The sequence below is a fragment of the Poecilia reticulata genome, chromosome 15 (assembly GCF_904066995.2).
Source record: "Poecilia reticulata chromosome 15, P_reticulata-male-v2, whole genome shotgun sequence".
In the NCBI taxonomy this organism is placed as follows: Eukaryota; Metazoa; Chordata; class Actinopteri; order Cyprinodontiformes; family Poeciliidae; genus Poecilia; species Poecilia reticulata.
Window position 1 is genome coordinate 4,642,893 of NC_088844.1, and position 62,101 is coordinate 4,704,993.

Genomic DNA, 62,101 nt, shown 5'->3' on the forward strand with positions numbered 1-62,101 from the left:
TACTTCAGGGAGAGAGAAAAGAAAGAGGAAGTATAGAAAAAACCAAAATAAAGGTTTGTTTTAATGTGTCTTGGTAATGTAATGTAAAAGATTTGTAAAGCTGCAAATAAAAAATGAGCTTGAACGGTTGAGTTCAACAGCCAAACATTTTGGCTTTGTGTTTGTATGAAACTGAGTTTAAACTTTAAACGAGTTGATTCTCATGGTTGGCTCTGTATATTTCTGAGGTATTTTTGGCTTCAAAATGCCGTGTTTGATAACGTTTGATAATAATTAAAACTTGTCAATGTTTGACATTGTCTAGCAAAATATTTTTATGTCAGGCTACATAGCTCCTACATTGATGATCTACTCTATGCTGTAGTTGGAGATATGTTGTTTGGTACTGAGCATAATCATTTTGTGGCTAAAACAAACATTATTTTTACATCAACTTCTAAGCTATGTGTAACCTCTGTTAAAATCATTTGAAGGCACAGAATCAGTCCAGTACCGATCCACATTCTCAGTGGAGAAAGACTCAATTACATTTTTAGCTATTGGAGTAACCCTTAAGAGAAGTTTATTTAATCAAAGAATGTCGTGAATATGTGTGTAGGGTTGCATAATTGCAGTTTTCTGGCCGATCCCTGGTTACCGATCTTTAAAAAGCCTGACCTGCCGATTTTGATTTAGGCTGATATGATTTTTTTTGTCTGAAATGTTGCTAAATTTAGCAAGAAAGTCACTGAGTTGGCAAACAGTGGGGTGAATATTGTTATCTGCAAACGTGCAGACCTGATCTAGTGGGTCGGTCTGTCAGACAAACCTTTCACTGCAGAGCAGAAGAGGACAGAGGCTGATCTATAAACCTTTGCTGAGGAAGATTATGGGATAAGATGGGCTTCACATGTAAGTATTGGCCAATCACAATCCCCCAAAATTAAGGAAATCGGCGCCCAGAAATCAACTGGTCGATAAATCAGTTGGTTAATTAATGTATCCTATATTATACATGTATACAGTGGCGCAAAAAGTGGGTATGCAGGGTATGCAACGCATAGTGGCGCAGCACCAGAGGGGGCGCCAAAACCCTGTCTGGAGGGGGCGGCGCGCCGATGATGTTTTCCCATACACTTCAGCGCGACTTACGCTCCTTCACCTCGTGCACATAACGAGGTAAATGTAGCGAGTTTTACCCTTCACGTATCGTCGCCTCGGGGGGAAACGAGTGAGCGTCGCTCCTTTACCCTGACGTTCCTTCCCTTGAGGGGCGCCGATCTACGTTTTCGCATCCACCTGAATAATGTTTAGTTGCGCTACTGCATGTATATAATGTAAACAGCACTGTCAGAGATGCAATAAGTTTATAGCAAGTGTGTGAATGATCTAATGATTGTGCTGCTGATTGCAGCCAGTCCACAATGTTAGCAGAACTAGAAGGCCCCAAAACCACCTTTCACTTAGGGTCCCATGGAGGCTGTTTCTGTTAGGATTCGGATCAGTGTGAGTGGTCTTTTCTATAGAGGATCTCGGAGGAGAGCTCTGACAGGCTGACGCACCGGCAGCCGATTCCAGATGATTGACTGGCAGATCTTTAAGAAGCGGAGGAACAGTCACTCATCGCTCGATGGTCCCAATTGTTGGTCAGAGTCAACCCTGAAGCCATGCTTTGGATGTTTTTGAGAGGACTCTAGCAATTTTGTGTCTGCTTTCAGGAAACGGCGAGCTGTCAGGAACAAGCCAAGAACCGCGGCTGGACATTAAGATCCCTCCTGCCAAGACCAAACATCTCCTGGATCCTAGCCCTCCCCTCCAAGCAACGGCCACTCGAAAGACAAACCCAAGCAGAACCCCCTACCTTCCTGTGGAACATAATCCGTAGGAACAATCTACAAAATAAAAAAACCTTTTCAATGAACAGTGCTCTGCGGTCTTGTGAGAACTTGCATGTGGGTCAAGAAACTTAAATCCAACATGACAGAACCATCGAGCCATGTTGACCCAGCAAGTACTCTCACAAGACCCACGTTAAGCTCAGCCGAACTCTTAGCTCGTCACGATGCCATGCTCTGTACTTTATTGGATCAACAGAATTTCCAGGGACAGATAATGGATCAACTGAGAACGTCAGTCTCAGAACTATCAAATAGACTGGATCAAAATCCCCAAGCCTCCTAATACAGCCGGCGATGCAGCAGCAGCCGCCGCCGCCGCTGACCCTCCACCCGGGACGGGATCTTCCACGCAGTCAACCCCGGCGGGGACGCACCGGGGCCGAGAGATTTCGCTTCCGACGCCTGATCACTATTCTGGGGAGATTGGGAAGTGCGGGGGCTTCATTTTGCAATGTTCCATCGTGTTTTGCAGAGCTCCAGAATCATTTCCGGATGACTCGGCCAAGATGGCGTATATGACCGGGTTATTAAAGGGGAAAGCCCTGCGTTGGGCAAAAGCTAAATTTAGCCTGGCATCTCTCTCTCAGACACTGTTCGTTACCTTTCTAAGTGAGCTAAAGCAAACATTCGGCTATGCAGAGTCTTGTTCAGAAATCACGCACCAGCTTTGGAACTTGAAGCAGGGATCCCATTCCGCAGCTGAATTCGCTATAGATTTTCGCACCCTTGCAGCTACGTCTGGGTGGAATGACGAAGCTCTAAAAGGGGCTTTCATTCAGGTTCTAAATGAGACCCTTAAGGATGAACTGGCCTACAGGGACGAATCACCCAATTTGGAGGCTTTAATATCCCTGGCTATCAAGATTGACAATAGACTGCGAGGCAGGTCTTGAGAGAGGAAGGGATCAAAACCTGTATTTTTTTCAGACAGTTTCACTCCCGGGGTTGCCATGGAAACTCCACCGGACACGCCCCCTCCCGAGGAACCCATGCAGATTGGCCGCACCAGGATTTCCCCCACAGAACGGCAACGAAGGCTAGAAGCTCGAGCCTGCTTTTACTGCGGACTCTCCGGCCATTTTGTCGCCGCATGTCCTGCTCGGTTAAAAGGGAAAGCCCACCAGTGAATCTAGAGGAGTACATCCTTGCCTACAACCCTCCTAGGCCTGCTGTCTTCCCACCTCGACCACAAAGAGCACAAGGAGCAGATGAGAGCAGCGGTCACAGCAGGAAGTGGATAAGCGGATGGAACTTTTCATCTTGGACCAAGCAGAGCCTCACATAGTTCTACCCCTGGTGACCCATTGAGCACCACGTCACTCAGACAACTCGTTCAATCCATTTCCAGGACTGAAGAGGAAGAAAAGGTGGAAATACAGGAGGAAGAACAGAATGGGGAGGCTCACAAAACTGAAGGTGCCACACCCACTCAAGTATGTGCACAGTCCTCACTCAACACCCTCACCTGTGTCCGCTCTCCACGGCCCTCAACTTCAGCAGAAAGGCAGGTTCACCATATGGAGGGATACACTGAAAGAGACACACCTACAAATGTGAACTTCACACCAGAGGGAGAAGCTGAGCTGAGAAATTACAATCCTGGAGTCATAAGAGAGGGAGCAAACTCTGCATTCATCCCAATGCGTTCAACCTCTCCAAAGCAGACAAGCTCCTCTCATCCCAGCATCTCAACTGGTCAATTGACTCCAATCTCAACTCCACAACAGCCCATATGGCCAACTCCCCTTCAAACCCATGTAACAGGGCTATATTGTAGCAAAGATGAAATCAGCTCCAGACACCAACAGCGGCAGTTAACATCCACAGCCCTACATTACCTGCCAACAGCTTCATATCCTAGGCCACAAGCAATGTTGAACTATCCTCCACCTCAGTTTCCTGCAATTCATGGACAACCTCAAAATACACCCATACCATCATCTGCAATGCCACCTCAGTTATTGCCCTTTGCCCCAATGTTGACTGAAATTTCCCCGACCTTTCAGGCACAGTTCCCAGCAAATCAGAGCACAGCTTCGCACAACTTTAGTCTGCAACCACGCCCTATATATGGCGTACCCACACCCAAAATCCCTGATTTCATAACTGATAATGAAAGGGAGTTTGCTTAACTTAAAACTAGCCTTGGATAACCTGCTGGAACCCTATCCAGATTTGAGCGAAAAATACAAATACCATGTGCTACTCGAACACCTCAAGCCAGACATGGCCCAATCATCTGAGCCATGTCTGGCTCAGATGATTGGCCAGACATGCAGACATGATCCATTCCCATAGTCAGCAACCATGCATGCACTACAGCTTCAGTATGGTCAGCCCCACCAGTTAGCGCAAGCCGAAATAGTAGCTATCGTAACTGCACCTGCTGTGAAGTCAGGAGATGCACAAGCATTTCAGAGCTTTGCTCTCAGAGTCCATCTCCTTGTCAGTATGCTTCTCTCCCTAGAGGGACCTCAGGGGATGGAACTCAACTGTTGCTCCCATGTTGATCACTTACTCAGTAAACTGTCCAGATATTATAGAGATGGGTTCACTGAATATCTCCAGCTGCATGGAAAGCTCAACACCAAGAGCCTTAACCCCTACAACCTACAAGACCTAATTGGTGGGCTCCAAGGTAAAGCACAGCAGCAGCGTCTGTCAAACATACTAGTACAATGCTATCAACTGGAGAAACCTGCTAACAATGGCAAAGAGAAAATCCCTTATAAGGGCAAAGGACAAAGTGCAGCTGTGTATCATGGAGTGGATCCCATTCAGCTAAACACCTGTACCAAACCCACATCATTTAGTGTTAAGAAACCCTTTAAAGTGCATTGCCTCTTCTGTGACAGCACAGAACATTACATCAGTCGCTGTCCCATCATTAAAGTGCAATCAACAGGTGGACAGGTGGATAACAGAAGACAAACGCTGCTGGAAATGTGCATGTGCACGTGCTCACACACCTGAGTCTTGCAACCTCAAGAAACCTTGCAGCGACTGTGGTGACATCCATCTCCAGGTGCTCCATGACATCGCTCAGCATAGCTCCTCCCATCGACAGCCTAAACCCTCAGAGCCGAGTTTAGTTGACACCCAGCACATACTCTAGCAAAGTGCTCCTGAAGGTGGTTCCAGTTCTGCTTCATAACAATTCTAATTCAGTAGAAACCTTTGCTGCATTAGATGATGGAGCACAACGGACTATGATCTTACCAACAGCTGTCCAGCAGCTCAGGCTAAATGGTGCATTGGAAACCCTCGCCCTACGCACAGTGCGGACGGATGTCACACACCTCCAAGGGTCAAAGGTCAAATTTGAGATCTCCCCCAAAGACAACCCACAGAAGTGGTTTAAAGTACAGGGAGCCTTTACAGCAATGGGTCTGGACCTGGTGGAACAAACCTACCCCATACAGACACTTCAAAAACAATATTCCCACTTGCGGGGAATACCCCTGAAGTCATTCAACAAAGTACAGCCATTAGTGTTACTTGGCTCAGATCATGTGCACCTCATCACTCCTATTGAACCAATCCGCAAAGAATCTAAAGGAGGTCCCATAGACATTCACACTACTTTTGAATGGGCCCTACAAGGAGAAGAAAAGGGTGTCAGACCAAGCATCAGTGCATCAATGCCTGTTCACCTCATTCGTCAGCCCAGAAGACCTTTTATATCAAAACGTTGAAAGGTTATGGCAACTTGATGTCCTACCTTTCTGAAATGAAAAAATAGTCGTCTGCTCACGAGAGTACCAAGAGGCCATGAATCTTCTGGAAACAAAAACACAGAGACTCAAAATTGAAGGAATACGTTATGCGACACCCCTCCTGAGGAAACCTGGTGCACCTACACTCAACAGTTCTATACACTCAGTGACATTCGTGCAATGTTTAATCAAATCCGTCTTCTGCCAGACGACAGATCACTCCTTCGGTTCATCTGGAGAGATTTGCACTGCGAAGATCCACCAGAGGTGTACGAATGGCAAGTACTACCATTTGGCACAAGTAGCCCATGTTGTGCCATCTTCGCCCTACAACAACATGCTCGTAACCACCAAGATAACCAACCTGAAGTACTGCAGTTGGTGCAACAGAGCTTCTACATTGATAACTGCCTCGAGTTTTCCCATCATCTCTACAGCTAGAGAAAGAGTCGATCAACTGTGCACTGTATTAGCAGACGGAGAATTCGACCTCAGACAGTGGGCCAGCAATCAACCAGCAGGTTTGTAGCTGCTGGTTGATTGCTGTAGTCTTCAGCTACAGAACAGTGGCTAAGCCAGAGCCGTACAGACCCATTTGAACCCACTGTAGGTCTGAGATGGAACTGTGCTGCTGACACCTTTGGCTATCAGTATTGAATCATTAAACATTGTACATTGACAATGAGGACAGCCTACCAAGTGTTAGCCAGCCAATATGATCCTCTGGGGTTTGTGGTGCCTTTCACAACCTGCGTCAAAGTGATAATTCATCAGCTGTGGTTCAAGCAAAGGGGTTGGGATGACCCCGACCTACCTCTTACCCTCCGAGAAGAATGGGAAACCTGGGACAGCAAGCTAAAATATCTCAACAGTGTATCCATCCCTCGCTGTTATTTACCACTGTCTGATAAAGGTACGGATGCAAAGTGTGACCTTCACATCTTTTGTGATGCCTCCGAGCGAGCATATGGAGCAGTAGCTTATCTGACATTTGATGCAGGAGACACCATCCACACCTCCTTTATGATGGCCAGGTCCAGGGTTTCTCCGAAACGGCAACAGTCCATACCCCACCTAGAACTCTGCGCAGCATTAGCTGGAGCGCAACTGTCCAAGCTCTTACAAACTGAGATGATGCTCCCCATCCGACAAACAGTACTTTGGTCTGACTCCACCACAGTATTGGAGTGGATTCAATCAGAGTCAAAGGTGTTTGTCAGAACAAGAACTAACTGACTGTCAGGCTTGGCGGTACGTTGACAGCCCAAACAATCCTGCAGAAGATATAACAAGGGGTAAACCATTCCTTGAATTAGCAGGAACTGGTAGCTGGAGCAAAGGACCTTCATTTCTTAGACAAAGTGCTGAAAATTGGCCAAACAAACCAGAGCAAACAGTAATAATGGGCTCATCTGAATTGAAGAGTATCACGATCTGCTGTTTCACAGCCATAGAGCCCAACAGCATCATCCCTGATGCTACCCAGTACAACTCATGGAAGGAACTAGTGGGAGCCATACAACAAGTTCATGGAGCGGCAACAGAACCAGTCGATAACCACATTATTAGCCACCGAGATGCAGAAGTCTTATTGCTGTGAGGATGCCAAGCACATAGCTTCCCAAGAGAAGTAAATGCTCTTAAAGCACAGAAACCTTTACCAAGTAACAGTAATCTGCTCAGCCTTGCTACATAGTGGTATGCAGCAATAGGTCTCAGCCATGTGGGCGGAAGGCTACGCAAGACATTTTAGAGATCCGCCCAATTGTGCTCGACCCAAGGCACCCAGCAGTAAAACTTCTCATCTATGTCTTTACATGGATGAACACTTAAAACACCCAGGCACGGAACAAGTCTATGCTGAATTAAGGAGACAGTACTGGATCTTGTGGGGATGACAAGCAATCCGACACCACCAACTCAACTGCCCCACCTGTCAGCGCTGGAGAGCTCAACCAAAGGTGCCACAGATGGCAGATCTGCCTCCACAACATCTCAGGCTTCTCTGTCCACCCTTCTATTGGACTGGCATGGACTGCTTTGGACCTTACCTGGTGAAGATGGGTAGACAGACAGAGAAGCGCTGGGGTGTTATTTTCAAATGTCTCACAACCCAAGCGGTGCACTTAGAGCTCTTGAACTCTATGAATGTGGATGCATTCCTCCTTGCTCTTCGTCGATTTGTTTCCAGACGAGGTCGACCAAAGGAGGTGTTATCAGACTGTGGCACTAACTTCCGAGGTGCCGAAAGAGAACTGAGGGAGGCAGCCATGGAACCACAACTGAAAGTTCAACTAACAGAATACCAGATTGACTTCAAATTCAACCCACCAAGTTCTTTCCACTTAGTAGGAGCATGGGAACGGGAAATACGCTCGATTAAATCTGGCCTCCAAGTTGCAGTCTGCAATCAATCAGTTTCAGAAGATGTTTTCTACACGATTCTGGTGGAAGTAGAGGGAATCTTAAATTCAAAGCTACTAGGGTATGTGCCAGCTGATTTAGCCGATTTGGACCCCATCACTCCAAACATTCTCCTTATGGGGCGGCACAATGCCGCTCTGCCTCAAGTGACCTATGCTCAAGCAAGTATAGGGCGACGTAGATGGCGACAGTGTCAGACACTAGTTGATCAGTTTTGGCTCCAATTCACAAAGAACTACTTACCGAACCTTAAGACTCGTCTGAAGTGGCAAACACCATCGAAGAACATCACTGTGGGCTCTGTTGTGCAAATCATTGATCCCTCACTTCCAAGAGCTCAATGGCCCATCGGAAGAATTGTTAAGACTGTTACTAGTCCAGATGGCTGTGTCAAAACAGTAGAAGTTAAAGACAAAGTCTACATGAGACCAGTTGCTCAACTCATCGAGCTTCCTGCACTTCAGGATGACATGAAAGAAACTTGAAGAATCTCTAGGTTGACACATTTACAAGTAAATGTGGGGGCAGCAGGTATTAATTCTTCAAGTACTTCAATGACTCATGTCTATGCTTTTATTTTGAAGTGGTTCCTTTTATTGGAAGGTTTGTTCCGTTTATTTCTTCTTCTTGAAGCTCAGTTGATCTGTTTGCCGTTTACTGTTGAGACTGGTGCCGCAGTCATTGACGATAAATTGCTTCAATTTATTTGCACCGTCCTGTCAGTAATTCTTCAGTAAACCATTTAAACACCCTGATGACCAGCATGCTTTCTGACTGAAACCCTATAGTGATCAGTTAAGAAAATCCAGCAACAGAGGTCAAAATCCTCAACACAGCTAAATACCGGTAGCAACTGACGACAGACTGAAAACAAGAGCTAAGCAGACCAGGACTTAACAGTTCAACTGGAGAGCCGACACACAACAACAACGGACATATGACAACAATCCGACAAGAGACAGAGACAACAGGTGCACTTAAATACACACGGGGTAATCAAGGGAACGAGACACATCTGGGAAGCAATCAACGGGGAAGACGCAGAGACAGAGACTCACAGGAAGGAAACTGAACACAGAAAACCCTAAAAATAACACAGAATCACGGATCATGACAGTATGTATGGTGCTGTTGTGTTGTGAAATTGAGGACAGGCTCGGAATAAAAATGAGTCAACACGCTGGTCTGCTACAATAAATGTGTCTGTTTATTCCACCACAGATTACAGCAAAGCAATGCAGCAAAGCAAAGCAAAGCAAAGCAAAACAATCATTCATACACTGATACGTGATGCTATACATTTCCTTTAATATATCGCTCTTACCATGACACAGGACTGGAGAGCCATCAGTCAGGGCAAAGAGCAGCATTCACGTGGCCGGGCATCTGTACGCAACCCACGGCAGACTCTGCCAAGACGAGGGACTACTCCTGTCTTATACTCTTTCACTGCGTGAGAGTGAAGAATGGCCATTTCCCCTCTCTCAGGCAGATTCTCTAATAATAGTGCGGCCACTTCCCATTTCATATCTGACCAAGAACTCCAGCCATTGTTCGCGTGAGCCGGTCAAACTGACCTATTCTTATCTTAAGGTACAAGATGAATCTTAAGATACAACATGAACTCGGATCGTGAAAAGACAATGAAACACAGTATGACCATTCAATTCGTCCATGTATCAAACCCTGCGTATGTGCAGCTGTCCACGCCTGGCACGAACTCAGAGCGTGATTAGTGGTCACGCCACGTTATACAAGCACAAACTATGAAAACACATTATATAAGTAAAACAGGTTACAGATTATGATGCATACATACCAGATTATGTTGTATTACATTACCAAAGAACATACTGTTGAGGAAAAATGACTATTTTTAGTGTTTAACACAGTTTAAACGTTTTTACAACAAATTTCTTAATTTTGAACTGGTTTCTGTTAGTGATTTGAAACAAAATTGCTGGGTAAGTATTGAAAGAGATCTGCAGGAGAGTATCTGCTCAGAACCCCTGGGGTCTTATCATTAAAGACAGGAGGTCATAAATTAACATATACAGGAAGGTGGAGGACAGTATCACTTGAATTACTGTGAGAAAGGGAACTTTGGTCGGTTGACGTAACCAGGATGAGAAGTCTTCCAAAACTAACATCTGACATGGTGCAAAAAACTGAATATAACACAAAATGTTTTAAATCACTAACATTTAATTTGTAAGACATTTTTCTTAGTTAATTAATAACATGCTTTGACTGAAAATTGTATTATCTTGTTTTAGAATTAATTTAGTCAATGATGAATGTATTTGAAATTGTATTATTTCTGACTATATTGGAATCAAATGAAAATGTTTAGTATTAGAAAAATACTTAGGTTTGTGGTGAATGAATGTCTTAATTCTTATTTGAATATTATATTAGGTTAGAAACAGGAATTGTACTCCATTATTTTCTGTCGATATGTTGCTTTTTGGTTTTATATCAGGACTAAACCTTGGAGATGCTGAGTGCAGAAGAACAAATTGGGTTTATGGAGATAACTTTTCATTGAACAGTATTAAAGGTCTGTTCCTGGCAGAGCAGAAGAGAAACCAGAATTTCACAGCTACCTGTGAGGTTCCTTCATCTGTTTCTCCTTGCCCAGATGGCTGTAGAGCCACAGGAGTCCGGATAGTGTTAAGAAAATAAATTTAAAATAAGTTAAATTTAACATGACTTGATTGAAATAGTCTAATATAGTTTTAAAATTGATAACTTATTCTGGCCTATTTACCTTTATTTTACTTGTAGTTAAAGTAGATGGTTTGTCAAGATCTCTGATCTGCCCTTTGTCTGCTCAGAACCCCTGGGGTCTTATCATTAAAGACAGCAGGTCATAAATTAACATATGCGAGGACAGTATCACTTGAATTACTGTGAGAAAGGGAACTTTGGTCGGTTGACGTAACCAGGATGAGAAGTCTTCCAAAACTAACATCTGACATGGTGCAAAAAACTGAATATAACACAAAATGTTTTAAATCACTAACATTTAATTTGTAAGACATTTTTCTTAGTTAATAACATGCTTTGACTGAAAATTGTATTATCTTGTTTTAGAATTAATTTAGTCAATGATGAATGTATTTGAAATTGTATTATTTCTGACTATATTAGAATCAAATGAAAATGTTTTGTTTAGTATTAGAAAAATATTTAGGTTTATGGTGAATGAATGTTTTAATTCTTATTTTGAATATCACATTAGGTTAGAAACAGGAATTGTACTTCATTATTTTCTGTTGATATTATCTCATGCTTTTGTTTGATATCAGGACTAAACTTTGAAGATTCTGAGTGCAGAAGAACAAAATTGGGTTTTTGGAGATAACTTTTCATTGATTTAAATACAGTATTAAAGGTTTGTTCCTGGCAGAGCAGAAGAGAAACCAGAATTTCACAGCTACCTGTGAGGTTCCTTCATCTGTTTCTCTTTTCCCAGATGGCTGTAGAGGCACAGGAGGCCGGATAGTGTTAAGAAAATAAATTTAAAAATAAGTTAGTTTTAGAATTTATCATGACTTGATTGAAATACCCTAATATAGTTTTAAAATTTATAACATATTCTGACCTATTGATCTTTATTTTACTGTAGTTGAAGCAGATTGTTTGTCAAGATCTCTGATCTGCTCTTTGTCTGTCTGGGAAACAATCAGTAGGAAGTTCTAGCTTTTCACACTGATCTTTGAAAGCCATAAACCCCAATGGATTCGGAGAGTCTGCTTCCACCTTATTTAACATAATGTGTTTGATCTTGTGAACAAATTGCAGGGACTTTCTAAATTCAAAAAGGGCCAGAGATGCCTTCCAGTTGGTCAACTAGAGATACGCCTTATTTGAATACATTAAGAGGAAAACACACCTACAGGTATAAAAGTTTGTGCACAAGGGAAGCAATTCAGAAAAAGCTGATTTATTTTACTTCTGTACCAGCTCTTTCTCCAAGGACATCCTTGATATTTTTCTGTCTTCTTGTCTCAGGTAACCATGTTTGTATCTGTGTTTCTTCAGTTTCCTGTTCTATCTTGTACTTTCTTCTGATTGGATTAAAATTCTGTAATTCTGTGACGTCAACACGCATTGTTGTGTTTCTGTCCCCACACGTGTCGACGCGAGAGAACCCGGGATCAACAGGAAGAATCAGAGCCAGATTTTTTTGCTAAATATAATTGTATAAAAATTCTTCCTTAACATTACACAAATCATATTTCTAGATCAGCTGCGTACATACATACACCGGGTTTCTGTAAAAAGCTTCAGAACAGGTAAATGAGGAACTCAGACAAAAGCAGCGGAGGTCTACTTTATAAAGTATAGGCCACAAGTGAATGATTTACATGTGGAGAGTAAGGATCGAAAAGGATGATGTGTTCTCCAATGTTGTGGCATAACACATGGAGGGCTTCGTGCCATGCATCCTCAGTGTGTGTGTGTTATATAATCCAGACAGAGTGTGTGTTCAACGTACATCTGGATGATGTGACTTCGTATCCACTTGATTGGGCGTAGTGGGTTTTAAGATGGTAGCCTAAACTTGATATTAGAGAACCCAGATTTTCTGGAAAAGGATGGGAAATCTCTGTGGATTTAGCGGCTCTCCTCATCCAATCCATTCTCCTCCATTGCTCCTCTGATTTTAACATAAGCAGCACTTACCAGATGGAGAGACAAAATTGATTGTTAAAGGGTTAAGCCAGTAGTAATGTCCATGAAAAAAAATCCACTTCCCCACTCAAAAGAATGGGATTATCAGAAAGTGTAACAAAGATTATAATACCTGCTCAGTGTTTTTCATCTACTATAGATCAGAGACTCATAAAACTATAAGAGTGAGGAGATTTGTGATTTAAAGGATAAATCCGGCTTTTATTTGTTTTTTAAGCTTACATTGTGCTTTATACCATGTGTTTGCTTTGCAAAGCATGGAAACTGTCTCTTGGTCAGTTTTGTGTCACTCTTGTCATTTTTAACAAATCCTTTATGCTGTTGAATCAAAAAACACACAACCAGCTGAAAGTGAATTGTTATTGTACTGTTTGGAGCTGATGGGTTCAGTGTTTCACATTACTCAATATAACCCATTCCTCCCACCATGCTCATGGTACTGGAGAGCTGACAGTGGAATGTTGTCTGTGGAAGAAAAGCTGTTTAGTTGACAAAGGGTTGCAGCTTTTTGTCACCCTCCTAAAATAATGGTCCAAGTCATTTTTGCCAAAAGATGATTTAGTGAAAAAAATCACTTTTTGTCAAAAATGACGTAGGTAATTATTTTAGGAATGTGACGATATTTGACCACAGATCAGTGGTATCCAATGCTTTTTATCTGCTGTTTAATAAATTACAATATTAGAGTACATATAAATGCTGCATACACTGACGTCTCCTTTGATTGGCTGATAATCGATGAGCTTTAGAGTATAATGGACCTTACCACAGGGCCCGCCTTTCATTGGCTAATACCCATTTTATGTCACAGCGCAGCTATCACGTGGGTTACCGGCTCACAAACTCATGCTAATGTACATTGTGGACTACCAGACCAACAAAAAGATTTGCGTCAGGACTCGGAAAAAAAAATGGTTCTTCGTCAGTGGGGTTCTTGTACTGGCGATGTCAGGTATCCTGATCGTGTTTGTGGAACTAAAATTCACAGATTTCCAAAATCTGAAACGGAAAGCCTTGCTTGGATCAAAGCTTATGCACACCGCATTTGCAGCTCAACCGTCATAGGATCAATAAGAACAAAGTGTCTGCTGGCGTAAGTATTATTGCTTTGCTTTGTTTGTGTTTAGTGAATGAAAAAAAGTCAATAATAAACACATTCATTATGAAAACCTTTTAGCCAAGTACAGCATAATGGCAGTACCGATACAAATTCTACACCTTGAAGCCTGTCTGTTACAGTCTTACATTAGCTGAACAGATCAATATGCAATGTGTACCGTATCTGACATACATTAAAGATTTTATTTCACTTGAAAAGACTTTTTACTAAACTGTAATCGTGTTAGCCACACTAACTTTTGTTAAACTGTAATCGTGTTAGCCACACTAGCACCGAGTACCGTGTATAAGTCCTAGGCACATTCGGACCCTCTAAACCAGTGTTTCTCAACCTTTTTTGGGCCAGCGCCCCCCCAGCCTTTATCCAGTTCCCTCACCGCCCCCCACCAAAGAATTTGCAGGCTACTTTGCACTGACCATTATTTTATCATTAATATTACTATCACTATTGTAGATGCTTTGATTTTTATGCTTGTTTCTGTATTTATCATCAAAAATAATTTCCCAGAGAACAAAAAGTTATGGGTATAGAAATTATTTTCACAGGTGTCTACAAAAATGCAATGAACATTCAAGTTAAAATTGTTAGGCCTAACAGCAGCCAATCAGAGTGGAAAAAATATTCTTATTTTGTGCCATTTTCTAGTTGTTAAATGTTGCACAAAATGACCAGATAAAAGATGTTCAACATGCCAGTTTAAACTTTGAAGTATTTTCAAAACAGCTGAGCTCTGCAACATTAAAACATGGATAGAACTGTAACTACATTAATCATAGCTCTTCTTCTCTTCAGTGTTTGTCAGTTTCTGGTGGTGCAGCTCTGTGCTGCCTTCAGGAGAATGGGACATCAGAGTATCATCCATAAAACTTCACCCACATGGCATTTATTGTGCAAACCAGAGCTTTCAGTGGAAAAACAAAAGTTCCAGATCCTTTTAATGCCATACAAATATGAGACAGAAACCTGGATTATATCTTTATATAGACCTGTCTATTGATTTATAGATTAATAGTTTTTCTGGACAGAAATTACAAAGAACAAATCTGGTTCTTAATCAAATCCTGATGAGTCAAATTGAAAGTGTCATGGAGTCATCAGCCTCATGACATTAACACTGACATGAAAAATAATATTGAAGAAATAAATATATCAAATCTAATTAAAAACATAAATAAGTGATCAGTTATTTACTGTTATGGTCTGTAAGATATATTTATTCTCAGTACTAGATGTGGTCCCAACAAATCCATGACATTTCAGCAATATTATTTTACCTTTTATCTGGAAATAGTGTCTGTTTATTCTTGCCATACAGTCCTCTGTATAAAGTATTGCTCTAAAGGTCTTGCCATACCAGTTTATTTACTTTAGTTTCTTGGTTTATTCTTGCATTTTGTTCTTCATTCCTTTCCATTTAGTTTCATTTGATTAGCATTATCCTCTCTTGGTTTATTGCTATGTCCACTTTAGTTTCTTTCCTGTTGCTAGATTTATTTTATCGTTTATTGAAGCTTACCATCGGTAATCCCATCACCTGCTGCGCCTCCTAATCAACACATGATGCAACACATTGATTTTTTTCACTGTTCAGCGTCGGATTCTCTGTTTTTATGCCATAATTCACATATAGTTCGTCGCTCCGTCTTATGTCCCGCTTCTCCTGTTTCAGAGTTTTGAGTAATGTGCGCGTCTTTATTTTTTTTACCCCCTAAGGTGCAGGGCGGTCGGGAAGCGGATGGGGAAAAAGCAGACTGATATAAACCTCTTAAAACAACGGAAACAATTTCTGCATTCTGATTATTGAAATTTAAAGTGCTGTGTTGTTCTATCACCCCCGTGATTTTAGCTACCAGTAGCAGGAGAACGAAGCTGCGCCAAGAAGCTAACAGAAGCTAACAAACACTGAATAGAAGAAGAGCTGCCATCGATACAGTTGCAGCCAAGCATGATTTAATGTTACACAAGACAGTTTTACCAAGTTGCTCAAAGTCTAAACTGGTATTGTTGTGCATTTAAGGTGTAAAGTGTCAGCTCTCTGGACCTACCCCCACCATCATCACAACCATCTACCGCCCCCCGAAAACTAACAGTGACTTTCTGAATGACTTTGCTGCTCTTCTCACTCACCTGTCAACCCTCTCACCAAACATCATAGTATTGGGTGATTTCAATATTCACATGGACGATGGCAATAGTTCTCTGACTAAAGACTTTTCATCCTGCCTCCAGAGCTTTGGTCTCCAGCAGTTCATCAATGTTCCCACTCATTCTAGGGGTCATGTCCTGGATCTAGTCTGTTGTTCTGGTGTTTCCCCCTCTGATTGTACAGCAGATGAACTTGCCATAACTGACCATTTCCTCCTCTCATTTAATATTTGTCTCCCTCTCTCAATCACTAAGCTTTCCCGTCTTATCTCCTTCCGTAACATTAAGGATATTAATTTAAATTCTCTCTCCTTCGGCGTCAATTCACTCATGGACAATATATACTCAACTCTAAATTCAACCACCCTTGATGACCTGGTCTCACATTACAACACTGGTCTTCACTCAATACTCAACTCTCTTGCTCCGTTAAAAACCAGATCTGTTTCTTTTGCTCGTTCTGCACCCTGGTTTACTCCTGAACTTCGGCTCATAAAGGCCAAAGGACGGCAACTTGAGAGGCTCCACCGGAAAACTGGACTAGTTGTTCATAAAGACATTTACAAAAATCACATATTACATTATAAGGACTGTATCACTCAAGCCAAATCCTTTTACTACACTGGTTTAATCTGTTCAAATGAAGGCTCCACCAAGTCAATATTCTCACTTTATAAGAACATCATTCAAGTTCCGGACTCTCTACCTTCATATTTGTGTTCAACTGATTTTTGTAATTCCCTCATGTCATTTTTTGACAGTAAAATTCTTAAGATCCACCAGCATCTCAGCTCACAACCCTCCCCCTGTCCTACTCTTGAACTTTCTCCTCCAGCCCACTCCTTCTCTTCCTTCCAGCTCCCAACAACATCAGAAATTACAACCCTTATACACAAATCCAAGTCGTCCACCTGTCTGCTTGACCCCCTTCCCACAGTCCTGGTTAAAGCCTGTGCCCCATCCATACTCCCTCTTATCTCTGCCATTATTCACTCCTCTCTCTCCACTGGAACAGTTCCTGCTTCATTTAAAATTGCTGCCATAACCCCTATCTTAAAAAAACCTGGTGCTGATCACTATAATCTGAATAATTTCCGTCCTATCTCCAACTTGCCTTTCATCTCCAAAATTCTTGAGAAGATAGTAGCATCCCAACTTCACACTTATTTATCCAACAATAACCTGTATGAACTGTTTCAGTCTGGTTTTCATCCCCTCCATAGTACAGAAACAGCTCTCATTAAAATCACCAATGACCTCCTTATGGCAGCTGACTCCGGCTTGCTGTCCATTCTCATCCTACTTGATTTGAGTGCAGCGTTTGACACTATCTGCCATACCACCCTACTCAACAGACTTTCCTCTATTGGCATCACTCAGACTCCTCTAAACTGGTTTAAATCATATCTCTCTGGCCGCACTCAGTTCATTCGGATCAAAACCTTCTCTTCCCAGCCTTCCTCTGTCACATCAGGAGTTCCACAGGGATCTGTCTTAGGGCCACTTCTCTTCATTATTTATCTCCTTCCCCTTGGCAATATTTTTCGCAAGTATGGCATTGATTTCCACTGTTATGCGGATGACACCCAGCTCTATGTTTCCAGTAAGCCCGCCTCCAACCTCCCACCGTCTTCGCTTACTGACTGCTTGACTGAAATAAAATCCTGGTTCTCCTCAAATCTGCTTCAGCTTAACAGTGATAAAACAGAGGTTCTTCTCATTGGTACCAAATCTACTCTGGCCAAAATCAAAAGCTTCAGTCTTGTAATTGATAACTGTCCCGTTTCTCCCTCCCCTCAGGTAAAGAGTCTGGGTGTCATCCTTGACAGCACCCTGTCTTTCCAGTCTCATATTAATAACATTACCCGCTCGGCTTATTTTCACCTACGCAACATCAACCGCCTCCGCCCCTCCCTTACTCCCCATTCCACTGCCATCCTTGTTCACTGTCTTGTGACATCACGCCTGGACTACTGCAACTCCCTTCTGTTTGGTCTCACCCAGAAATCTCTTCATAAGCTCCAACTGGTCCAGAATTCAGCTGCCCGTATTATTTCCAAAACCCCATCCATGCACCACATCACTCCTGTCCTGCAAAGACTCCATTGGCTGCCCACCAAGTTCCGCATAGATTACAAAATTCTTCTGTACACTTTCAAGGCCCTTTACAATCTCTCCCCACCATATCTTTCAAATCTTATTCATATTGCCATTCCCTCTCGCTCCCTCAGATCATCCTCCTCAATCCATTTCACTGTCCCCTCTGCCCGTCTCACCACCATGGGGAGCAGAGCTTTCAGTCGCTCTGCTCCCCAACTATGGAACTCATTACCACCATACCTTAGAAACATAAAGTCATTATCAAATTTTAAAACCGAACTCAAAACTCACCTTTTTAGATCTGCCTTTTCCACATGACACAATTGGTTTGCCTGATTTTACATAGTTTTTATATAGATACATTGTTTTGTTTTATTTATTTTGATCTACTTTTACTTGTTACATTTTATTTGTTTCTGTCACAGTTTTTTTTTTACTATTGTACGGTGTCCTTGAGTGCCAGAAAGGCGCCTTTGAAATAAAATGTATTATTATTATTATTATTATTATTATTATTATTATTATTATTATTATTATTAAAGTTTACCTTCGACCAAACGCCCCCCAAAGGCATCCCAGCGCCCCCATTTTGTAAAATTGTCTGCCAGTGCCCCCTGTCGTCCTCTGAACGCCCCCTAGGGGGCGGTACCGCCCACGTTGAGAACCACTACTCTAAACCATGAATGCCCGACTTACCCAGCCTTGCAAGAACAATAGCCATCAGTGATCTTGTCCACAGCTATATTTATGCTGAGGGTCTGAGGATCTGCTGTTTTCCTCATCGACTGGTAGCATTTAGCTGCAACTCGCACAATGTTAGAGGCATTGCGTGGCTAAAACATCTTGATGTCGTCCAAAAAAGATGACATGAACTTGTTGGTTCCCTTGTCCATTGTCGTATCTGATATTTTGTGAAAATCCGGCAGAAATGCTAAACTAATCGACTCAGAAATACTCTGCAGAGTCAGTCGAAACGAAAAATCCCATAGAAGCTAAGCTCTGCAAGGAGGTTAATGTGAGACATGAAGTCATGTGGGACTTTCGAGGGGCGTTTCTGGGCGGAGCTTGGTAAGGTACATTATGAATATATCTCATGTAAATATTTTCCCCAAAATGCAATATACATTACTGCTTCCAAGTGCACGTTCTGGTTGCCTGAATAAGATGACAACAAATTTGTATATATTTATTATAATTGTTCACATCCGTCTATATATCAGTTGCAGAATATATAGACAAAGATTTGCACATATTTGCAACGGAAACCCAGCTGTTGCTGTATTTGTGACACATTAGTCAAATTCAAGAAGAATTTGACCTCCTTAATGGAAGGCTGGAAATTGGGGACTTGCTGAAATGAAGGTAAAATAAGGTTCAGTCAGCGCGCTCTCTTCCAGACTGAAAGGACAAGAAAAATATTCACAGCTGTTCTTATGTGGAAAATGGAGAAGCTGCCTTAAGGTGAATTATAATTTCCTAAAAAATATATGCATGCTGCTCAATTAAACAGACGAGGGTTAGTGGCAAATAGAGTTACTGAAGCGAGCAGAGCTGTGTAGCAACAGTTAACAAAAAAAGCTACACGGCGGGTTTACCCATTCGCTATTTCTAGCAGAGCAGCTGAAAACAGAAGCAGCAGATTTTGATTTCAGGACTGGAGGCAGCAGAGTGTCTCTGGGTTCACGACTCCAAGGAGAAACACTGATAAGACCTGAGAGCAAAACGTAAACGTAGAGTCATACAGGAAAGACAAAAACATGAAACAAAGGCAGGAAGTGGAGATTTCTGCTTCAGCCTAAGCATTAACACACACTTGTACATGCACACACTTCCAGAGGGATTAAGTTAGTGGCCAACAGCAGGAGTTGTATTTGATGTATGATTAACAAATTAATCTGAGGTCCCACTCAGGATGGATTAATGAGCCATAAATAGCTGCCATTAATCTTCTACAGAACTAATGACATTAGCGTCATTAAGAGGATCTGGTTAGTTGGCTTCATTTGAGCTTTTAGACCACTGCCCACTTTCTGGCTCTGAGTGAGTTTAGTTAAGTTACTGAGCATTTAAACGGCTAAACACAGTCATTATACTTGAAGTGACATGAATGCTAAAAATAAAAAAATGTGTGGTTAAAGGTTTGATTCTCTGGTTTTATATCAACTATTAGGGAAAAACAACCTCTACTGTTTTCGCATGTTTTATAGAACTTCCATAGATACAACTATTACAGTGAATTTGTTGGGAATATTTACATTATGAATAACGTTTTGATGGCAGAGCTAGCCAAAATACTGTGTGAGAAATTAACTTTTGTAATAATTTTTTTAGAATTTGAAGATTTGAGAGCATTAACATGTCACCAGATAGGTTAACTGTGAACTACTTTCAGAACAGAGCAGTTCAGTTTTTCCTTGGCATCTGCAGAATTAAACTGATGTTATTTCAGTGGTGGAGCAAAATGAGAAAGGAGGCTTTGACTATTCCTCTTTGTAGGATCTATCAGTGGTTCCAGAACTTTCCATCTACTGACCCAAAAAAACTCTCTAAACTAACCTGATATTGAGCAGAAGCTAATGCTAAAGCGCTAACATCAATTAAAATTATATCATCCTTGGCAAAACTACAACTCTGGAGTACCAGTTTAATTTTACCCTTATTTGCATGTTCTTTAATGAACTTACCCAGATAGCGCAATAAGAGTGAAACAACGTCAGGCAGAAACAATGAATCTACACCGTGTTCCAAATTATTATGCAAATTGGATTTAAGTGTCCATCCATCCATTTTCTTTACACCCTTGTCCCTTAGTGGGGTCGGGAGGGTTGCTGGTGCCTATCTCCAGCAAACATTCCAGGCGAGAGGAGGGGTACACCCTGGACAGGCCGCCAGTCTGTCGCAGGGCAACACAGAAACAGACAGGACACACAACCATGCACACACACATTCACACCTAGGGACAATTTGGAGTGGCCAATTAACCTGACAGTCATGTTTTTGGACTGTGGGAGGAAGCCGGAGTACCCGGAGAAAACCCACGCATGCACAGGGAGAACATGCAACTCCATGCAGAAAAACCGGGGTCGGGAATCAAACCCAGAACCTTCTTGCTGCAAGGCAACAGCTCTACCAACTGCGCCACTGTGCAGCCCCGGATTTAAGTGTCATAAAAATTAATTTTTTGTTACATTTATAGATGGTATTGTGTGTCAGGGCTCTTTGAATCACTATAATTAATTTCAGAGAGCTGGGTTGATTAGTTTGTCTGGTGAGCTCAATTAAAGGAAATCTACTTAAGAAGGATGTTCTACATTATTAAGCAGGCCACAGGTTTCAAGCAATATTGGAAAAAGAAAGGATCTCTCTGCTGACGAAAATTAGCAGATAGTGTAGTGCCATATGACAAGGTATGAAAACATTAGATATTTCACGAAAAATGAAGCGTTATCGTACTGCGAAGAGATTTGTGGCCGATTCTGAACAAAGATGGGTTTGTGCAGATAAAGGCATAATGAGGAAGGTTTCTGTTAGACAAATTCATCGGATTAAGAGAGCAACTGTTAAAATGACTTCACAAAGCAGCAAACAGTTATTTGAAGCTGCTGGTGCCTCTGGAGCCTCAAGGTGGAGGATCCTCCAGAGAGGCTTACGGTGCATGAACCTATATTCGGCCAGCCCTAACCAGTGGTCACAAGTAGAAATGGTCGCAGTGGGCCCAGCTGCACATGAAGATTAATTTTCAAACAGACTTGTTCACTGATGACTGCTGTGCAACCCTGAAATGATCCAGATGGACACAGTAGTGGATTGGTGGTGGATGGCCACCACATCCCAACACTGCTGTGACGTCAGCAAGGAGGTGGTGGAGTCACTTTTTGGGTCGAAATCATGGGGAGAGAGGAGTCCCCGAAGGTGTGAAAATGACATCAAAAAAGTATATGGACTTTCTGACTGATCACTTTCTTTCATGGTTCAAAAAGAAGAGTCGTACCTTCAGTAGCAAAATCCTATTCATGCATGACAATGCATGCTGCAAGGAATTCCTGTGTGCCCATTTTATGGGCATAAAAGGGGAGAAACTCATGGTGTGGTCACCATCCTCCTCTGACCTCAACCCTACTGAGAACTTTTGTAGTATCCTCAAGCAGAAGATCTGAGGGTGGGATGCAGTTCATATCAAAACAGCAGTTCAATCTGGAGAGACTCAGATGGACAAAAGGGAACAATTAAAAGATTTAATGACAGGAATGTGATGGGTATTTTTCTCGAACCTTCATTAAAAGAACCACAGACAACGTATATGAATTTTATGACCAAGCTTTTGCAAAAGGAGAAGACTCAGCAAACTGCTCCTCCAAGCCGTTCACTGAGCATTCTGAAGACCTCTGGTTACAGCTTGTCTTTCATTATCAAGCAGAGACAGGGAGGATAGCTAAAGAAGACAACAGAGATAATTTATGACTGCACACAGGCAGTTTCTAAAATAGGGAGTATTCCGGTTGATAAGAAGGCACCTGTGGAAACGTAATGTAAGGTCTGAGAAACACAAGGTTAACTGTTTCACATGAAGACACAGGCAGATGGGGCCTCCAGATCACACAGAAGAAAGAGAACACTTTAAACTGAACATTAGACTGAATATGAACTAAAGTAATAAAATGATAATGCCAAAAAATCTCTAACAGAATGAATAACAGTTCTTTGGCGCTCGGACTCCGGCAGCTAATTTGAGCTGTGATTTGATGTGAACTCGATGAACATCCCGATAACTGATTAGGGATGCTCTCCCCCGGGGCCCGACACTGGTGGTGGTGATTGGGAAAGGGTGCCATCCCTTTCCCAATGTGGGTGGAGAAGGGGAGATGGTGGGTTGAACGCTGGGAAGCAGCTGACGGCTTGGGTGTGGATCCTTTTACACAGAGCCTGATTGCTGATTGAACGTGCCGGGTGAGGTCCAGCGCTGAGGTCGGAGATGAGCATGTCGATGGGCGAACGAAGGGGGTGGAGTCTTCCAGCTTGAACTTTCGCTAATGCTCCATTTCAATCTGGAGAGACTCAGATGGACAAAAGGGAACAATTAAAAGATTTAATGACAGGAATGAATAACAGTTCTTTGGCACTCGGACCCCGGCAGCTAATTTGAGCTGTGATTTGATGTGAACTCGATGAACATCCCGATAACTGATTAGGGATGCTCTCCCCCAGAAAAAAGGGCTGAGGCCGGGGCCGAGGCCCGAGGAAAGGTGAGACCTAAAACTTGTATGCCGACTTGATGATGCGTGGAGAAAAGAAAAGTATGTGGGACGTGGGACAGCTACAGGGGCTTGAGTGACGCTGGGACGTGGGACAGCTGTTGGGGCAGAGACATGCAGGGTTACTGGGATGGCATGGAGTCAGACTGCTAAAGGGCCAGCTGATGGGTTACTGAGATAGCTTCAGGGAAACCGAAAGGTTGGCAATAGAGCTGATTGATTGAGGGACAAAGAAGCTAGAAGTAGACTTGCGGGTTCAATCTTTGGAGGATGCCAGTGAGTAATAACAGAAATTAACCTGTAGGTAGCAGCATGGGAGGACACAGAAGGGACAATCACATGATAAGTTTACACTTTGGACAAGGTAGACCAACCACCACCAGCGAAATGCGGAGTGCTCGTCTGGCACATAGTGAGCTGTGGACACAGGGAAGAGATGCATAATCATATGAAGAGAATACTGAAAAAGACAGGAGTATAACGTCGACATAACGTCGAGGGAGTGCTTGGAGACTGGTTGAACATAATCTAAAGCTATGGATGATCCTAAAGAGAAACTAAGATTCGGAATGAGGATAAAAGAAACAGGGGACATATAGAAAATAAAATTATAGAGCAAGACCTGAGATTGAACATGAAATGAGAGAGAGACGGCTCATCAACAATAGAGTCAAAATGATCAGGGGTGAAACGAGCAGATTTAAGATTAAAGTCGGTTGATGACATGAAACTGAGTTGTGAAGATTCAGCTTTATGGTAACACACGACTGATGAGAGCGACGACTTGGGATTGCTTGTGGAGGTAGCCACTCAGGAAACAGATTACGGCCAGGGAACAATTTTGTAAAAGCTGGAAACTCGAGCTGTTGAAGGTGAAGCTGAACCAACTATAGGAAATCCCCCCCAAAAAGGGCCATGCCAGACGGGCTGAATTTACAATGGAAAATAGAAAGGAAATGCCATCTTAGACTCGTCGAAAAGCTTTGACGTGTTGAGACTTGCCATGCGATTGAACTCCGCTGGACCCGGCAGTGGGGTTGGGAGTTCAGACTCTAGATGGGGCTGTGAGCTTTAGGATACCTGCAAGTGCTGATTGCCGTAGCAACAGACCCACGAGAATGACTGGTAAGTGTCTAATGTCTATTGGCCTAGAAGTGAGACTGGAATGAGCACATTTGAGTGTGGGACCAGGGTAAGCAAGAGAACTAACTGTGTAACCTGAAAGTGGCAGGATGGTCTGGGAAATAATCTGCTGATTTCAGGAGATCTTGAGATAAGAACTGAGAAGCGGCCAATGGGACTTGAACAGGACACATCAGAATATGGGACAGATCGGTTGATAGCGGTGAAGCAAGTAGACCAGAAATATCCTGAAGTTGAAACAACTAAGAAAAATCTAAAACTTAAGCTACGAAAAGAATCACTTGTTGATCACCTGCTGGAATAGTGACTGCCAGACCATTTAAATCCTCTGGATTGTTCTGTACTGTGCTAAATCGGATGCTAAAAACATGTTTTACATTGAGACTAAACCAGTTTCTATTTAAGTAGATTTAATAATGGGTACTTTCTACTTTTACTCCACTACATTTTACAGTAAGTATCTGTACTTTCTACTTCACTACATTTCTACAAAACTGTCGCGTTACTCGTTACATCCAAGTCGCGTTGCTCTTTTTTTCCGTTAAAATGTGAAGTTCAGGGATTTAAGGTGGCGCCGTAAAATCCAAGCAATAACGTGACTTTGTGTCTGTTGTCATCCATCGGCTCCACCTTTACTCGCACGCGGAGCTCCAATACATGCGCAGTGGTTTCCTCTGAGCGTCAGTAATATAATAGCACTGCATAAATCATAAGATATGGCGACATGTAAAATCAGCAGCGCTTCGCTTTCACAGATAGTGGGGACTTCGTCCAATTTTTAACTTCACTTGGAAGTAAAGCTTAAAGAAAGGTAAGCTCCGTGGACGTGATGCTAGCACAGCTAGCTGTACTGACTGAGACACATGTTGCATCTGCGATGAAAAAAGGTTGCCACTCATGCGCTGAATTACTGTGTGGAGGTGTTGACTGAGGTGTTGCATATATGGGACAACGCTGTGACCAAAGTGCAATATAGTAATATAACATTCATGGACGATCCGATTCTTCTGGACGGATCTTGACCAAGTCCTATAGTACTGAAGCCTCACTGAGAGCCGTTCTTTGTTCTTGTAATACTCTGCGTACACTGCAGTAGCTATTTTATTTCATTAAAATATCTTTATATTTAATTGGTGAATAAATAAAACAAGAACGTAAGAACGCAGAGGATGCTCATTGCTCTTTGTTTTCGTCACCTGTCATAGTGGAAGACATTGCAGCAGGAGGGAGGGTGAGAACAGTCACGGTGCTCCTACAGCTTGGTTACTTCTTGCTTATTGGGCCTTGGACAGTGTTCATAGTTGAGCGTTGTTAATTGCTATGTTTAATGGTGCAGACAATTATTATTTCTGACATTGGCAATATGGGCAACCGCCCAGGGTGTTATTTTTTTAGGGATGGCAGGAGACCTCTGTGTATTGTGGCACAGAGATGAAAGCAAAACAGAATGAAGAAGAGTTTGAATTGTCACTGGTTAAATTTATTTCAGCTCTAAGTATTTAATATCTAGGTGTTTTTATGGGAATGTGGATCTTTCAGATCAATTTGAGAAGCAATTTTGATAGGTGCACTTAATTTTATTGTCATGTAGCATGGGGTGCTGGTTTTGATTTGGTCTTGGGTTTGGTGGTCTAGACTACAACTCTGCTACGTGGCTCCTTGGTTCCATGTCCTCCTCTGCCAGTTGGATTTCTTTCAAAATAAATGTGTGGCAAAAAAAGTTAAGTTCATGTTATGTTAGGACAGGAGACCAGATGTTTCCATCCCTGAAATTATGATGCATAGAATCACATATCTAAGTCGAAACTATGTTACAGAGTAAACACAACAAAAACATGCTTTATCTGTGGCATTGTTCATTAAAATGGCACATTTCTGATGTATTAAAATTAAATACGATTGGTACACTTAATGATATTAGCGATTAGGTGATGCATTCAGCAAGTACTTTTACTTTTAATACTTAAGTATTTTTAAAAGCCAGGACTTTTTTACTTTTACTTAAGTAAAATGTTAATGTGGTACTTTGACTTTTACTTAAGTAAATTTTTGTCTGTGTATTTGTACTTTTACTTAAGTAAATTTTTTGAGTACTTTCTCCACCACTGTATTTCGCCCATCAGATACTGTTCCCCCACTGTAAAACAAGGGGAACGGTATCTGATGGGTGATTTTAACATAGCGGGTACGGTATCTGATGGGTGAAATATGGCCATCAGATAGGGTTCCCCCACTGTAAAACAAGGGTAATTGATAATAATAAATAATAATAATAATAATACATTTTATTTCAAAGGCGCCTTTCTGGCACTCAAGGACACCGTACAATAGTAAAAAAAAACTGTGACAGAAACAAATAAAATGTAACAAGTAAAAGTAGATAAAAATAAATAAAACAAAACAATGTATCTATATAAAGACTATGTAAAATCAGGCAAACCAATTGTGTCATGTGGAAAAGGCAGATCTAAAAAGGTGTGTTTTGAGTTCGGTTTTAAAATTTGATAATGACTTTATGTTTCTAAGGTATGGTGGTAATGAGTTCCATAGTTGGGGAGCAGAGCGACTGGGTAATATTGAGCATTAAAATGCATTGCCCTGTTTATATATATATATATATATATATATATATATATATATATATATATATATATATAATTAAACATATATATATAATATTTATAATACATGTGACATAAAAACAGATAATCCGATGCTGAACAGATGAGAAAATCAACACATGATGTAAAACACATCATGACGATTATGTGATGATGAGTGAAAATTACTGATGGTGAGCGTCAATAAATGATAAAATAAATCTAGTAACAGGAAAGAAACCAAAGTGGACATAGCAATAAACTAGGAGAGGATAATACTAATCAAAAGAAACTAAATGGAAATGAATGAAGAACTAAATGCAAGAATAAACTAAGAAACTAAAGTAAATACAGAGGAATAAACTGGTATGGCAAGACCTTTCGAGCAATAATTAATACAGAGGAGTATATGGCAAAAATAAACAGACACTATTTCCAGATAAAAGGCAAAATAATATTGTTGAAATGTCATGGGTTTGTTGAAACCATATCCAGTACTGAGAATAAACATACCTTACAGAACATAACAGTAAATAACTGATCACTTATTTATGTTTTTAATTAGATTTGATATATTTATTTCTTCAATATTATTTTTCATGTCAGTGTAATATCACGAGGCTAATGACTCCATGACACTTTCAATTTGACTCATTAGGATTTTATTAAGAACCAGATTTTTTCTTTGTAATTTCTGTCCAGTAAAACTATTAATCTATAAATCAATAGACAGGTCTATATAAAGATATAATTCATGCTTATGTCCCATATTTGTAAGGCATTAAAATGACCTGGAACTGTTGTTTTTCCACTGAAAGCTCTGGTTTGAACAATAAATGCCATGTGGGTGAAATTTTTTGGATGATACTCTGATGTCCCATTCTCCTGAAGGCAACACAGAGTTGCACCACCAGAAACTGACAAACACTGAAGAGAAGAAGAGCTATGATTAATGTAGTTACAGTTCTATCCATGTTTTAATGTTGCAGACCTCAGTCGTTTTGCAAATAGTTCAGTTTAAACTGGCATGTTGTACATATTTTATCTGATCATTTTGTGGAATATTTAACAACTAGAAAATGGCAAAGAACAAGAATATTTTTTCCACTCTGATTGGCTGCTGTTAGGCCTACCGATTTTAACTTGAATGTTCATTCGTTGCATTTTTCGTAGACACCTGTGAAAATAATTTCTATTCCCATGACTTTTTTGTTCTCTGGGAAATTATTTTTGATGATAAATACAGAAACAAGCATAAAAATCAAAACATCTACAATAGATGTATTATTACATTATTTTATTATTAATAATAAAACTCATTATTTTATTATTAATAATAAAATAATGGCCCGTGCAAAGTAGCCTGCAAATTCTTTGGTGGGGGGCGGTGAAGTACCTGGATAAAGGCTGAGGGGGCGCTGGCCCAAAAAAGGTTGAGAAAAACTGCTATAGAGCCTTGCTGACACCTAGTGGACATTATTCACATATTTAATTTGGTCCACATGGTGTCATCGACTGTCTTTCAGACACGTTTGTCCATTGGACACCATTTGTCTGTAAGTTCATTTTATTAATTATTTCAGTATTGGGTAATATTTTATAAGAAAAGTTCTATGTTCCCCAACTAAAATTCAAAGCTCCATCGTTGGCTAATTAGTAATAATTGGGAGTTGTTTGTTTGCTGTAGTCTAGTTGTTTTCATTATTTTGTATGTGGTCGATATATACTTTTGTGATTTCTTACTTTTTTACAAAACAAACCAGAAAAGAGTTGCAAAATAAAACAAAAAAACGATCAAGGACTGGATTATGGATTATTTTCAACTGAGGTGTTAGGTAGTTGTGTAGCTTTGCAAGAGCGACCCATTGTGAGGGCAGCATAGACATTGGAGAGTCCGAGCCAGAGACTCTATATATCCAGGACCCCGCTGAGGGTGTAGAGCTGGTCCAGTGTTCTACACGACCATGACGAAAACCACACTGTTCTTCCTGAATCCGAGGTTCGACTATTTGATGGACCCTCCTCTCCAGGACCCCTGAATAGACCTATATATATCAAGGTAATTTACACTGAGGAGTTCTGGTCAGGTCCTGAAACTGTTTAATGGACCTGGTGGAGCACAGAGACAAAAATGAATGAAGTCCAACAGTAGTATGACTCTACCATGTTTGCAGATCTATGTAGGCAGATTTTTTTCATATTGGATTAAGATATTTTTTCCTCCGCAGAGCAGTTTCTAAGTCTTGCCAGATAACCTCAATGAAGCTCATTAAATTATCCAGGTTTCAAGCAGATGTGAAACATTTACAACGGCATGCTGTGTTTGTCACATTAAAACAGAAAAAGGAAGTGTTTTGAAAGCTGTTACTGCAGCTATGTGGTTGGTTACTTCTATGAAGAGAGACGGTCTGGTTGATGTGTCTCTACTGACCTCCAGTTGTGCTGCGTTTGGTCAGCGTGGCTCATCATTCATCATGTCCTGGATGTTCGGAGGTCAAACCGGTGACCTCACAGGAAATGTGAAAGACGGTGAACTGTGGGGCGGCTGGAAGCAATGGGACCTTACCAATGAGCTTCAGGCAGCCTGAAGGCAGGAACACATTCAAGTGTAGCAACTGCTTCCAGAAGCTCAGAAACAGACAGAGTCCGTAAGGGTTACTTCTATGAAACGACGAGGAAGAACTTCAACCAATAAGATTCAAGGTTCACACTCGGCTTTTATTGGGAACGAAGATAAAACTACTTAGCTGACTGTCTTATGTAGGCACTTTACATCAACACAAGCAAAACAATGGGGAGGTCCTTCATCAGTATGTTCCTGTGATTTTGTACAGCAGCAGCTCAAAAACTGCCTGAGAAGAAAATAAACTCGACCTGATTTGACCTCTGGCGTCAAGTGGAGTTCTTCCCTCTGAAACTCGGTAATCCTGTAATCCTGCTGGTTAAAGTGTGCAACTGGAAATACTCAAAAAAAAAAAAAAAATCAAATGTACAAGCGTGGACCTAAGAGGAGAAGTGAGCAGCACAGACATTGGCGTGGCAGTTGCTACGGCGCAAGGAATGAGAGGAGACGCAGAATGTACAAGACGAGTCATCAGAGAGAGCGGTGTTTGTTCAGTCCTTCATAAGCTTTTTGTCTTCGAAGTAGGTCTGCTCGATGCGCCTGCAGAAGGACAGCAGGTTGCTGTAGCTCTTGACCCGCTCTGCCAGCTCAGTGCTGGTGAGTCTGGTGGTGAGGATGGTGAAGAGGTGGCCAAACACCAGCGCGTCCAGCTCCGTCGCCCTGCAGTACACAGCAAAGCTGCTTAATCAAAGCGGCATGGCAAATCAGGAATTCACATTCCTGATTTAGTTTTGTTCATTTACATTTTAACATCCCAACTCTGCTTTCTTCAGTTTAGTTCAAAAATGCTTTATTGATGTCAATTAAAAGTTGTCTCAGTATCTTCAAAAATCATCATTGAGCAGGAAAGGATCCTCTGACTGAAAACATTATTTGACTAAAATTACAGAATTTGGAATTAATAAATAAAATTCAATCAATTTTCAATAAATTGCATTTTTTCTAATAAAACGTTTTTGCACTAGGAAGTGGTTTTCTGGATGTATTTTCTGTATTTCACGCAAAACTGCAATAGAAACACTTTTTTCACAACAGGACTTACATCAGGGGTGCCCAAAGTCGGTCCTCGAGGGCCGGCGTCCTGCATGTTTTAGTTTTCTCCCTGGTTTTACACACCTGCATCAAATGATGGCTCATCAGAAGGCCTAAACAGAGCACTGACTTGCTGAGGAGGTTGTTACAACTAAAGAACTAAAACATGCAGGATGCCGGCTCTCGAGGACCGACTTTGGGCACCCCTGACTTGCATGATCAAACCGCAGACCGTTACTACTGATGAAGCAGACGACAGGAAGTGGTAGGATGACGGCTTGGTGCAAACAAACTTATTCATGTGTGATTTTTAATTGAGTTTATTTAATAGAAACACCAATTTTGTGAAATAGCATTTTTTTCCACATTATCAGAATATCAATCAAGTTTGTAATGGAAATGCAGCTACTGATGCTGTCATTAGCTTCTTTAGCTAACAGCTAAAATAAACAAACAGGCAGCACAGAAGATATTTCACAGTAACTTGTCCTGAATGATCGCAACAGTAGTTAGCAAGTGCTGCTAATCGGCCTCCTTTGTTTTTCCCACTTCTCTTCTCTCTGCCTCATTGTTGGGGATATCCACTCTGTTAGATGGGAGAGATGCTTTGAGGATGCTAATCAACTGCTAAATAAAAAAGAAACAGCCTGTTGTCATGGTTGCATACCATAAGGGTCCAAAAGTAAAAAAGGAGCAAAAATCCTTCTATCTGCAAATCAGATAAACCATAAGAGAAAAGCTCCAACATGACTGCACAGATCTAGAATTTATCTTATTGGGATTTTTGTGACAGACCCACAATAAGTGCAGGGTTTCCCCCAGAGAATTTGCTAAGCCCGGTGGTCGGGGCACGGAGGCGGTCCACCTCCATTGGTGGTCCACAGTGTTTTTGTATTAAAAGATGTTATGTTGACCATAGACATGAATACATAGATGCCTCATTGAGCGCTGAGTCCTACGTTATGTCGCCATCATCTTGTATGTGGCAGTAGAGCGATTGGAGCTCCCTAAGTCATGTGCTGTGTGGACTTTTTTCAACCGTTTTACAATACAAACTGGATTCATTGGCATTACCTTTCACAGGTAAGGATGAAAAAATAACATAATTTTTTTGAGCAGAATTACTTGACTTTGCAGCCAGAAACTTGCATCTTAACAACAGAGAAATATTTCCTGTAACCACTGAAGTAACCACTGATTGTTAACGTTTTCATACTGTTTTCTAATGAGAGAGCTGATGAGAAACCGCTGTAAGAGGGGAAGTGCATTAAAGACCAGGGGGTTTTGTGAGGAAAGGTCAGTCAGGGTCAGCGCTGGAGCTGCTGTTCTTCAGTCTTCTGTTTCACAGATCAGCTTCACAATGCCGGTATTTAGCTATGCTATAAACATGCTATGAGTCAGACCTCCAACATGCTGAAAATGTCTTTTTTCTGAATGTGAAAGATTTAGATATGTATTTTCTATTACACTTTTGGATAATTTCTCTTTTATCCTTGGCTTTAGGATAAAAGCCAATGATAATTTAAGTTGATACCTGTCGGTGACAGGTATCAACTTAAAATACTTCTGAGACGTGTACCAGGATGTCTCAGAAGTCACTGGACTTCTCCCATTTTGACCAGCAGACTGAAACCCTGCTTGTGGCAGCGTTCCCAGTATAATAAATAAATGTATTCCTTCACTTTTTGTGAATGTTTAAATATCTCAATCTGAATCTGAAGTATTAGTGTATTAATACAGCTTATGTAATGATTTTTTTTTTAGTCTGTTAGGATTATTTTCACTCTTTGCTGTCAATAGCAGAGTTGACATACTGTAATTTTTTTTTTCCGGAAAAAAGTAAGACGATATGTAGCTAATGTTTTACAATGACTGATTTATCAAAGTTTATTGTTTTTACAATAAAACATCAAAAAAAGACATTTTTTTTCTCTTGAAACGTTAAATGTACATTAAATTGTGAAATCATGTAAATATGTTCTTGAATAAAACACTGTAAAATTATGTGTCTGTTCATCAATGTCAATGTAAAAACTATTTATCAGAATCATTTCTATCAAATAAAAACATTGTGCTCTTTATTCAGAAATCCCTCAGAACAATTAAATAATCACATCAAAAGTTAGAAATGCTGTCTTAAGTGCTTTCGTTGATTACCAAATATATTAGTGTTTGAGAAAATGTGTCAATGACAGGTATTAACTTAAAATACTTTGTAGAATGGCACTTAGTGAAGTTTGGTCCATTTACTTGAATTAGCTTACTGGCACATAGGCTACATTCAATATAGCGGACGCTGTGACGTATTGCAGCAACGGGACGACCCGCTCCATGAGACCTCTACATATTCATGCCTATGATGTTGACAGGAAATGTAAAAATATTACTGGGTAATAATTAGATGTTATGGGAAAATATCGTGAGTGAAACTCTATTTAAACCCACAACTATAGAATCTTAAAAACAACAAATCAAAAAAAAAAAATACAGCTAAAATTAATATCAGTTATTTGCACTTCTGTTTAATAAAAATTAAGTCAGCAGCTCCATAAGGCCCCATTTATGTGGCTTCATGGCCCCATAAATGCTAATATTTTAACACAGACCACAGATATATAAATGTAACATTTGTTTATTGAGATTATCAATGCTGCTAAATTGGATTTTAAATGGTTTCAGCAAATAATTTAAATTGTTTAACATTTAAATGTAAGATTTTAAGGAGCTGGCAAGTTTATTTTGTAAAGGTTCAGAGAACATAGATTGTTTTGTTATCATAGCAACAATCTGATGTTGAGTTTAATCTTTGAGTTTGAACTCTGTTCACAAATACAAATTAGTAAAACTGCAATTATAACTTAATACGTTTTAGGTTGGCAAATTCGACTACTACCCCTCTCTCAGATTTCACTAAATCTAACACAGAAGCTGTTAGAGGTGCTGATGTTTTTAGCAGCAAGAGGGGCCGCTAAGTCAAATACTGCTCCAGGCCTCATACAGCTTAGTAACACTTCCATTTTGTCTGTTGAGTTTTTAATAAGCGCCACAAAAACTGTTTTGGTTGCTTGAGTTTTAAGGGACGAGTTTCTCAGATCTGAGAAACTCAGATCTTGTCCCTTAAAACTTAGCCAAAGTTGATGCACACGCATCAACTTTGGCTAAGTGGACAAAGCATTTGATACGGTTTCATGCTTCATGTAACCTGAAATATAATAATAGAAATAATAATAAAATAATATAAAACCAACGTAATGCGTCACGAGTCGAGCGCGAAAATTCCTCACCGGGCTGAATCTGCATGATGAGGTTAGCGCTGGTTCGTTAATCACTAACGCTCCGGCCAACCGGGACAACATATATAAATTTTATAGGGAAGACAGGGAAAAAAGGTTGGGCAGCGTGTTGAGATGTAAAAGCCGCATAATTCTTTGTTATATTTCACCGCTCCCTCAACAAGCTCCTTTGAAAGCAAGTTATACCTGCGGTTCACATAGAGCTGCGCAACCACAGCTGACGTGGTGGGTTTTAAACTCTTACTTTGATGCAGAGTTCTGCAAAAAGACATAATTCGTCACAGGGAGTTGATGTAAATATCCATACATGTCACCCAGTGTCCAGTTTGAGTCAAAGGAGGCGTGCGATTATGTACATGTTGAGGTAAACTAAAGAAATAAATCAGTGACAGCCAGGTAACGCGCAGAGGCTTCTGTGTGATTAGTTCGCTCTGCCCGCTTTAAATGCATAAAGTATAAACCTATCTTTAATAAACCTATATTTTAGGAATAAATATGCTCAGCCAGTGAAACGCTCAGAGCAACAGAGAAGCTTGCAATCTGGCTTGATTTAAAAAAAAAAAAACAATTAAATGATTTTTATTTTTTATTATCATTTTCCTTAAAATAAAAACAAGCAACGTTTAGCCGGGGCTAGTAAAGCATGGTGGGCCGCCAGGCTTATAATACACTGGGGGAAGTGGTTCATAATAAAATCTGAAAAGTGCAGCATGGTAAATGGACTGAACTTATATAGCGCTTTTCCAGTCATATTGACCACTGAAAGCGCTTTACACTGGAGTCACATTCACCCATTTGCACACTCAAACACACACACAAACGCTGATCTGCAGATCAGTGGGCAATTTGGGGTTAGGTGCCTTGCCCAAGGGCACATCAACATGTAGGAGGAAGCTGGAATTGGACCTACAACCTTCCAATCACAAGACGACTATTCTACCCACACAGCCACAGTCACCCCCATATTATGTACATATTCAAGCCCAATGAAACCAGTTGCTTTAAATTGAAAGAGTGAATGGCTCAACTTTAGCCCTACCAGAACCTCAGTCAGGAAAATCTGCTTTCACATTTTTATTTATAAAAAATGAAGGTAAAACCTATCATTTATAATGCACTTCATAGTTGTATGATCCTTTGTGTTGGTGTTTCGGTAATTTCAATCATTTAAATGTTACATATTGCTGATGCTCCTGTCAGGGAAACAAATACAAAAAAGATGGAACAACAACAAAGTTACTTTCAAATAGTTTCACTAATAAATTTTGCCAACTTATTTTTGATGCTTTCTCAAGTTTAATATTATGGATTTTAAAGATCAATGAACAATGAACAATTTTCAATGGAGCAAGCTTGCGCAGATGTATCCACCAGGTGGTGCTCAAACATGTTTGTGGTCAACAGACTGATACCTACTGTTTGTTGAAGAAATAAGGCTGAGTGCCCAGTCTCTGAGACAGAGCCTGACAGCACTGGTTCACATCTTCATAGACCTAAAACACATAGAAACAGCAGATGTCTGATTTTCAGGTAGATATTTTCCGTGACAGAAGTGTTCACACGTCTAACTTTTTCACATTTTCTCTCGCATCACAACCAAAGTTTGATGGATTTTATTCCAGTTTAGTCTGATAGACCAAAAGTGTCTCTAGCAACTTTTCACCCATAACTCAGTCAGATTTAATGGAGCCGCTGTGAACAGTTTCTAAGTTTTCCCACAAATTTTCCATCTGGTTTTTGTAGGTCTATATTCTGTGACAATACTAGGTGCTGGTTCACCAGAGCTTGGCCTGTTGCAGAAAGCAATAAATCAATGAATCACATGGTAGATTAAAATGAGCTCAATCATTTCCATTTGCATGATTTATTGATTTTCTCTTTCTATGGAAAGTGCTCTTCAGTCTGGTGTTTAGACCTCTTTTTTTTTAAAAGGACAATTTTACTTTATTTATTGTTTCTGTTGTTTTATTTACTTATATTTAAAATGTCTTCCAGTTCCAGTGTTAAATGTTCATCAGAATTTATGCTACCTGAAAAAGTTCTCAAACAGCAATATTACTGTTTATCGTTGACAGGCCTACACTGAACCTCAGACACGATCAGTCTGGCTGTACTGTAGCCTGGCAGATTGCTGCTGTAATGTGATGAGATGCAGACAGCAGTTATTATAAGCCAAACATTACAGGATGCATAAAGTCACTATGAAGCAGGTTAGCTTCAATAAAGAACTGAGCTTCATGTTATGTGCTTCAGGCACATAATGACAATTTTGGTCTATTTTTTCTTGATTGTTTTTTATAGACTCTTAGTTGAATGACCTTTTGTTAATATATGTTGGAGTTTGGACAATTTCTTATTTTTGGTAATTAATTTGATTGCGTTAATTTGTAGCGCTGTTGGTCCGCCTATAAATAGGCTGGGTTTCGACATGTTAAAGAGACACCCTTCCACTCGCTTCCGCTTGCTCCACCACCACCGGGAATGTGTCTTGACGCGGTGCGCACACGTCCAGTTGCTGTAGGCCGCAGCTGACGTCTCCAGCCTGCCATGCGGTATTGTTGTTAGCCTCTATTTGTTTGTGTTTATGTGGTGATTTTGGCCTTGTGGGACCGGTTGTCCTATTTTCAATTTTTCTTTTGCACTACGTTCTTTTTTCTTTAGTCCGGTAATAGTAGGAGCTTCGACGGCCCTGTATAGCGTTGGCCCCCTGCTGTACCGTTTTGTTCTGTTTGATTGGCTCCCCAGGTCCAACTTTCTCTTAATACTTTTGAGGGTTTTTTTATTATTATTTGGACACGGGAAACCGAGGACATTTAACTCTCCTTTTTCTTCACAGAAAATGAACCAAAAATGAAAGTTCAAGAAAATTTAAGAATAATACTGTAACAAATAATATGTAACATATTTGTGGGGGCTCGTTTAACAAAGTTCACCTTTAGAAATTAGTCGTGTCCTGAGGTTGTTTTTTTTATTATGCTGGTTCTTCTGTGCATTTTGGCACAGCTGGCGCGCATTGCGGTGGTTAAATAGGATATTTGGGCGTGGTGTTTTTGTGGCTTTGTGTGTGCATGGGCTTTTCTGATAAAGTGTGGCTTGTTTCTGCAGTCTAGACATGGAGTTTGATCTGGAGGAGTTTGTTAAAAAGCCCACATTGGGGTCTTTGGGCAAATGCTGTTAGTAGCCCAGCATTTCAAGGTTACAGCAAATAAACGTGCTAAAAGGGGAACATTTGAAGCTGAGCAGCACTAGTTCAGGTTGGGATTTTTCCTGCTACAATTTTACCAAAAAGTCCTGCTGGGTCTCCATCAAAAGCTTGGATGCTGGATGAACCGGTTCGTTTGAAAAATTAGGACGGCTTGCTTTGAGAGAGAAGGAGCTGTATTTTGAACAAGGAAAACTGGAGATACAAGCTGAACTGCATTTGAAAGAACTCGAGCTTGGTGCTGGGTCTTCGCAATCCCAAACAAATGATTTTGATGTTAGTAAAAATGTTCGCTTGGTTCCTCCATTTAAATGAGCGGAATGTTGAAAAACATTTCACGTAGTTTGAGCGAGTGGCACTTACGCTTAAATGGTCTAAAAATGTGTGGACTTTGTTGTTGCAGTGTACATTAAGTGGCAAAGCGCAAGAGGCATATGCATCCCTGTCTGTGGCTGATAGCCTTGATTTTGAAAAAGTTAAAAAGTCACCTGCAAAGTTATTTTGCAGGTGTATGAAAAAGTACCTGAAGCTTATCGCCAAAAATTTCACAAATTAAAAAAACACTATAATCAAACTTCTGTGGATTTTGTCAGAGATAAAGAAATTTTCTTTGATCGTTGGTGCGCTGCTAAAAATGTTGCCGACTTTGCACAACTTAAGCAGTTCATTGTAATGGAAGACTTTAAAAACAGCTTGCCAGGCCGCAGCATATATGCTGAAGCCTTATATCGAGTGTGCGCCCACTCTGAATAAATCTGTCAGTTGTGTTTCCAGTGAACGAGCTGCGTCACTTAACCTGCGTCGGGGCAGGTGTGGACGCACGGGAGGAACTCTCCAGTGCTGAACCTGAAGGTGACGTCTTTTCAGTGACGTGCGGTGAGGTTCATTGCTGGTGAGGCACTGACTTACGACTTATACACTATGCATGTTATTGGAAGTACAGAAATTTTGCGCAGGCATACAACGCTGGGGGGCAAAAAGACTAATCACTTACATGTCATCCATAGCCGCGTTAACTCAGTGAAACTTAGAAATTTAGGTATTAATTTCGTGCTATCCACAGCAAAGGGAAAGAGGCATTCGCCAAGCTACGCGCAGACTCGTTGCCATAGCAACTGACAACAATGCCACTTCATGTTTTAGGATTTAACACCAGAAAAACATTCAAGAATTTTGCACACAGAACAGAACATTCAGTATGTTGTTGCAGTACGTTTTAGGCTTAATGTTTTATTAACAAATAATTGCTGTGGTAGATTAGCTACCGCTTCTACTTTACTAAATTATTTAGACATACAAACTGTAGCCCACAAAATGCACATTTCATTAAAAAAACTGAACAAAAACATCCTGTTTCTGTCTTACCTTTACTTATCAACGAAATCCATGCACCGCTAATTCTGCACAAAAATTTCTGTTTGTCCAAAGCCAAGTCTATCCTCGGCATGTCTTTTCTACTCCAAGAATCGTCAAACTGTCTCGAAGCAAAACTTTCAGCTCCGGTGTTGGTCTTCCTTTAGTTATTATCTCCTACTTCAATTGAAAATCCACTTTAGAAAACTGTTTAAGTTTAGAAATGTAGTCCTTCTTGTTGATGTCGGAAAAGAGGAGAAAACAAATGTATTGCTGTACTTTACTGTATGGCCAGCTCCATGGCTAGCTCACCGTGTCTTACTCTGTAGTTGTGGAGCCACAATATCTGAGATCATGAGCGCCCCCTGCCATGAGGCAAGAGAACTGCCTGCCTCACCTCGAGTCTGTTCTCTGCTGTGTGCTCCTCCGCACACAAAATACTACGGAGCCCTCCAGGGAACATGGGGATTTTTTTTTCTTTTGTGTTCCCTCGCAAAAGGTTTTGCGTTCCCTCGCAATAATCTACTAATCAGTTCATACGGCATAACTCAATACTGTAAGCCTTTTTTACGGTGGCCGCAGTACTTTCTGCTTCAATACAAGCTTACAGGATCTAGAAAAATATTTATGGGGTGGCAAGACGGGGGCAGGATTTTTTTCAGGGGTGGCAGCACCTGAAAAAAAAAGAAAATAAATATATATATATATATATATATATATATATATATATATATATATATAAAAAACGTCTCATTCTCACGTTTAGCTTACACAGAGACCTAACATTGGACTTAATTTACTTGTTGCAAAATATTGTTTTTAACTTGCATTGTTTCAAAATGAGCTTCATGTAGCACTGAGGATTAAATATAATTTCTTAATATAGTATAGTAAATTGTTTTTATGTCTTTCATACTCCTGCTAATTGATATGTATTACTGGATTGGACAGCGCCTATTAGTCGCTATGTGATTCATTGAGTTATGTCCAGAAAACCATTTTATCCCAATGCAGGACGAGCAGAAATCTGTCACAAAAATATTCATAGCACCATCATTTGTTATCAGATATATCTATACGACTTAAAATAAAGAGGAGAAAACTGAAAAATTCTCCGTGATACAAATCTATAAACAATTTTGTTTCTGTTAGTTCTGTCAAGATGCAAGAAGGGGCGAATTTCTCTCATATTGGTCAATCGTTTTATTTTAAATATGCTGTAGGAGTCGTAATTTGATGATTAGTTCAGTTTTTGTCACTTGTTTAACTTTTAGAAATTGCAGCGACTGCAGTGCACCACAATAAAGCTGATAAACAGGAGAAGAACCAAACACCACTTCTATTCTGCCTTCTCTCGCTTTGTGTGTCGGCTCAGTGACCCGTTGCCATGGCAACCGACAGACAACAGCTCAACGAGCAGTTACAGCAGAGATTAGCGATCAGGGGAATCAACACCAAAAAACAAATATTTCCCACACAAAAAAGTAGCAAAAACACCTAAACAAAACATTCAGTCTGTTGCATTATGCTATTAGGCTTGATGTCTATATTGTCATTATTAATACGTTTTCGCCTGAGCACCGCGGTGGTTGATTAGTTGATTTTAAACAGCTGCTCTACTGATGACTTGGTGGGCAGGTTGACCTGTTTTAGTGCTAACGGAACCAAAACACACCGAACTGCGCAGTACATGTTAGGTTATCAAAGTCAATAGAAGGCTAGCAACAGTTAGGCTAACATAACTGACCCACTGCTCACTTTTTCAATGTTTTCTTTAAGATAAAACTTTTTCCTCATGTTTTCTTAAGTTAAAACTTTTTTCTCACCTGTTAAATCTGAAGCCCCTTGTTACCTAATTCATAGGGTTGAATTGACCGCTAAATATTGCGTCCATTTTTCAGATTCTTTGCGTGACTGTGGTATTTTCCTGACCACCCATGATGTTGCCTCAATGGACAGCAATGGCGCATGTGTGGCGCACGATAAGTCACGTAAATCCAGTCCAGTAATTTATATCCATCCATATCAATGGACCTTACCAAGCTCCGCCCAGAAACGGCCCTCGAAAGTCTCAAGTGACTGCATGTCTCACAAACAAAATCTCGCAGTGCTTAGTTTCTATGTGTAATTTCATTTTGGCTGCAGAGTATTTCTGAGTCGATTAGTGTAGCATTTCTGCCGGATTTTCAAACAATATCAGCCACGACAATGGACAGGGGAACCAACAAGTTCATGTCATCAGAAAAGATGACATGAACTTGTTGGTTCCCCTGTTTTCTGGATGACATCAAGGTGTTTGAGCCACGCGATGCCTCCAAGATTGTCGTCACAGCTAAATGCTACCGGTCGATGAGGAACACAGCAAATCCTCAGACCCTCAGCATAAATATAGCTGTGGACAAGATCACTGACGCCTATTGTTCTTGCAAGGCTGGGTAAGTCGGGCATTCATGGTTTTGAGGGTGATTTCTGTTGGCAAATGTTCGTATGTGCCTAGGCCTGATACAAGGCACTCGGAGGCTAACACGATTAGTGTGGCTAACACGATTACAGTTTAGTAAAAAGCCTTTTCAGGTAAAATAAAATCTTTAATGTATGTCAGATGCGGTACACATTGCATATTAACGTAAGACTGTAACAGACAGGCTTCAAGGTGTAGAAGTTGTATCGGTACTGCCATTATGCTGTACTTGGCTAAAAGGTTTTCATAATGGATGTGTTTATTATTTATTTTTTTCATTCACTAAACACAAAGAAAGCAAAGCAATAATTCTTACACCAGCAGACACTCCTTTGTTCTTATTGATCCTACAACGGTTGAGCTGCAAATGCGGTCGATTAAAGCATAAGCTTTAATCCAAGCAAGCCATTCCGTTTCAGATTTTGGAAATCTGTGAATTTTAGTTCCACAAATACGATCAGGATACCTGACATCGCCTGTGCAGATACCCCACTGACAGTGGAGAACCATTCTTTTTCGAGTCCTGACGCAAAAACTTTCTGCCGGTCTGCTAGTCCACAATGTACATTAGCATGTGTTTACTACTGAAGCTTGTGTTTGCGGCCCCTGTGGTAAGGTCCATTCTGCTGCCTCGCGCTCTGTCCTTCTCTCGCACTTTCCGCTACTCAGCAGTAGGTGTTACATTGTTTTGCATTCATTGTTGTCGGGAAAAAAGAGATTCATGCGCTTATTGTCCGATTTCCCATAACTATTTATTGAATTCATAGTCGCCAGCTGGGGTAGCAATAGGGGTGGCAAGGCTCTCATTTGGAGTGGCAACTGCCACACCATGCCACTCCAGTAGATCCGCCCCTGCAAGCTAATAAGGATTACAGTATTCGACGGCCCTGTATAGTGTTGGCCCCTTGCTGTACCGTTTTGTTCTGTTTGATTGGCTGACCAGGTCCAACTTTCTGTTAATACTTTTGAGGGTTTTTTTGTGTTGTTTTTTAATTTGGACACGGGAAACTGAGGACATTTAACTCTCCTTTTTCTTCACAGAAAATCAAAAGCAGCTGAACCAAAAACGAAAGTTCAAGAAAATTTAAGAATAAGTTTTTTTTGAACCCTCATTCTTGTCTCTTGTCCTCCAATATGTTGTGCCTTTGGTGGACGTAAAAATGTTAAAAACATATTGAAATCTGATCAGGCTTCAGCCCGTCTGAACCTGCTCCAGCGTCTTCCTTCCCCAGCCGATGGCGTTCATCTTCCTGCGCACCTCCCACTGCTTCTGGTAAGCCAGGATGTTCCCGAGAGGCCAGGAGTACGGGCTGCTGTACCTGGGCCGAGAAATCTGCACACAAATGGATAAGGTTAAGAGAGATTCATGCCTCTGGAAGATCTGAGGAAGGAGGAAGACGGACCTCGCCTGCTGTGGTGTCGTCGCACCACTGGACGAACAGCTGCAGAGAGGAGACAAAAGCTGGGTGAGAAATTGCTGCAGCGCTGAAGCATGAGTGTGTGGGTCTGACCGTTACCTCAGAAGTAAGCAGCATGTTATACACCAGCTCCATGTATGCTTTCATCTCAGCTCGCTGTACATCGTCCAAGCTGTCGCTCAGCGAGTGGCCCTGGAAACCACAAACGCATCACTCCCTGTCACCTGAGGAAGATGCATCCTGCCAAAGCTCAACGACCTTCACAAACATTGAAAGATTTGGGTTTTATCTAGGGATGCTCCAATAAGTTTTTTTGCTGACGATTCTGATACCAATCACCAATGAGGGTCGATCACTGATGATCACCTGGATTAACTGTTTTTTCGCTTTAGGTATACATAAATGCTACTATGTGATCTGGAAAAATATAAAAATAATTTATTGGCAAAATAATTTGTTTATCTCTCAATAAATGTATCTGTTCGTCGTCCACAAAGGAACATTGGTCGCAAAGCTGAGCAGTGTGTTAGCCCGCGTAGCTAGATCAACTAACTTGGGTGTCAATCATAGCACAACGATCAACTTTAGTCTCTTTAACATCCGCTCACTCACGAGAAAGGGATATCTTATGCAGGATAGAATTTCTGACCGAAAGTTAGATTTTCTGTGCTTAACTGAAACGTGGCAACAACCAAACGACTTTGCTCCTCTTAACGACACTACTCCTCCAGGGTTTGTTTACATTGCTCAACCTCGTGTTTCTGGCTTAGGGGGCGGGACCGCCATAATCTACCGCAAGAAATGGAGGGTTACACCTATAACTGTTCCTGTCTGTCATTCGTTTGAAGCAACTGTATGTCAACTGTCTGGACCAACTCCCACTATAATTGCCGCCTTGTACCGCCTCCCGAAATATAATAAAGATTTTATTTCTGAGCTTGCTGGCTTCCTCACGCATCTTTCTACGATCTCATCAAATGTAATCAGTCATTGGGGATTTTAACATTCATATTGATAATCAAGAGTCTCCACTTTCCAAAGACTTCATATCGTGCTTGGACAGCTTTGGACTTCAGCAATACACAACTTTTCACACGCATACTAAAGGAAATATATTGGATTTAATCTGTTACACCCACTGACTGTAAAGAAATGATCTGCCATTCTCAGATCATTTCTGAGAATCTGCCATTCTCAGATCATTTCTTTTTATCATTTGGAGTTAATATTTCACTTTCTAAATCTAACCCCCGTGACATAACCTTCCATAAAATTAAGAACATTGACCTGGATAATTTATCACATTGTCTATTAAGACTACCTACTGCTGATAATTTTTCTTCCACAGATGAGCTATTGGCTCACTACAACAAAAGTCTTCACAGCGTCCTGAACAATCTTGCTCCACTTAAAACCAGATCTGTTTCTTTTACTCTTACTGCACCTTGGTTTAATTCCACTCTTCGACAGTTAAAAACAAAAGGACGTCGCCTTGAAAGACTGTACCAAAAAACTGGTCTTACTGTTCACAAAGACATGTATTCCAGTCACATTCTTTTATACAAAGATGCAATTTCTTCAGCCAAATCAACATATTATTCCACTTTAATCAGTTTTAACAAGGATAACTCCAAAACTTTATTTTCTGTACTTGCAAACATTACCAGACCATTAGATTCCCTTCCTCCTCACCTGTATACCTCTGATTTTTGTAACACTTTGGTATCATTTTTTACTTCTAAGATAGAAATTATCCATCAGGAACTTATACCCAGTCTTGCCTTAATATCATCTGTCCCAGTTTCAGTTGTTCCTACTAATTCAATCTTGGTCTTCAGCCTCCCTTCTGTTGATGATGTCACCAAATTAATTAAAAAATCAAAATCTTCAATCTGCCATTTAGGTCCTCTTCCCACTGTTCTTGTTAAAGCCACCCTCCCCTCTCTTGTCCCCTCTCATCACTAACATTATGTATTCTTCCCTTACTACTGCTGATCTTCCCTTGGCTCTCAAAACTGCAGCAATAACCCCAATACTTAAGAAACATGGTTTAGATCCCAATAAACTCAATAATTTTCGCCCTATCTCAAATTTTCCATTTATTTCAAAAAATTCTAGAAAAGACAGTTGCTGCTCAACTCCATTCTCATTTTTCCAGCAATAATCTATATGAACAATTCCAATCTGGCTTCCGTCCACTCCACAGTACAGAAACAGCGCTTCTTAAAATTACAAATTATCTCCTCCTTGCTGCTGACTCCGGTTTATTATCCATACTCCTTCTCCTTGATCTGACTGCGGCTTTTGATACAATTTCACATAACATCCTTATTGACAGATTATCCTCTCTTGGCATTGTAAATACACGTCTCAACTGGTTTCGTTGATATCTCTCAGGCCGCTCTCAGTTTGTTCAGTTAAAATCATTTACTTCTCGCCCAGTTACCGTCTCCTCAGGTGTTCCCCGGGGCTCTGTCCTGGGACCCTTGTTGTTTATCATTTACCTCCTCCCCCTTGGTAATATTTTTCGCAAACATAACATCCAGTTTCACTGCTACGCGGATGACACCCAACTCTATGTTTCAACCAAACCTAGTTCCATGCTTCCATTTTCCTCCCTCACTGATTGTCTTCTTGAAATAAAACAATGGTTTACTGTTAACTTCCTCAAATTAAATTCCAGTAAAACTGAACTTCTCTTAATTGGTACTAATTCAATACTAAGTAAACTTGATAATTTCTCCATTTCAGTTGATGACTCCTCCATTTTTCCCTCCCCTCAGGTTAAGAGTCTGGGTGTCATCCTCAATAGCACCCTCTCTTTTGCCTCCCATGTCAATAATATCACTCGGTCAGCTTATTTTCATCTCCGAAATATTCACCGTCTCCGTCCTTCTCTTACTCTGCACTCCACTGCTATTCTGGTCCACAGTTTGGTCACATCTCGTTTAGACTATTGTAATTCTCTACTTTTTGGTTTGCCACAGAAAACTCTGTATAAATTACAATTGGTTCAAAATTCAGCTGCTCGTATCATTACACAGACCTCCTTAATTCATCACATCACACCTATTTTACAACAGCTCCATTGGCTTCCAATCAGATATCGCATCAACTATAAAATACTTCTTCTAACTTTTAAAGTAGTTTACAACCTCACACCTTCACATCTCTCTGACCTCCTTCACATTGCCACACCCACCCGTTCCCTCAGATCCTCTTCTTCTGTCCATCTCACTGCGGCTGCTCGTCTTGTCACTATGGGGAGCAGAGCATTCAGCCGCTCTGTTCCCAAACTCTGGAACTCACTCCCACCTCATCTCCGGACCATCGAGTCTTTGCAATATTTTAAGTCCAAACTCAAAACCCATTTGTTTGAACTAACCTTTAATTATCTTTGTACTGTCTTATAAATCTTGTTTGTGTTTTTTGTTTTTGTTTTTATTACCGGTATGTATTTTATAATTTGCTTGCTTTTATGTCAAGATGACCTTGGGTGTCCAGAAAGGTGCCTACAAATAAAATGCATTATTAATTATTATTATTATTATTATTATTATTATTATTATTATTATTATTATTATTATTATCTAATTTAGACATAAAGCATGCAAAATACTTGCAGTTACAATACAGCAGCTATTCAGTCAAAGGGACAACTGAAAAACTTGCAATCAGTAAAACAATATTTAACAGTAAGGCTCTTAACAGTCTAAATTATATACAAGTCAAATACATCTCACATGAAATAATGTCAAATAAAAAAGGAAACATTCATTTAAAGTAAAATGCAGGTTGCATCACAATAAACAATCCTGAGTCACTAAATTCAAACTTTCTGAGGGCATGGCTAGCTGATTAATGCTGGTTCTAATTGGTTGTTTCTGACCAAGCTGAGTAAACGCACTCTATCGAGGCAGATGAGAGCTTCTGGTCTAATCAATGGCGGGGAAATAATTTTGTCTCATGGTTCTAATAAATATGCTGGTGATCAACATATTTGATCGTACTATATCAAATATGTTTGTTTGTTTTTTAAATGTCATATTAGACTCGTTGTGTTGATACATTTTGACATGCTTCACCCCCGAGTTATTTTTCTATCAAAACACAAAAGCTTCCCCATTATCGCTGAGCGTTGAAGTTCCTCACCACATTGCTTAGGATTTGTTGCTGTGTGCTTGCAGTGTGAGGGAAAGAGGAGATAAGCTGCACACAAAGTGACATACAGGTGATCGGTTTTTGTGATTGACAACAAGAGAATGATCGACGATCACAAATCAGACACTTTTTCACGGAAATCGGCAGATTATGATTGGTGGCAGATTGATCGGCACACCTCTAATTTTTATCACCTTGGCTTTAGTGAACTGCACTATTGGTCCCAGTTCAGACACCACCTGGTTCCCCACGTGGATGAAGGGGATTTTCCCTACGGAGGGAACAAACATCAGGAATGTAGGCTTGGAATGGCGGGACGCCTGTGGTGGGTGTACTGACCAGAGGGTGACATGTACTCAGCATTGTATCTGCAGACCACCTGAATTGGCAGACCACACATCCGGAGGTAGGCCTGCATGTGAAAAGGCAGAGAAGTCAAAACTCTTTCCCTGGCTTGGAAAAGGCGAAGCTAGAGCTGCACAACATTATATTGCAACAAGGGTTTCTGCAATATCACTGTGTTTAATGTGGGAAATGTACAACACTACTGGGAGAGATTCTTTAATAGTACAGCACATTGTGTACTGGTAAAGAATGAGGTGCACTGACTGGTTTCTGGTCAACTACAATCTTTAAAAAACTTCACTTAGTTCAATACCACTTCACTTCATTTAGTTCAATACCAATTGTTTTTTGAAGTCACAAAATATAAAATTGCTAAGTTGGCAACAGTGGGGTAACTATAACTTTTTGTTTTACTGTTAAAGGATTTTTTGGCTCTAGTGATTTTTGACTATGCTGCATTGCACGTATTTATAAATGTAGAGGTTTCACAGAATTAGTATTAAAAATGTCTGCGAAGAAAGATCCAGAAATCAAACTTTTACCTGAACAGAAAGAGATGAGGCATGGTCTGAGAGCAGGATCTGATCATCTGCAGCAGAGAAATGCTTCAACATTAGAAAACATTTAGGCAAAATGTTTCTGCAGATCCTCCAACTTACCCTTTAGCGGTTGGTACAAGGTTGCATTCTCAGGCCAAGGCTCTGCTGCTGTTGATCAAAAACAAGCAGATTTTTCTTCTTCACACTAACTTTAAGTGGAATCTGTCTGCTAAACGAAACTATTTCACATTTTTATTCTAAAATCTACTAGGTCAAAATTCAAGCACTGCAATGTCCCCAGATCCGTTAGCTACAAAGCCCAGAGTATTACCCCTCACCGCTGTGCTTGACCACTTTGTCACATGATCAGATCAACCAGAAAACTGATATCTGATGCAATAAAATCTTGTTTTCAAGACTAATTCAAACTATATGATGCATTTTGTTACGCACATATTTTGGTACAACGCAGTTATTTTAGTGATACAACTAAAAATTCTTAGGTTACTTTTAGATTAACATGTTAACTGCAGATTGAAGAGTCAAAGCTGAAGCCCTTGTTTTGTTCTTCCTCACCTTAAGGTGATCTCTGGTGTTGTGTATTTTCTACCTGGGATTAAACTGTCTGGCTGTAAATAGGTGGATTTACAACTGATGCCTTTCTTCTCACACTTTCTTTAAGCTGCAAACCTCTAAATACAATAACTCCTTTCTTTTTAAAGATCTTAGCTTATGTTAAGTTAATGAAATGTTTTTAATTGGTAAATTCTTGATGCTTTATAGCCTGCCAAATTTAACTGAAAGCAATACAGTTACCTTTTGGGGCAGTTGTCTTCCCCCTCTCTCATTACCCACTTTCCTGTCAAACTACTTCCAAATAAAGGATAGTCAGTGTTTTTCCATGGCAACACTTAAAAACGAATGAAACAAAAAAACAGAGCAATATTTCATCATTTGATATATCAAGTAAGCCAAAGAACCACTTGTGTCTCCAGAGATACAAGTTGCAGAGCCCTGATCTAGCAGATGGAAAGTATGATCCTATCTCAATACAGCAGTTAAAAGTGCAGCACTACAATTATTAATTCATTGTTAAAATAAAATTGTGAAAGTAAAAAAAAATCCACCTCTGAATATTAACAAAATACATTTATTTAGCATAATATCTTCTGTATCTCCGCTGGCCTCTATCTAGATCCGCCCCTGGGCAAAAGGGCTATGTCTGACATTAATAATACATAAATGACCACTGAACACTGAATTAATATGTCAACATTTCTTAATAAAACAAACAGAAAGCCCTAACAAATCTTTTTAAAGTAGGAAATATTTATGTATTTACTGTTAATCTCTTAATATGATTTGTTCTTTAAATGGTCATTTGTATTATTTTGGCTGATACGACTATACATTAAATAAGCAAATAATTGATCATCTAATAATCAAACCATAACAGTCTACTAAAACCACAATAAGAAACTTAATCAATCATAGTAAAATGTTCTACACCATATCAGCCTCAGGAAATGATTGAGGGATGGAGAGATGCTGATGTCTGGTTCTTTGGCTTCTAATCGGGTCTTCAGTGTTAATCTCCTGATCCATTCTGTCTGACATCATGCAGCACACCGCGCCAGGACGAACACATTTGTTTTAATTGCCTGTATTCATCTTCACTAACGTTCAGCCTGGGATTTGAGTCTTCCCTCTCACGTCGGTATCTTTACGAGAGGTTTTGGTTCTAAGGACGGTGGAGAATCGGGTTGAGGATGTTTTAAAAAGACGGGTAGATAGCAGCTCACCGCGGCTGCGTAGTGTCCGTCTCTAGGCAACCACAAGAGCGTCGGTCCATAGCGTTCTGGGGGTCCTTCAGCTCACACGACAATTTAGCTGACCTTAATATATCCTATGTTATATTATTTTGGTCATTATTGTTACAATTAGTCTTGATGTGTGATAGGCATGTCTATTGGACATTTATAGAAATACGGAACAAATCGCGTCCCGTATCGGTTTAATACGGGACGTCACGCAACATTTAACAGCCAAATACGGGACGATTCCTTATTTTAAGGGACATGTGGAAACCCTACTCTGGAATCCTGGTTAGCCTGGCTGAGCTAGCTGGCTAATGCTAGCCTAAAAACGGCTAGCTATTGAGGAACTAGGTGACCGCATTACCTGCCATTTGCGACACGAAAGCCTCCGCCGCCAGCGACATGTTGCAGTACTCTTTCTGTAATTACAACCAGAGAGAGCTAAGAACAGTTCTGCTGCATGTAAGGTTAAGGACAAGTATTCTGCAGTCATGCAACCTTCCGTCTGTGATTAACGTCCCCCAAGAAACTAAGCTACTCCGATGTTATGTTCCAGTTTTCGCTGAGCCCAGTGTTCCTACTTCAAGCTCTTTCAGCCTCAAATTTAGAATTGTACACTTTACATCTGGAGGTCAGTTTTTGTATTTTACTACAAACATGTACTGTAAATGTCTTCCCCCTGTCTCATTACCCATTTTCCTGTCAAATTACTTCCAAATAAAGGCACATTACAAGGACAGTACATTACAGTACACATACTATCCTTGTACTATCCTTGTTTTTACCATGACAATCATATTCACACATGTTTTTCTATAATATCCCTAGTGAAAACATACTTTAGTATATTTCAAATATGCTTATATTTGTGTAAGTACATTTTAAGTAAAATAAGTATTAAGTGTACTACCTATGAATGTATATGAAGTAAACTAAACATGATTGTACCAATTTTGACATTATAACTTTAAACACACTTTTAAGAAATATATTATAAGTGTATCAAGTGTACTAATAAATATGCTTTTAAATATATTTTGTGTATATTTTAAAAATATATGCTCAAAATTTATTTTTTTAAAATTCACTTGAAATTCACTTAACACTTACTTTGAATTGTTAATTTTATTATGTTTTAAATTACATCTGAATGTTTAGACTAATAAAGTATGCCTTTTTAGGTGCCTTAATAATCTTTTACTATTTTTGTTAAAATTATGGAGAGCCATTTCAGCCAAAATTAAATAAATAAATAAATGGGTGAAATAAATAAAAAAATGAGTAAAATAAATCAAAAAATGAAGAAAAAGAGTGAAATAAATAACAAATGTGGTTAAATAAATAATTTAGCTTTTTCAGTAACCCAATTTTTCATTTATTTATTTTTATATGATCAATTTCTCAATTTCCTTTGTTTCATTATTCTATTTTTCCATTTACCCATTTTTCATTAATCTATTTTTCATGTAACCATTTTTTAATTTAGCTTTTTCATTAACCCAATTTTTCATTTATTTTTCATATTATCAATTTCTCAATTTCTCTTTTTCATTAATCTATTTTTCATTTAGCCCTTTATCCATTTACCCATTTTTCATTATCTATTTTTCATTTAACCACTTTTCAATTTCCCTATTTCATTAACCCAATTTTTTCATTTATTTTTCATATTATCAATTTCTCAATTTCTTTTTCATTTATCTATTTTTCATTTATCTATTTTTTATTTGTCAATTTTCATTTATCCCTTTATCTATTTACCATTTTTCATTAATCTATTTTTTAATTTAACAATTTTTCAATTTCCTTTTTCCATTAACCTGATTTTCTATTTCCCAGTTTCATTAATCAATTTCTCATATATCCCTTTTTTATTTACCCATTTTTCTTTTACCTATTTTTCATTTAACATTTGTTTGAAAAATAGTTACTTTTCCCATTTTCCAATTTCCCTTATTCATTTAGTATTTCCTTATTTTCTTATTTATCACATTCTATTTCCCTGCAAAACTTGGAAAAAATAAATGCAAATGAGGAGAGGCACGTCATCAGGCTACAACTTCCCCAATTGGTTGGTTAGCGTCACACCCATACTTTGCTTCAAGAAAGATGGCGACCTACTAACGGGTTATCAATAAGCTGAAGCTCGTTAACTTCATTAGAAAATAGTGTTATTACTCCTGACTTTAGTTTTCGTGTGGCCGCTCAGACAGAACGTGTTTCAGTTGGCGGCTCTCATGGACTCAGAGCTTCACCGTCGGGAGTTTTTATAGTTTGAACGAAGCGGCCGCTGAAGTTGGGTTTCGATTGAAGGTTCGGGACACCTTCGTAGCTACCAGCTGTGATCCAACTATAAGGAGCAGACTTTACTGTACATCGTAAGTGAACTGCAATATCCAGAGGCAGCTCTATGGAGCATCGAGCTGAAAGAATGAAAGTGGCAAGCCTTGGAGATCTTCGTCGGAGGCCATCTTTCAGACATGCACCGCTGCTGTCCGTCCAGGATCCTCCGGTTGCCCAGACGTTGCACGGTAAGCTACTAACGCTGATGTTTGTTTTCCAACTACAGTCATATTTAATCAATAGGGCTCAATTACGATCGCGGGAGGTTTTGAGTTGATCTCGGCAGTAGGTGACAAACTGAACGTCTCCAGGATGTTGAGACCAGCACGTCCTCTGATCCAATACATCTTATTAAGGATAAAATCAACAAAACGTGTTCAAATTAATGGCCCAACAAAATTAATAATCTCTGTAATTATTGTTTAAACAAGGTGTGTGCATTTCGGTACCATTACAAAAATAAAAAGGGACTCAAAGACCCTGATGAGCAGAGCAAAGTTTAAATTGGCTAATCAGCCACCGCTGTGTTCATGAGAGGAGATGCTTGTTAACCGAGAAATAAATATGAAGCCTGAAAACCTAATATCTTAACGGACTGAATCCGTTGTGTTTTTAGTTAATCTATGCTGGGTTTGTGGGGCGCAAGCGGTTGCCACGGCAACAGGTTGATTAAACGACAGTAAAAAGGTAGGAGAGGTTTAGAGTCGATCGCCGTTATTTTACCTTTGTAAACAGACAACCTGAATACAGTGACCTTTAGTGAGGGTACAGAATGGAGAATGGATAAAAGCTGAACTCCTGCTACAATCTTTGCCTCTCTTGGTTACATCCCTGAGGTGTGCCAAGTGTGGCCCACATGCATATGCTTATAAAGTAAATATGACTGTTATTTTAAGTAGTTCTTTGTGGATGTATAACTTGCCCACCTTAGTTTCCCTGTTTTTGGTCAACGTGTGCCTCAACATGTGGTTACTGTTCCTTAGAGGTGGACAGAGGACCCACAATTTATACTCCAGGAATAACAGTAGCACTTCAACGTGTTTTTACTCAAAGTAAAAAGTAGCTGAATAAGAAATTACACAAGAGTAAAGAAGCATTTGGTAAAAAGTTTATCAGTACTGAGTAACTGATCAAGTTATCAATTATTTCATATCTTAAAAAAAAATTAGAAGGCCCAAAATATTATGTTCAGTGGAAATTTTGGTATTTTAAAGACAAAATTAAAAATTTGTTTAAATAATACTGATGCTTCATAACAAAATGACTTGAGTAAAAGTAAAAAGTTCAGCATAGTAAGAGTATTCCTAAAAGTTTATTTGAGTTTCAAAAAGTTACTCAACTATATTTTGAGTAATTGTAATTAGTCACTCCTAAACTCTGCCCTTCTGAGGGAACAGGAGAAGGAACTGTTAAGGAAATAAATTCATCTTGATATTAAACATTGTTTCAATTAACAAATGAATCATAACACCCAGAACATATTCTGTTATGTTTATTCAAGGGTAAAGGAACAGAATGACTGTGGAGATTCTGGCTGAGAGGGACCAGGGCTGATACGACAAACAGCGAGGAGAACCGTCTGCACTGTGAGCAGCACCAGAACTTCTGATGGATCTCCTTCAGGAAGAAGCAGAGAGACGGCCGACCTCCACAGAGAAGAGTTCACCCAAACATCAGAGGAAAAATGAATGCTGGTGCTCAAACAGAACAGCTTATTTTCTTAAACCCAACACACACAGGGTGTTGTGGCCTGATTAAAAACCTGCTAACTTCAATTTAACTGAAACACAAAACATCCAGAAATGTGATGAACTTCAGCTATAAAGTGAAAATGACACAGTGAGATGAAAACATTTGCAACAAACCAGAAGTTGGACTAGAATTTATTTCAATGTCATTTGTGAATGTCAGCTTCTCATTTTCAACAGTGGAGTTTAAAAGTTGAAAGGTTATTTTGGAGATAGTTTCATCGCATCAATATTTCCACTAAATAAATAGCATGTTTGATACATGAAAAGCCTCTCAGACTCAAAGCAAGATGCCAGAGAGCACAAAACTTAAAAAAAATATTAATTTAATTTCACATAATTATCTCGTTAGAAGCCATTTGTTTGTTAATGAAATATAGTCGCAGACGAACGAGGTAGTTTGTCCAAGTTTGGTTTATTTAACGTTCATAAACTACAGCAGCTGTGATGCATCCCAGCAAAGGTAAACAAAGGTAAAACAGGGCGATCGACTCTAAACGTCTCCTAACTTTTTACTGTCGTTTAATCAACCTGTTGCCGTGGCAACCGCTTGCGCCCCACAAACCCAGCATAGATTAACTAAAAACACAACGGATTCAGTCCGTTAAGATATTAGGTTTTCAGGCTTCATATTTATTTCTCGGTTAACAAGCATCTCCTCTCATGAACACAGCGGTGGCTGATTAGCCAATTTAAACTTTGCTCTGCTCATCAGGGTCTTTGAGTCCCTTTTTATTTTTGTAATGGTACCGAAATGCACAGAAATGCACACACCTTGTTTAAACAATAATTACAGAGATTATTAATTTTGTTGGGCCATTAATTTGAACACGTTTTGTTGATTTTATCCTTAAAAAGATGTATTGGATCAGAGGACGTGCTGGTCTCAACATCCTGGAGACGTTCAGTTTGTCACCTACTGCCGAGATCAACTCAAAACCTCCCGCGATCGTAATTGAGCCCTATTGATTAAATATGAGTGTAGTTGGAAAACAAACATCAGCGTTAGTAGCTTACCGTGCAACGTCTGGGCAACCGGAGGATCCTGGACGGACAGCAGCGGTGCATGTCTGAAAGATGGCCTCCGACGAAGATCTCCAAGGCTTGCCACTTTCATTCTTTCAGCTCGATGCTCCATAGAGATGCCTCTGGATATTGCAGTTCACTTACGATGTACAGTAAAGTCTGCTCCTTATAGTTGGATCACAGCTGGTAGCTACGAAGGTGTCCCGAACCTTCAATCGAAACCCAACTTCAGCGGCCGCTTCGTTCAAACTATAAAAACTCCCGACGGTGAAGCTCTGAGTCCATGAGAGCCGCCAACTGAAACACGTTCTGTCTGAGCGGCCACACGAGAACTAAAGTCAGGAGTAATAACACTATTTTCTAATGAAGTTAACGAGCTTCAGCTTATTGATAACCCGTTAGTAGGTCGCCATCTTTCTTGAAGCAAAGTATGGGTGTGACGCTAACCAACCAATTGGGGAAGTTGTAGCCTGATGACGTGCCTCTCCTCATTTGCATTTATCTTTTCCAAGTTTTGCGGGGAAATAGAATGTGATAAATAAGAAAATAAGGAAATACTAAATGAATAAGGGAAATTGGAAAATGGGAAAAGTAACTATTTTTCAAACAAATGTTAAATGAAAAATAGGTAAAAGAAAAATGGGTAAATAAAAAGGGGATATATGAGAAATTGATTAATGAAACTGGGAAATAGAAAATCAGGTTAATGGAAAAAGGAAATTGAAAAATTGTTAAATTAAAAAATAGATTAATGAAAAATGGGCAAATAGATAAAGGGATAAATGAAAATTGACAAATGAAAAATAGATAAATGAAAGAGAAATTGAGAAATTGATAATATGAAAAATAAATGAAAAAATTGGGTTAATGAAATAGGGAAATTGAAAAGTGGTTAAATGAAAAATAGATAATGAAAAATGGGTAAATGGATAAAGGGCTAAATGAAAAATAGATTAATGAAAAAGAGAAATTATTTATTTAACCACATTTTTTATTAATTTCACTCTTTTTCTTCATTTTTTGATTTATTTTACTCATTTTTTATTTATTTCACCCATTTATTTATTTATTTATTTAATTTTGGCTGAAATGGCTCTCCATATAAAATGGCAAAGAAAAAAATAAATAACTTGATGGAACTTGATGTAATGTTGTTTAACAAAGTAAATATCATGCCTCAAAATATCAAACATTGACACTTTAGTTACAGAGAACAGAACAGAAACAGAAACAATACTTGTCCTTAACACTAAATATAGCAGGTCAGTTTTACATCTCTCCAAATATGATCTGCTGTTTTCAGTTTTTTAACTAAAACATGGAAGCTGTCTTTATCCAATCCATTTTCAGATGTATGATGGAAGATCTGTTAGTGAACGGCATTAGCTTCAGTTCACACTCTGGACCAGATGGTGGCGGTAATGCACACTTTCAGTTTTTTTGAAAAGCGCCATAAAAAGAACAGCCATGAAGCCAGAGAATATAACAGATGCTGTTCAAATTCGCCATTTTTACTCGCATAAAAGTAGAGAGGGCCTTGATAACAGTTAGTAGTTTTGGTAAATTCAAGCTGGTTACGTCATAGTCAGAATTATACGATAACACAACAGGGCAAGAACCGGATGGAAATTAAATGTGGGTCACGAAAGGAGCCCGAAGGGAGGGAGACTGCTAACGTGTTGCTAGCTGGTGGTAAGTTTGCTTAAAAATGCTAATTATCGTCGTGTTATTATAAACAGTGCAGTACATATATAATCAAACTTACGTTGGCTTCAGAAATAGTCATTTTATCAATTTTATTGTGACTTTTATGATTACTTTAACAATCATTCAGCTTCATGTTCTAACTGCATGGAGGCAGATGCGGCTCTCTGGTGGTGGCAAGAGTGGGCAAGAATTTTTTCAGGGGTTGCAGCATATGCCAGTGTATATATCTATCTATCTACACACACACACACACACACACACACACACACACACACACACACACACACACACACCTGGGAATGCCATAAGCAAATGGCAACATTGATGAGGTCACAAGGAAAGGAGCCACAAGGCAAGTCCTGAGAAGCCAGCTCAATGGATGGCAAGAACAAGATCTGTGCGATAAACAGCTATGCCTTACCAGTAATCAGATACCCTGCAGGAATAATTAGTTGGTCAAAGGAGGAGATAAAGACCACGGATGTTAAGACTCGGAAGCTACTAACCATGGACGGAGGATTCCACCCAAATCCAGCACCCTGAGACTGTACACAAGCTGTAAGGAAGGAGGCAGAGGACTAGTGAGTGTGAGAGCCACTGTCCAGGATGAAACATCAAAGATCCATAAATACATCAAGAAGATGTGCTCAGCGAATGTCTCAGACAATGACAATGGGGAACAGAGGACGAGGTGCTGGAGGTACCATCATGGGAGGACAAGCCCTACATGAGATGTACCACCGACAAATAACAGAAGTGGCTGATATCAGGAAATCCTACCAATGGCTGGAAAAAGATGGACTCAAGGACAGCACAGAGGCACTCATCCTGGCTGCACAGGAACAGGCCCTAACCACCAGAGCAATAGAGGCTCAGATCTACCACACCAGACAAGACCCAAAGTGTAGCTTGTGCAAGGAAGCCCCTGAGACAGTCCAGCACATGACAGCAGGGTGGAAGATGCTGGCAGGGAAAGAGTACATGGAACGACATAACCAAGTGATGGGCATAGGGTACAGGAACATCTGTGCAGAATATGGACTGGAAGCCCCGAGATCAACGTGGGGAACACCCCCAAAAGTGGTGGAGAATGACCGAGCTAAGATCCTGTGGGACTTCCAGATCCAGACAGACAAAATGGTAATGGCGAACCAACAGGACATTGTGGTGGTGGATAAACAACAGAGGAAAGCAGTTGTGGTGGGTATAGGAATACCAAGTGATTGCAAGTGATTGCTCATTAGGAAAAAGGAGCACGAGAAACTGGAGAAATACCAGGGCCTCAGAGAGGAACTGGAAAAGGCCTGGAAGGTGAAGACCACAATGGTGCCTGTGGTCTGGGGCCCTCGGGGCAGTCACCCCCAAACTGGAGCAGTGGCTAACTTTAATAAAAACTATATGGAGAAAACATAAAAACTATATTTTCTTCATATTTGTTAAAGCTGTCACAATGTCGTAGCAGTTTGTTATGAGACAGATAATCTGTGAAAACAATCAATCTCCTCCACCTCCTTCCTGAACTACAATTACTGGAGTTCTGGAGTCCTGACCAAAACAACCAACAAACAACTAGTAGGACGCTCTTAGTGCTGTCAATCAACTTCATTCACTCACTGCTAACTGTGCTAATGCTGGAGAAACAACTAATCATTACAAGAAACTGTTTATCTGCCATGGTAGTTATGCTACCTAAACTGAGCATTCACTATCTGCAGCACAGCACAAATCGAGGTGGAGGAAGGATGAGCAGCACCACATGAGATTGTGATTGACAGAGCTAATCCTCTCCTGCCACTGACTGGTTCTTTCTAGCACTGGGAGAAGGCAGAAGAAATAAATTTTCACAGATTACCTCTCATACCATACTGTCACAACATAATGACAGTTTTAACAAATATGTGGAAAAAACTATATTTATATAAAAGTTACATACTGTAGCTTTAATTTCACTCAGGAGAGGACTGGTCAGGAGCGACATGTGTTAGCTGCTGCTGACTGACTTAGCTGTTGTTAAGTGATAAAAGGTGCAAATGACAAGTTAAATATATGAATATGTTGGTAATTTTTTTTCCTTAATTCAACAAATGCTAGTGAAAAGGAGGCAAACAGTAGCCTGTAGCTAAGCTAATTATGCTAATTGGTTGATAATCTCACAATCAACTCACCTCTCTTGGACAAAAACTGGGTTATTAATTAACACGCTTGCCTTATTCTTTCTCTCCATCTCTCATTTTTTGAAAACCTGATTTTATAACTTTTCTTAGCAGCATAGTAACTGCCACAATCTTTTGTGTCTTCCACTTTCTGCATCTGAACAGCGTCATGGTGAAGCGCTCCAAGCAGGAACAAACCATTTAATGCAGATGGGTGGGGGGGAAGGGTTTAGGGCAAATATGGACGTGTGTTTTTTGATCTGGGAGTGAGAACATAACATTTTTACTGCTAAAAACAATCTTTGAAAATACAATATGATTAATTTTGTAATTAATATGGCCCCAATTTTTTTATTTATTTCTATGAACAAAAAATAAATAATTAAATTGTGGAGGGCCCCATGTTGGTCAGGGCCCCTAGAATTGTCATCACTTTCCCCCCCCTTTACCATGCCCCTGTCTATGGCTGTCATATTGTTGAATTAACCACTAAGCATTGCTTCCTTTTTTCAGATTCTTTGCGTGATTGTGGCGTTTCCCTGACCACCAATATTCCTGACTCAATGGACAGCAATAAGGCATGTGTGGCACACGATAAGTCATGTAATGTCTAATCCAGTAATATATATTCATTCATATATATCAGTGCTGCTGCCTCTCTGTCCTTCCAGCTTCTCTCACACATACTGCTATTTAGCAGTAGGTGTCAGGATTACTTTGTGTTGCATTCAATGTTGTCGGAAAAAGGAGATTCATGTGCTAATGTCCGATTTGCCATAACTATTTATTGAATTCATAATCACCAGCTGTGGTGGAACAGGGGTGGCAAGGCTTTCAGTTGGGGTGGCAACTGCCAACCCCTATCACCAAAGTAGTTCCGCCCTTGCATGGAGGCTCTGTTTGTTGCAACTTAATATAGTTTTCTTCATAATCTTAACCTGGTTTTAATCAAGCTCAGTATGCCAAAGAGACTTTGATATTGTGAGGCTGTTGTTATGATTCGTTCATCATTGTTTTTATCTTCAACATACTTTTGCAGTCTAATCAAATTAAGATGAAAGAGGAAGCCAAGGATTCAGGTATTAGGAAACCTAAAGACTCTCTTGTTTCAGAAGAGGCTCTGGCTCCACCAGATCACCACACTAGGATGAACCTCCACATCGTCTTTATGGTGGAAAGATTTTTTTTTTTTTACACTGAGCAGCTGGCTACATTTTTAACAGCAAAAACTGTTGGGTTACCAACACTAAGTGCTTAATAAACATGATTTGATTTAAAAAAAATATTTGGACAGAATTTATTCCTCTTGTTAATCTATCATTTCTCTTTCATACATTTTATTCTTTGTTAGCTTTCAGGACCCTGTGATGGACTGGTGACCTGTCCAGGGTGAACCCCGCCTCTCATCGGATGACTGCCGGAGATGGGCAGCACGAGCCCCCCTCACCACCCTGCAAAAATCAGCGTGTTCAGATCATGGATGAAAAGCTTTTAAGGTAGTTCATCTCCCTTAAGTTCGAACTTAAAACAGCTTCATAGTTAATGTCAACATCAGCTGATTCTATAATATTGCTGACTATTTTTTCTACTTCTAACATAAACAGGCAAAGAAGACACCTAGAAATGTTTTTCCACCCAGGCATCTGGTCTCAATCATCATCAGTTCTGATGATGCCACATGCATAGCGAGTCCACAACATCCTAAAATTGTAAGTCATACGTTTTTCTTTGCCGTTTTTCTGTACTCTTTAAATTACAATTAATTTAATTGTTTAATTGCTCTATTGTTCTTTTTTGTAGGTTTCTGTAAAGTGCAGAGGTGCAGTGAATGGGAATGTTCTGTCATTGATCCTCACTGTTCTTAGGAAGGAGAAATGTCATTTTGTCTTGAGTAATACTGGAATACTGTGATATTGAATTAAAGCAATACTCTGTCCTTGGTGAAATATTTTTTACATGTCCTCTAAAGTGTACCTATTATTTTACTATGCTAATTTTCGTAAGCATGTTGTCTGTAAACTTTGAATGTATTGATAATTTGTACAATTCTGTAATAGTATATTGGCAATGTACTCTTGAAAAATGTGGGTACCACTTTATTTGACAGGGTGTGCATAAGACTGACATGATACTGTCATAAACATGACATAAGACCTGTTAGGAACATTCCAACAGGTGTCATGAAGTGACGTTGGGAAAATAATGACACTTTTAATGAGAAGTTGCTTTTAAAAGTTGGATTAGAAGTCCATTAAAAGTGCCAAGTTTGCATTATTTTGTAAATAATGACACTTTAATGCAAAGTTGACACTGTTTATGGACTTTTAATCCAACTTTTAAAGCAACTTTGCATTAAAATTGTCATTATTTACCAAATGACACTTCATGAAAACAGTCAGACTCCTTCATGTTCATGAAAGGTGTTATATCGTGTTTATGAAAGTGTCATGTCAGTCTTATGCACACCCCATCAGATAAAGTGTTACCAAAATAGTAATATATTGAATACACAATGTAATTTGTTTCCCCTGTGTAGTGTATTGTAATTGATCCTTCTGTTTTCTGGTATCTTGATGTGTTTGCAGTACTGTATTGTGTATGAAGTATGTAATGTACAAAGTGGCAAAGCAGAATACCCAAGTAAAAAAAAGTATACTTTAGTGTGTTAAATTTTAACATACTTAAGCATACTTTGATTAATGTACTTTAACTGTTCTGTTTTGGAACAACTAATTTTGTGCTTGGTATACTTTAGTAGTATTTAAATAGTTTTAAATTACAACTTTTAGTATACTTAAACATACTTGATTGGAACAACTTCAAGTAGTACTTAGTGTACTTAAAGTATACTTTTTATGTACTATTTATATATTTTGAGTGTACTAATTCTGTCATAGAATTATATTAAAAATATACTTTTAATATACTTTAAATATATTTTAAATATACTGCTAATATATTAGTAATGTATTTAAATTACACTTAATTTTTAGTTTTGATTTACTGCTATTGCTGATAAAGTACAATTTTAATTACTCATAAAAGTATTTATTCCTACTTTACTATTTTGTACATTACATACATAACTATAGTACTTACATTGTTCTAGGCTACAATTACATGGAAAGATTAATTACACAAGATGTTCAAGGTAATTCAAATATTTTGTTTTATTACCGACATTTTAAAATTGTAAAATTTTACTCACAGCTTTATGAACTTTACATAAATTATCACTTTACACTTCAAAAGTGAACACAATAAACATGAAAATTTAAGTGTGACAAAAAAAACATGACAAAGAACAAAAATTATAATTACATTGTACTTTCAACATATTACCATTTGGTAACACTTTATTTGATGGGGGTGCATAAGACTGACATGACACTGTCAAACATAACATAAAACCTTTCATCCACCTTTTAAAGCAAATTCTCATTAAAATTGTCATTATTTACTGAAAAAAAGTTTCCAAACTTCGCTCACATCATTCTGGTTGAATGATGTGAGCGAAGGGGGGGAGGAGCGTTTAAAGGTGCGTTTAAAGGTGGCTCGGAAAAGCAGGTTACCACATGTTAACAACGGATTAAACAGTTCTAACTGCTGAAAAAAGTGACAGAGGACACAGATATGATAAGTGTGGAAGCCACTTCTGTATCAAATTGACAGGAATAACAGAGATGGCCGTTCTAAGGTAAAAACCCAGCGCATACAGTTTATAATTAAATGAAGATAATTAATAAGCAAACTTACCAACAGCTAGCAACACTTAGCAGCCTTCATCCCTCCGGGCTCCTAA

The 62,101-nt window shown here is 39.7% G+C and overlaps 1 protein-coding gene and 1 long non-coding RNA gene across 3 annotated transcripts; one reads left to right on the plus strand and one right to left on the minus strand.

The window, feature by feature from the left end:
* Positions 1-29,775: 29,775 nt before the first annotated feature.
* mtx2 (metaxin 2) lies at positions 29,776-49,852 on the minus strand. 2 transcript variants are annotated; one of them, XM_008429110.3, is made up of 10 exons: positions 49,687-49,852; positions 47,626-47,673; positions 47,509-47,555; positions 46,961-47,033; positions 46,816-46,892; positions 42,560-42,652; positions 42,446-42,484; positions 42,250-42,375; positions 35,443-35,519; positions 29,776-30,361 (listed from the first exon to the last, which is right to left on the minus strand). In XM_008429110.3, exons 1-10 carry the CDS (start codon positions 49,724-49,726, stop codon positions 30,193-30,195), a joined length of 789 nt encoding a protein of 262 aa, XP_008427332.1. In that variant the 5' UTR covers positions 49,727-49,852; the 3' UTR covers positions 29,776-30,192. The 2 variants fall into 2 exon arrangements, with proteins under 2 accessions (XP_008427332.1, XP_081472167.1); XM_081616041.1 differs by lacking the exon at positions 35,443-35,519.
* Positions 49,853-55,750: 5,898 nt separating this feature from the next.
* On the plus strand, positions 55,751-60,235 carry LOC103476638 (uncharacterized). Its single transcript, XR_535519.3, has 4 exons — positions 55,751-56,131; positions 58,813-59,795; positions 59,904-60,008; positions 60,100-60,235. It is a non-coding gene; the product is annotated as an uncharacterized LOC103476638 (long non-coding RNA).
* The last annotated feature ends 1,866 nt before the right edge of the window (positions 60,236-62,101 follow it).

What these genes read in the sequence shown, in the direction of transcription:
- mtx2 (XM_008429110.3), bottom strand. Translation starts at nt 49,726, where the DNA reads ATGTCGCTGGCGGCGGAGGCTTTCGTGTCGCAAATGGCAG. An exon ending in TTTCGTGTCGCAAATGGCAG is followed by an intron (nt 47,674 to 49,686) that starts GTAATGCGGTCA and finishes TTTGATCAACAG; the next exon opens with CAGCAGAGCCTTGGCCTGAG. An exon ending in CCTTATTTCTTCAACAAACA is followed by an intron (nt 30,362 to 35,442) that starts GTAGGTATCAGT and finishes TGTGTACTGCAG; the next exon opens with GGCGACGGAGCTGGACGCGC.